Source organism: Ochotona princeps, chromosome 9 (assembly GCF_030435755.1).
Source record: "Ochotona princeps isolate mOchPri1 chromosome 9, mOchPri1.hap1, whole genome shotgun sequence".
NCBI classification, from domain to species: domain Eukaryota; kingdom Metazoa; phylum Chordata; class Mammalia; order Lagomorpha; family Ochotonidae; genus Ochotona; species Ochotona princeps.
This window is the reverse complement of record NC_080840.1, coordinates 68,595,826-68,667,914: the sequence shown is the minus strand read 5'-3', so window position 1 is coordinate 68,667,914 and position 72,089 is coordinate 68,595,826. Positions and strand designations below refer to the sequence as shown.

The 72,089-nt window shown below is 41.1% G+C and overlaps 1 protein-coding gene across 1 annotated transcript; it reads right to left on the bottom strand.

Moving 5' to 3' along the window:
* Positions 1–12,796: 12,796 nt before the first annotated feature.
* On the bottom strand, positions 12,797–67,793 carry ATP6V0D2 (ATPase H+ transporting V0 subunit d2). The gene is made up of 8 exons (XM_058668391.1): positions 67,596–67,793; positions 53,182–53,353; positions 24,409–24,587; positions 23,735–23,814; positions 20,671–20,748; positions 15,136–15,312; positions 13,902–13,976; positions 12,797–13,321 (listed from the first exon to the last, which is right to left on the bottom strand). The coding sequence occupies exons 1-8, from the start codon at positions 67,723–67,725 to the stop codon at positions 13,160–13,162; spliced, it is 1,053 nt and encodes a 350-aa protein (XP_058524374.1). The 5' UTR covers positions 67,726–67,793; the 3' UTR covers positions 12,797–13,159.
* Between the last annotated feature and the right edge of the window lie 4,296 nt (positions 67,794–72,089).

Below are 72,089 nucleotides of genomic sequence, written 5' to 3'. Positions count from 1 at the left end.
AGCTCCTGGTCTTTGAATTTTTGAGCAACCCATCTAACACATTTACCTATTTCACTGGCATTCACTTAAAGCCATTTGGTTTACCTTGCAAATAAGACTTAACCCAAGTGCCACTTACAAAAGCACAAAAGGATTACAAAAACTGTTAGCTGATTCTGTTCCTAGGGTTAGTGGTTAGGTTTTTATACACTGCTGGTTATGCTCTTGGAGAACACAGACTTTAGAGTCTTCCAAGACATTAGATTTAGCAAAAAACAAAGCCAGATGTGCAGCAGGCTTTTTGACTTCAATGTGTATTCCTTAAGGGTTCTTTTTTTCTTGTTTTTCATAGAAGAATGCATTTTCACCTTCAAGAAAATGACTCTTCAAATATAAAATGTCATGTTAACTCAGTAAAGAGTTTTATCTTAAATTGTTCCTAGATATGAAGTCCCTTGCCCTCAGTGCCAGCTAACATGACGTAAGTAGCAGAATCTGCTGCTTTTCCACAGCAGCTCGCCCGGGGCAGCTTTACTGCCTCATTAGGCCTGGAACTTACCCTGTCAAGTTCCTTCTACCCAAAGATGAGAGGTTATAAGATACAGCCTTTTGGGGCCCGGCGGCGTGGCCTAGCGGCTAAAGTCCTCACCTTGAACATACCCCGGGATCCCATATGGGCGCCGGTTCTAATCCCGGCAGCCCCACTTCCCATCCAGCTCCCTGCTTGTGGCCTGGGAAAGCAGTTGAGGACGGCCCAAAGCTTTGGGACCCTGCACCCGCGTGGGAGACCTGGAAGAGGTTCCTGGCTTCCAGCATTGGATTGGTGCGTACAGGCCCGTTGTGGCTCACTTGGGAAATGGATCATCGGGCAGAAGATCTTCCTCTCTGTCTCTCTTCTTCTCTGTATATCCAGCTTTCCAATAACAATAAAATCTTAAAAAAAAAAAAAGATACAGCCTTTTGGAAAATATAATCTTAAATGACAGAAACTAAAGAAAGCAAAACATATCCACTGGAAAGAGAAAGGGAAAATGTGCTCACCCAAAGTGTTCAATTCAAGCTGAGATTTGTTGGGACACTGGGAAAAAGTACGCTGGACTCTTTTGTTGTCACACACAGATTCAATGGAATACTTAATAATCAGAAGGAATGAAAGGCTTGGTTGTATAACATAGTTTGGCAACTGACTTCTCCCGTCCCATCACAGCACATGATTTAGTACTGATTCAGATGGCATATCATCTGCTGATTCAGCTCTATTGCTTCTTGTCAACTACAGTGATAATATTATAAAAACTCTTCGCTGCCCAGTGGTTATCTAACAAAGTGACGTCAGCCTGGAGGAAATACAGAATAATCCATCAAACCAAAAAGGCCTAGTGAGTGTTCAAAACAGCATCACAGTGTCCAGATGTTCCAGCTTACTGGAACTGTATTTACTCTCATTTTAAAACTATTCCATATCACTATAAAAGTTTAGTTTAAGACTCCCAGTAAAAAAAAGCAACAAATCAGCTGCAGCTGAAGGAAGTTAGAGAAAAGTAATGAGAAGGAACCTTCTCTTAACTAACAGCAACAGACACAGAACAGGAAAATTAGGCAGAAAAGTTCAACCTTCAAAACGTGTACTGCCTGGAGTAATTTCCAAGATAGGCGAATAATAGAGATGAACATATCTATTGAAGTTTCTACACGATTTCATTGTAAGACTGAGTTGAGTCATGTGGAGGTGGGAACACTGAGGAAGAGAATCAATGATGTTGACTCAGGAAACCACTCAGTTGCTGCAGCAAACAGCACCGTGCAGTAACTGGGAGAGTTGGGAGGAGAAAGCGGAGTGAGCACAGCTTTAGAAACTGGGGAGGATGACACCTTGGTGACAGCAGCAGAAATCACCAGGCACGGGAGACGACACAGGATGACGCTGGTTGGTATAGAGGGTGAAGGTCCTTAATTTGAATGATAGCATTTTAAAGTATTTTAGACCTGTGTCTGATTTTATTTAAAGTGTAGCAAGTTTGTCCGAAAGGGATATAATGGAGCGCTTATTAAGCTTTGTGCCAGCCTGGGGACAAAGCATTTATAAATATTTCACTTAAACTCTATGGAAATCTCAAGAAGTACATTGAATTATTTCATTTTCACAGATGGGGAAAAACTGAATCTTAAAGATTCAATCATTTGAGAACACGTAGTGAAGTGCCTAAGACACCACTTGAAATCCACGCATTCCACAGCAGAGTTCCTGAGTCCAAGTCCTAGCTCTGATCTCCAATCTGGCTTCCTACTGATGGCAGGTGGCAGCTAATGGCTTAAGTGGTTCACATCTCAATCACTCATGTCAGACCTGGACTAAGTTCCCAGCTCCTGGCTGTGGCCCAGTATAGGAGGACATTGTGACCCTAGAAGGTCAGTGAGCACAGGATTACAGTTGGTTGGATAATATTTGGAGGAGAATAACCAAATGGCTACCTTTTGTATACCTTATTGGATATCATTTGCATAAGAACAGTTGAGTGGACAGTATGTGTATGAGAACACCTGGTGGAATATACAAGACAAAAGGAGTTCCAAACAAAAGCATTGATGATTTTGTTGATGAGCTCAATACTTCCTCCCTTATCCTGTATGGCCCTCAGTGCATAAAGTCTGATGCCACTAATAAACGTCGGCTTAGACCATCAGTCAGGGTCCACACGTGTTATTATCGGCTTCGTGCACGAAGTCCATTGCTGCGCTCAGCAACAGCCCAGCCCAGCCTCGGACCAGTGGACTAGTGGACAAGGTTTCTCTCACTCTCTTTCAGCTTTTCCCTCTCTTCCTTCTCTCCTCCCTCCCTTCCCCCCTTTTAGATGAATAAACTTAAACAAATACATTTACACAAAAATATTCAGTAACTTGCCTAAGGTTGCAAGGATATATTCAGATTTTTCTAAGTTTCAGATTTTTTTTTAAAGATTTATTTGGTTTATGGGAAAGGCAGATATACAGAGAGGAGGAGAGACAGAGAGGAAGATCTTCTGTCTGATGATTCACTCCCAAAGCGGCCACAACCGGCTGGAGCTGAGCCAATCTGAAGACAGGAGCCTCTTCCAGGTCTCCCACGCGGGTGCAGGGTCCCAAGGCTTTGGGCCGTCCTCGACTGCTTTCCCAGGTCACAAGCAGGAATTAGAACCGGCGTCCATATGGGATCCTGGGGCATGTTCAAGGTGAGGACCTTAACCACTATGCTTTCATACCGGGCCCCAGATTTGTTTTTTGTTTTCTGCTTTAACTAGTTAATTTCTTAGAGTCTGAGTTTGTTTGTGTCATGCTCAACCACAGGCATTTATTTATAAAGCTCTACCAGCTGGGCTCTGTCTAGCTGAGTAAATGAGGGTGAAGCAGTAATAGACCGAGAAGGGAGTCCATCCATGGAAATTGGACACTTGCTGCTGTCTCAAATTATGAAGATGAAATCATTGAGCACGTTGATCTTACGTGTTACTCAAGCAAATAAAATTCTTTGCGGTAATCAAGTTTTAGACTGTTTCTCCTTGCCTGTGAATTAAGTTCTAGTGAAATGAACTAAGTACATGTAGTCCGAACAGAAACAAGTAATGAGCAGTAAGTCCCAAATATCTTCATCTCCTATGATCTTCCTTAATTGAGATCTATTTTCCTATAGCTTTTTGAAGTGTATATATACATTATTAAGTTAGGACAATCAAACTGGTCTATTTGTGAGCTGTCTTTCTGAAGCTCTGTTAGTTAAGAGTGGCCAGTGGAGGAGTGTAGGATAAGCTTAGATCAACAGCTTCAGGCGTGGCTGAGGAAGCACAGGGCAAGTCCATGTGAGTGCATTTTCAATAGTCTTCACTTTGAAAGAAAACTGCATGACTCCTGTGGCTTGGTTACTATGTTCATGTGATTTTTGATCTGAATTTGATCATGGCTTACTTCTTCATCTTAAGCTACGCCTGGAAGAGTCCATGACAGAACATCTCTTCTTCCTTCCCTCTCCAGTGGGTCCAGATTTAAAGAAAAGTTGATTTTGATTAGATGCTGAAATGCTACTTACAATCATGGGGTCATACTGAGTGAAATGCGAAGCTACCCAATCCTTTCAGGAAACCATAAATACTCTGTTAGCTTAATATCTCAGTCTATCTCAGTGCCTGTGTGTTCTTGACGGGATGAATGCTTTGCACTTGGTGCCTGGTAGGCAGCCTCTGGGTTCAAAATTGTTGACAACTTTTGGAATTGACATGATTTTTTATACTTCTCCTTTTTCTATCTTCCCCTAGTTTGCCCACTACTTTGTGCTGAGATGGAGTTTTCTGTACTCCAGCTTTGTTCTACATGCCTTGGATTCCTTGAAGGAGAGATAACAAAATAAGCAAACACTGCCTGGTAGAATAGAACTTACCTGATGATTGTCTGACCTTTTCTCTTTCAATACACTCTACCGGCGAGGGAATTAACCAGTTCTTTACGTGTTAGTATTTTGTATTTACGTGAGTTGTTGAATCTTCTGTATGTAGAGAGAACATGCTTTTATTTGCTGATTGACTTCTGCAAAGTCTGCAACAGCTGGGGCTGTGCTATGTCCAACACCAGGAAGTGAGAATGCAACTCATGTGTCCTTCGTAGGTGGTATAGGAGATCTACAATTATGTGAGCCATGATCACTGCCTTCCATGGTCCTCACGGTCAGGAAGTTGGAACAATAAGCTGGAGCTGAGAATAGAATCCAGGCACTTCAACATGAGATTCTATGTAAAACACCTGTTCCCAAAATGTATCTTTAATTTTATTTTGCAACAAACATTTTTGAAGTAAGTTCATGTGCATTTAAGAGTCAGGACTTTACTCGCGCAAGAATCAGGCCTGGGATCATCTCAGATGAAGTTTCTTTGGAGATCCCTCCAACTGAACTGCTGATCTTAGAACCCCAACCATGAACAGACTGTCAGCCAGTGAATTCTGAATAGGATTCACTGCGATTGGAACTGAGAGATTGGCAGCAATCCAGAACTGATGAACTATCAAAACTGTATGAGCAGGACCCTCAGAGCACGCCTCCCGTTGGGGATCTGGGATGGGTGGGAGGTTGGGTGGGGCTTTTCCCTTTGTTTTTTTCCCTGACCCCAGATACAGGGTAAAATGATATTGGTGTGGAAACAAAGGTATTACCCACTTTCACCCTGTAGCCCTTGACACTTTGTTCCCTAATCAACTAAGTAAGATTATTAAAAAATAATTAAAAAAAAGAGTCAGGACTTTCAAGTCTGTATTGAACTCTTCACTCTTAGCTTTCCTTACATTTTTTCATGTAGGAAGCTTGTGTCCATTCTACAGCAAATTCTATAATAAATGCTAGTCAACTCTTAGTGATATTGTGTATGGATAAGCCCTCCATAAAATGAAAATACCAGGTTAAAAGTACATTTCACATACCTAACCTAGGGGACATCATAGCTTAGTAACACATTGCACTTCTTCAACCTCGTGGTTATGTGGCTGGATTGGAAACTGTGGCTCACTGTGCAAATGAGAAAGCATCATACTGCCTCTAACTAGCCTGGGAAACCAAAATTCAAAATCCCAGGTAGTATTACAACTCAATGTATATGACTTTTTGCAATATTGTAAAATCAAAAACTAGGCCGAGGTATCAGAATGTTTTTCTAAGAATTCAATTTATCCCTATATTTTAGTATCCTGCTTGAATCATACACTTGATTTCTTGTTTTCTTTAGGAAAAATATTCATACAAGAGTAAGAAAGCTAAGATATGTTTACTACAAGGTCATAACAAATGAGAAGACCTATGAATATTCAGTAAAATGTGGTAAATCTACTAGGTCAAGACTTGACCATGTGAGCCCACAGACCTTGAAAAGATTTTTCATTTCTGGTGCCATGAGGCTGACAACATTTCAGAATTAACAGGAACCACTTGTGTAACACTCTCAGAACCTTCATAAACCTCTCATAAACCTCTAAGGCTTTACCAAATGACAGCCCCACATCCCCGGTGCTGATATAGTTTGACAGCAAGCAGTGCTTTCTTCTCTTTCTCCCACTGCAGGAAAAAAAAAAAGAACTGAAACATTTGTCCCACCCACCTTTCCCACCCTATTTGGAGGCCCACAGGGGGTATACATCCCTTTCAACTCTGTAAACAATATTAAAAAGAAAATTAAAAATTTTTAAAAAGATATGACCATGAAAATAGATTTACTGTATACAAAGTAATACATGCTCTGTGAATGTCAGCTTATTTATGGAGATATCATGTTGACAGTTAGTTTAGATTTCTGCTCTAAGACAAAGAAAATATGGAGAATGCTCGTCTCTAAGGAATAGAAAAGTTAAACTGTGCTGAGCAGGTGGTTTGTAATCCACAAAGGGTATCATAAAAATATAAAACCAGGTTCCGCTATCTTACTTGGTTAAAACTGCTCCCCTTCTTTTTCACTTCACTGTGTACACGTCATGTTGACATTTGTAAAGCACCTGGAGTAGATAGAAAAGGGTGCTGAGGATAGACGGGACTGGAGGCCGGGGCATCCAGGCACTGTGAGAATCAACATCTCTACCTTCTGCTGCAGTTACATACTAATATACTGGCTGAGAAACTCCGGTTTTAAAAATATATGTGTGGGATGAATGCTGGGCATATTGTTCAAGACCCTTGCACCACATGTCAGGGGCTAGGGTTTGAGTGCTCCATCTACTCTGGATTCTAGCTTCCTGTCAACGCGTACCTTGGGAGGCAGAAGGCAGTGCTTCACTCAAGTGGACCTGCCATTCAGGTGGGAGAGCTAGGTCGAGTTTGCAGCTTCTGAGCATTTGGAAGGTGAACCAGCATGTGGGAGCTTTCTCTACCTCTTTCCCAAATAAAAACAATGCAAAATATTTGTGATGTATCTGCTTCTAAGCATTTCAAGTGAAGACCCATTCCTGTAATTGTGGGTTTGGAAGTGTCTTCCTAAAACTTCACCTAACAGAGGTGTTGGCACTTTACAAGGAGAACAATCGTCAATGGGCATCCCTTATTTATAATTTCTACTTAGCAAAAAGGGATCATCCCCTTGGTTGCTGCAGGCACACACAGAGGATGGCAGAGTGGGGGGACCAAGCTCTGTGAACCATTTGATGAGGCTTGGGAAGAATCATGGCAAGCTGAATGGACAGCCCTTCACTGGTTGTTAAGGTGGGTCTTTTGAATGTAAAATAAAGTTATCAACACCACCTTTCCTTGGTCCCTGAGTGATTCAACTCTGCTGACTCGTTAGTGCCTATGAGTTACATTTAAAGTCAGCATTTATTTTTCTTTTTCAAAAACAAAATTAAAAGATTTGTTTATTTATTTGGAAGGCAGAATTATAGGGACAGAGAGATCCTCATTTCGATGCTTTACTGCCAAGATGACTGCAATGAGTAGAGCTGTGCTAGGTGCAAGCTGGGAGTGTGGCGCTTCATCTACTAGGTTCTCTCTCTTACTGGGAAATGTCTATGTTCTGGGGCAATCCCCTGTGACCTCACTTTGGATTTCTGCTTTATATGAGTGGGGCATTGCTTTCTCTTTGCTGCCATCTTTCCCTGTTTACTTGTGTCTTCGATCCATTTATTCTTTCCTGCCAGCTTAGGAAGGGGTGAGCAGAATGTCTAGCTGGTGTTTATCTGCATGCAATGGTCCTTTCTGAAGTTGTTCTCATCAAGGCAGGCTAGCAGAGGCTACTCTCCAAACAGAAGGATTTGCTTCCTTCCGGGAAAGATTTAAATGTTCGCCTGTTATTCCTGGATTTACAGTATTTACTGTGGATGTAGTGCATCTGTCCTGCTTTCTTTACTCTTCCACTTGACATGCTTTTATTTGGCTTTCAGCAATAAAAGATGACTGAAAAAAAAAAAGGTTACAAATGAATTGTTTGTAAGAGTAAACAGCTCAAACTATTGTGGACATTGAGCGAGTGAACAAGCAGAGGGAGATTGCTCTCCGCGTCTCTTTATGAGTGTATTTTTGCCTTTCGAATGAAAAGTAAGCAAGTAGGCAGGAAGTGTATAAGTTATTCAAAATGTATAATTGCTGTTTGTTCAAAAGCTAACAAAGCTAATAAGCACTTTCCCCTCTGGAGAACTGGATGTAATGTCAGAGAATCTTACTGTCACTTAGAAATCCACTCTAGCTAGCTGCTGATGTGCCTTTACATCCTGAGTGGATTGAAAGATTGTCTGTGGGTCATTCCTTCCTAATATGTTGGCACTCACATGGTCTCTGGGTGCATATTCATTTTTTATTCTCTTTTACTCAAAGAAAATGTCAAGTTGTCTTCTCTTATCGAAAGAGCCAGACATATCCATGTTGAGCGGAGCTCTGGCGTGTCTGACCTCAGTGAGGAGGCCGTATCAAAGATGAAACTGCAAACTACAGCCTTAGTGGCTGAGAAGGTGGGGGCTCAGGTGGACAGGCCAGTGAAGGGAAATTAGAAATCTGAAGTTGGGAGAGAGGAGAAATTACTTAACAAGGTTTAAGTCGTATTAGAGTTCCTACATTTTATTTTTTGTGAGTATGTAACACACCTTTTACAACTATGCTGTCATTCAAAGTGACATTAGAACTTTTGAGGTCAGCTACTATGAGGCATGAGAGTCAAAATTATGAAGACTAATGCCCTCTCTTTGATTCTTGGACCTACCTGCAAGGCAGGTGCTGGGTTTGTGAGCCCTGGAGGTGGGGGATCTGGTGGGGTTTGGGTTGCCTGGCTCTGATCCTTGGGGCCCAACTGCTAGGCAGGTGCTGGGTTTGTGAGCTTCAAGGGTAAGGGACCTGGCAGGTCATATCCTTCCCATGTTATCTGTGAGACCTAACGAATATTAACATTTTTATGTGACAATTTAAGCGTTATTATAATGAAGTCATCAAATGTCCTCAACTTCAACTCTTTCTTCACTCTACAAATAATTCTTTTAACTGTCTCAAAGTTCCTTACTGCTGTACCGATAAAGGGAGAGACAGCACTTTGGATTAGTTAACTGAATTCCTTCCATATCCAACAGCACTTAGCCTTGGGCCAAACTCATGCAAATTCAGCAGGGCCATCTCTTGCCCACAGTCAAGTCCCTCATTATTAAAACATCAAATGAAATGAGTTTCTTTCTGTTGTTCCCCACCCTTGTTACCCTCCCCACTCTCACTGTTTTCCCCTATATCATTACAATAGTATAGTCCTTCAACAACAGTCACAAGTCCAACATTCTGCTAGTTCAGTGCATCATGACATTGTAGGTATAGACAATGGCAGAGTCCAGTATGTTATTGTCAAGATGTATTTAACAGGGAATTCCCCAGTAAAACTGTTAAATATACCACTGTTCTGGTGGCTGCTGTGAGCACTCTGGCCGGGTTGGACTCTATACTTGGGGCCCTGGCTACAGCGACTGCTACCACGTGGTGAGCTGGGTGTGGGCCTGCCTGGGCTCAAGAGGCTTCTCCTGTCTTGGTGAGTACACTGGGAGAGGATCTCTTGGGAACAAGACAGGCCCAGGCTTCACCTGTGTGGCGGGAGGGACCACAGGAGTGCAACCTTGGTGTCTAGGTAGAGAGAACTTCCAGCAGCCTGATCAGACACAGTGCTTGGGGACCTTCCTATATCCACCACCTGCTGGCCACCCAGCGGTGAGTTCTGGGGTCTTGGGAGTGTAGAATTGCTGCCTAGGTACGTCGAAAACCACTGAGGCAGGACCCTTGGAGCATGCCCCACACGTCAGGGACCTGGGATGGGTGGGAGGCTGGGTGGAGCTTCTACTTTATCTCCCCCCTTACCCCAAATACAGAAAAAAAAAATAATAATGTGGAAACAATGGTCTTACCCACTCTCCTGTAGCCCTTGACCTTTTGTGCTCTAATCAACTATGTAAAGATTATAAAAATAAAATAATTACAAAAAAATATAGACCACTGTTCTCTTAATAGAAGGATCTGTTTTCTCTGGAAAGACACTTAGATGTCCACCTGTTCTTCCTGAATTATCTTCAATTTTTTGAAAGACCTGAGTTACTACTCTCCAACTGGCTGACATAGGAGGGCTTGTGAACCGATGACAGCGGAGATGGAGAGTGATGGGAGTGGCTGCAAAGCTGGACGTATGTAGGACTGATGACACATGCAAGGAATTGTGGGTTGAGAAGTCAATGGAATATAGGATTCTGAGATTGAACGAGACTGATGATAGAGAAGGAAATCTGAGCTATTCCTGAAATATTGGGAGAAGTGTGGGATGGTGGCAAGCCCCAGGTTTAGCACAAGAATCTCTGAAAACAAGAGCTGAGTATTTGCTTAAGTGGTCTCTGTACTTGATCTTCTGGCTTCATTTTATGAGGGGCCCTTCCTTGAATTTCAAAAAAATTTTTTTTGCTCATTTTAAAGCTTTTCTTTAAATTCAACTATTCACAAATGTTTTAAAGTAACCTTAGATATGCTAAAACATTTTTTCAAAGCTCTGTATTCTCCATTGTAGCCCAGCAAGTTGAGCCATGTGGTCTGACCCCAGCTGAGCCACTTAAAAGTTATGAAATTTCAAAGCATGCTCTTCAAATGGCTGTATCCTTATCTAAAACAAAGGCTAGCATTATATGCCTCAAGGGGCTGTGTGACTCGGGTTATGTAAAAGGGGTTTAGCAGGTTGGGATCTTCCTTGTTTACATACAACTGAGAAAGAGAAAGCACATCAGCCTAAGGCCTAAGTGCTCCTACTCTCACCAGGCGGTGATGGTGGCTGTGATAAAGGTCAGGGTGATCTCCAAATCTTTGTCTAATCTACTTTTTTTAGTGTCTCAGCTTTCTCTCTATAAAGGCTAAACCTGGGCCCGGCAAGGTAGCCTAGCAGCTAAAAGTCCTCGTCTTGCACACCTGGGATCCCACATGGGTGCTGGTTCTAATCCTTGCTGCCCCACTTCCCATCCAGCTCCCTGCTTGTGGTCTGTGACGGCAGTTGAAGATGGCTCAATGGCTTGGGACCCTGCACCTGCTTGGGAAACCCAGAAAAAGCTCCTGGCTCCTGGCTTCAGTTCAGCTAGCTCTGGCTGTTGCAGTCACTTGAGGAATGAATCTTTGAATGGAAGATCTTCCTCTCTGTCTTTCCTCTTCTCTGTATATCTGACATTCCAATAAAAATAAATGAATCTTAAGAAGAAAAGAAAGGCTAAGTCTTAACTAAGTCTTCCAAGGATGATTACCACAGGTTAAAATGTAAAACAGGGTATGTAGAACTCATCGGTTCAAGCCTTAGTCTGGAGGACAGAGACCTTAGAAAGATAGGTGGCATGAATGCTAAACCAGAAGACACACATACTCGAACAGTCTGTGCTTTGGTTATAGCCAATATGTCTGTATAGAAGCCCTCCATACATCGACCATCAGGTATATACATAGATATGAGGCCAGGCAATTGGCTTTCTTGGTGGTTATATAAGCCACAATTTCTCCTCATTCTGAAAAATCCCTATTACTAAAGTAACAGAAATATTTTGTTTTAAAAAGTTGGATCTGGGAAAGTATTGTGGTATAATAGGTGAGATCACTGCCTGTGACAAGGGTGTACAATAGGGCGTGGCCTAGAGGCTAAAGTCCTCGCCTTGAAAGCCCCGGGATCCCATATGGGCGCCGGTTCTAATCCCGACAGCTCCACTTCCCATCCAGCTCCCTGCTTGTGGCCTGGGAAGGCTGTCGAGGACGGCCCAATGCGTTGGGACCCTGCACCCACATGGGAGACCTGGAAGAGGCTTCTGGTTCCCGGCTTCGGATCGGCGCGCATCGGCCCGTTGCGGCTCACTTGGGGAGTGAATCATCGGACGGAAGATCTTCCTCTCTGTCTCTCCTCCTCTCTGTATATCTGGCTGTAATAAAATGAATAAATCTTAAAAAAAAAAGGGTGTACAGTATGAACACTGATTTGAGTATTGGGTAAATCCACTGCTGACCCAGCTCCCTACCATTTGCTTGGGAGAGCAGCGATGGATGGCCCAAATGGTTGAGCACCTGCCACCCACATGCAAAGTTTGGCTGGAGGTGCAGGCCACTGGCTTCCGCTGGGCCTAACTTGGGCCACTGCAGCTTTTTCGAGAATAAACCAGCATATGGAAGAGCTCTCTGTATCTCTTCATCTCTTTCTATAACTCTGACTTTCAAATAAAAAATAAATAAATAAAAACTTTTTAAAAAGTTGTGTTTTTGCAGAAAAATTAATTTGCTCTAGTATGTATAATTCTACATTTTTGTTGTAAGCACTAATTTATTCTCAATGGAAGAATTTTCAACTATATACATATATGCGTAATTTTTTAGGCATAGCAAATACAGACCTTTTTTATACTCATGAATATCTGTTATATTTAAAGAAAGGACTTTGAGCAGTGTTTCTGGGTAGCTCTTGGCACCAGTTCTATCAAGCTTTTATGGAAAACCCCACACCTTGCAAACTGAACCTGTGGTTTTTGCCTCTGAATGAGTAACATGCAATGATTGGGGCTGTTCTCACGAAAAATATGAATGAAACACAAGAAATGGAGGTGCACATTTTGTTTGAAGTAAACTCAAAGAAAGTTTAACAACAAATTTAGCATTACTGTATCAAGGGACTAATGTTTGCATTTGCATAGCCTTCTGAAATCTTCCAGCTCAAAGTATATCAGAAAAACAAACAAATCAAAAACACATCTCCCAGCAAGGGTGGTACATGTTAGCCACACGCAGCTTTGGACTTTTGTGTGTCTTGAGAAGGAACAGATAATAAAGTAAAGCAAGCAGTGTTCGAGCCTGTAGAGAAGCAAAGGAAAGCAAGAATGAAGCAATTTTGTTAGGTATGATTTTTTTTTTAATATCATGATCAAATAAGACCAGGAAAAGTACCAAAGAGTTAATTAAAATTAATGCCTAAACTCCAGTGAAAATTAAGACATAAATGTGGAAACAAAATTTTAGGCTGCTGGAGTAGGACAGGAATGCTTAGTTTCATGGTGGGCTTAAAGTGCAGGCAGTGGATCTGTGATCCACGAGGGTACAGTGATTTCAGAGGGCACAGAGCCTTAGTTTTGTGTAATACAGATCACATTAGGCAGTGCCTTTGATTTGTTTCACTAACTTGTTTTTTAATATTTGTGATTCTCTGTGTTTGAGTACCCGAACCCCCAGTTACAAAATGGGAATGTAACTGTTGATTTTGGTTCGATGTCTCTGTGAGATGCATTCTGCTATCCAAACAATATTTCTCATTTCTTGTTCCTTTAGCTTTACATATGCATAAAATACACCATAGTGGAATTGCCTGTTGAATGCCAATACATTCATTTGTACCTGGGGATGGAAAAAAATTAACCATCAGTTTATTTGCAAATGTATTACCTTTATGAAATAATTAAGCTATAGAATCGTTTGTACATGTAAAGTACTCATGTAAATCTAAACAGAAATTTTCCAAGTTAGACCAAATAGAGAAAAACTAGGTTCAGCAAGTTCTAGAGGGAAAGAGACAGTCTGATAGACAGTAGTTTACAAAGCAAATTCATAGAATCACAAGACACTCCAGATCTTACTATTAGCACATACATCCCTAGATAAATTTGAGGGTGTCTTTGTAATTTTTACTGACATTTATCTGGATTTCAGTCAGTGGGCTTGTCTCATGTGGGTCAAGTATTTTTTTTTGGCCACAACTTTTACATTTTTGTAATTATTTTTAGGCCATTTAAAATCTTTGCAGGGCAATGCCACAGGACCCTGACTCTTGAAGGCAGAATTACATACACTGTTGACTGACAAGCGGTGGATTTACCTAAACAATTGGGCTAACAAACTGTGAAAAGAAAATCCAAAGTGAGAAAATATTTGAAATCCACGGTAAAAGTACATGAGTTTTTTGCATTTCCATTTTTACCTCATGTTCATAAAACACATCTTCCAATGTCTTCCCACTGCTGCCACCCACTGCCTCGAACAATGGCTTGTATACCTGAAAAACAGAGAAAGCTTAATTCTAAAGAAACTTTCATTTCTTACAAACATACATATTTTCCCAGCAGTACAGAAATGTGTATCTTTAAAACTAAAATCTATACCGGAAGTCCTGAATGTTTCTTGTATGACCTTTGGATTTCCCAAACACAAAAATACCTAAATAACAAAATCCCGGATGACATTACAGCCTATTGGCCTATTCATGGCTGAGGACAGAAGCAAAAGCAATTCTTCTTTGAATATGAGTTGCTTGAGCTAACACTGAGGTTCTTGGGGGCAAGCTAAGAACATCTTGGAGGCTCAATGAATGCTTGGGGTTTGATTAGGACTGGTTCATGCCTTCTTTGATGACTGAAAAAAAAAATCACATGAAATTGTAAATGGAGCAAAGGTAGACATTTGGGAGAAGCTCAAATCTAAACATTAGGTTAAAGATCTCATGCATGTACGCATGAGCTGCTGCAAAGTTTATGCACCATTGGTTGACCTTCATGCTTCCTGGAGGGTGTAAGAAAGGCAATGGGAAACATAAGCTTGCTTCTGGTCCAGGACAACCTGCTGGAGGGTGTCTTCCTACCTGACCACATGCCTGAGAGAATGAACAGGGGACAGCTGCAGCAGAGAGCTCTCCAGGCGCGGGCCCTTCAGGAGCTCTCAGGTGCTGGAGTAGGGAAGGGCACAAGCAGCTCTCTTTGCTTTCTTGAATTCCGGCCACTGAGCAAAGCAAGTGGAAAAACCAATATATTCTCTCTTGTCATCCCTGTAGACATTCTGTTCTGTACCTAAGCCTGTTTCCCTAGTAGGTACTTGGAAGAACCCCTGGGTCAAGGTATTTTACATAACTTGGACACGAGCTCATATTTCCAGAACACCATACCAGTCTCTTGGGAAACTTGCTTTATCAAGCACTTCAAAAGAACCACTCAGATGACCACTCCTTGGAGACTTAAGCAAACACAGATTTGGCAGGAACCTTAACGAGCACCAGCTTGGACTATTTCTTTAGGAAGGATAAGTCAGCAAGCAACACTGCTTGCTACTATAGCGTTGCCATAACTTCTTTGGTAAGAAGTGTCATTTGATGTGTGAGCTTCCAAGATACACTAGGTGAAGGAAGACCACAAGGGGCTTAGAGAGTTGGTATAATCACTTACTCCATAATGTTCGGCTACTCTCTTCATCTGGTCAAAGTCCTCCACTTGAGCCAACAGGCGCAGCCCCTCAGGGTAGAGCTTGCCACAGGTCGGGTAGAGGGTCTCCCGGTCTTCTTTGCTCAATTCAGTGCCAAAGGAGTTAAGAGTGATCACAAAAGCACGTCTGTCGGCCTCAAACTAAATTTGCAAAACATAAAATGAGCGAAAAGCAATGATCTACCGAAAGTCATAAAACACCACCCTTAGCAAATTCAGTTTTGAGGTGATATGCTTCCTCTTGCTGATCTCCAATTACAATGCAGACATTTGTTATTCATGTTTCCTTAGACTCTACTTGGAATGGAGTACCTTTGCCAGCCAGAAAATGAGGACTCAGTAGTGGGATGGCCTGGGGCTCTTCAAAGTCCATGGAACTTTCTTTGCCACACACCGTGCAATGGGTTACATATTCCTGTCACTTAGGCCTCTAGAGTAAACAATTGCTCTTTCTTTTAAAATGGCAATCTTATACCTCTCAGGGTACATTCAGGCATAGGACAAGATAATGGAAGTGGAAGTTCTGCACAGGATGTTGGGAGCAAAAAGTGTATGTCATACATTGTAAGATCCCTTTCTAAATGTTGATGCCAATTAGAAATTACAGAAAGTAACTTGATACTACTACACATTGTTTGGACTGTCTTGGTTTTAGTTTTTCCTTTTTTTTATGTCCTTGGTTACCCATCAATATCGCAACTCTATATCTAAGAATTATGTGGTATGAAGAGCAGTATCTTCCTTTCAATGCCTAAGTTTTCTTATTTGTGAGAGGATAGGGTTTGGCCCCATGAGCTCTGAAGCTGGCCAACACACACTTGTGGCCTACTTTCTCTCTGTGCTGGGCACCATTTTGCAAATGAGCTCCCATCTCCACATCAAACTTTTGCATTTCATCTAACCACGCAGCCTTTCTTGAAGTTCTTTTTTTTTTTTTCATCCCTTTTGGTCACCATGGTTCTACTGTCTTTCGGTTCTCATTCTGCTTATCTTGTCCACTCCCTCTCAGTCTTCCAGAGGCTCCTCCTGTGCCTGCCAAGGGGGACTGCCATCATGCACTGAGGCTAAGCGTCCTTAAGAACTCTGAATTACCCTAGTCCTGTGTTATTTTGAAATTTGTGCCTATATTTTCTCCCTTACTACACTCTAAAATCTTGAGGAAACATTTCTTTTGCTCATTGTTCATTTTGGAAGAGCGAGTGCCTGACACATCAGATCTTAACTGCTTACTGGGTTTAGCAGAATAGCCTATGAAGGTACTACTTGGGAAACTCTCTGGTCTCTCTGATGATATTGCCACTCAGAGAGTGTTTTGTGGCCCAGCAGCTTTGCTGTCACTGAGAAGTTCATGAGAAATGCAGTCTCAGGCCACTGTTCTGACCAACTCAGTCTAACCAACTCAATTTGACAAGATGCTGAAATCATTTTTGTCCACATGTAACGGCTCTACACCATCCTCTAATCTTTAGTTTACACTAATTAGCCCATTGTAAAACTAGACTTGCACCTGATTTTTCCTGGCACTCTTTTGTTAGGACATATATGTGCTACCAGGAGAGTGAGTTAGCTGCGTGTGAGCCTTTTGGTTGCTTTAATCGAAGTGATGGATGAGCCAGACTTCAGGAATGGCCTTATTTGGAAGCAAAGGTAGCTGCCTCTGGCTACTTAATATAACCAGTCTTGTCTGTAACTTCAGACCTTTTAGGGATAAAAGAAGAAATGTAAGTGCGAGATTTCCTGCCAATACGAAGTCTTAAAATAAAAATTAGGGCAGGGGAGCCTCAATGGAGGTCATTGTCCCAGATGTTCTTTATGTGCTACTAGTTGTAAGATGTGGGGATTTTAAGCAGGAAAACATAGCAGGGTTGGCGGTGTGCAGATGTGCAAGACAGCAGAAGCCACGGCAAAGGGGAAGGCCGCATGAAATAAAGCAGGACATTTTGGAGGAGTGGTTGTAGTTCTAACACAGGAGCAGCAATTGGAGAAGCGAGGACAGATACTTGGGATGAGAATGTGAAGGCTTTCATATGTCAAGTCAAGATGGAAGGACTTTACTGATACAATAGACTGAACACTCCATCCACTTTGCAACACCTTGTCCTCGTTAATATTCTTCATAGCCTACAATACCTACCCTCCACTGTGTAACTCTGCTTGTTGAAACCCTGCCTGCCTTTGAGACTCACATCAAATGCCATCTGTTCCATCACTTCCACTTCTTTATGGGATATGATTTCCTTTAAACTCCTACTATACCTCAGTTTCTCTTTTATTACAGCTATAAATCTACCTTATTCTTCCAGTCTAGAGATTCTGTGTGTGTTAGTGTATGTATCCTCTTGGAATTGTAAAAGGACTGTACACTGATTATCCTAAAGCAGAGTTCAACACAGCATCTAATTGGGGAGGTGAAAATGGAGCAGTACTAATTTGATTTAATCCTGCTTCCTTTGCAAGAGAATTATCCTGCTGTGTGAAAAGGATCTTGAAAAAGTTCCTGGGAAAATATATCTTATGAAGAAACTATGTGAGGATTTCAATGCTTTTTTGTATCAAAGCAAACTTATCTTTTCATTCCATTTCCCCATGTTTTTTGAAATATGGGTATAGGTTATATGCTTTATGTCTTTTCTATCACTCCTTCCTACAGATAGAGATTCTAAAATCATAACTAGTCTTTTGTTACTGTCATAAGAGATAAAAACATACTGTTGACTTCTTCTACATTATTATTGGTTACACTTCACAGAGCTAGACAGATGGGTCACATATTCTTGCCATTTGCTTCCAAGAAGTGAACAAACTATATAAGAGCTATGGGGGTGCAGGTGTTGGTGGCAACAGAAGGAATCAAGTGAATTATAATCCAGTCCAGCCTTCTTAGCACGTTCACTGACAAGGAGACATACAACAAACACCTTATGTGCTCCTTAGTTTTTAGTATTTAATCTTTAGTCAGCCATATAGACAGACAAACAGGAATAGAAGGCAAATGATTTGTGTGTCTTCCTGGAATATTAAGTCAATTTCTTTTTATTTATATGAAGGTACAGTTTTGTAATTGTTGAATTTTGACTTGCAAACTTAAGCTAACGCTCTTTTCCACCATATTAAGAGTTTGAAGGTTCCAGACAAATGTGATTAAATGAGGATATATGGTACTTTATCAACTTTAAGTATTCTATACCTGCACAAATAAAAATGGGGGCAATTATACCATCTAAAATTGCATAAATTTATGTAAAACTGACAGATCTTCCCTGACCAAATCAATACATACGTTAGAATTGCATGTTATGTGCAACAGATACTTCTACATAAATATGTGGTAAGCGTAGAAAAGAAGTGGAGGACGGCCCAAAGCCTCGGGACCCTGCACCTGCGTGGGAGACCAGGAAGAAGTTTCTGACTCCTGGATTCAGACTGGCTCAGCTCTGGCCACCTGAGCAGTCAATGAACGGACAGAAGATCTTCTCTGTCTCTCCTCCTCTCTGTACATCTGACTTTTCAATAAAAATAAATAATTTTTTTTAATTTAAAAAGACAGATTTTAGCTTTTATTGAAGTTTGAAAAATCTAATCTAATCTGAAAGTATCCTAACAGTAGGAAAGGGAAAATGAAAACACAGGGAACATTATAGCGTGATCAAATCTTCCCACTGACAAGCATTTTCCTAATATTACACTATGTTTACATTATTGACAATCCCAAAGAAATATTTCTGACTTTCTGGTATGCATAGTAATACCCTGCTTGAATTAGCACTTCTTTGTGTACAAAAAATCATGAATGGTAAATTTATTGCAGGGGCAATTTTACATAGTGGATATGCATAGTAAGCTTATAGGAACCGAAGCCAGACTGCTTACATCCAAATTTTAAAACTGCCACTTTCTAAATGAATGATGCCTTTCTCTGTAATTGAGTTTCCCATTCTGAAAAGTGGATACTAAAACTCCATCTAGTGCAGGCTTAAAGTCAAAGTGAATTCATGTATATGAGACACTCATGGATGTAAGACACAACGTGACAGTAGATGTTAGCTGTTAATACTGTCACTATAGATCCTATGTAAGAACATGACTTTAACACAACTGTCCCTTCACATATTTTGCTGGTATAAAGTACACAAATAATTTCTAAAACACAAGAACCATCCTGAGTATAAACTATTTTAATCCCTAGATAATATGGCTTCCTACTGGAAAATTCATGGGGGGAAAAAAAGAAAAACTTTAGAGTCACTGGTTGGTCTGCTTTATAGGATCAGAGTGTCTGAAAGAGAACACCTAATTTTCTGACATTCAGCAAGCCATAATGTAAGTATATTTATTTGATGCTCACTCTTGATGTACTATAGATATGGGCTAAAATTTTCTGGAACTTTCCATGATTAGGAGATTGATTTCAAGAGTGATTCTATTTCCAAATTAAGAATTTCCACTGGGGATCATAAATTTCCTATAACTGTGAAAGTGTAATGGTCAAATGTTTTTAGGGAAACTAATTTCATCATATTCAGGTTCACACTGTTGAGTTAAAATATGTGCGGATGAGGAAGCTTTACCTAAAAGGTAATTCTTATCTGGCTTCTCTCAAATCAGAAGTCTTCAAGCTATCTAAGCACTCACCGTAACAGACAACATGTGCATTAAGAATATTCTTTAAATAAAAGATAGTTTCAAAAGGTAAAACAAGGACTTAGAAAAACCCCCAAATGTTTTTCTTATTTTAGTCAGGAACCCAGCAGTAGCACTACGTTAAGCACTAACCATGTTACAGTACAAACTATGCCCAGGGAGTTCTCATCAGGCACTTCTCACCTCTGCCCCAGGCCCTGTGAATTTGCAAGCCTCCATTCCCATCTGTGAGTAATTCTGACCATTGATGAACTCTTTGGTAATAAAGAGGAAAGGAACTAAAAGATGACAATATCTTCTAGACAGACATCAGCGGTGGCATTTGCTGCATTAATGAAATGAATCCGCCAACCATGAATTGCCTAACTGAAGGAGTCTTTCTGTTGAAAGCTGGGATGCTCGAGGGTTGCTTGCTGTGGAGTTTCTTTTAGGAGTTATTTAGGGAACCAGACTCCTGTGAGTGGAACCCTGGTGGACTTTGATACAAAGGTAGACACCCAATGTTCCTTCACTGGAAGGAGTTTGGGTGATCATTATAACAGTACTCACAGTTCAGCAATTTTTCATAGTACACTAAGTTCTTAGTTAATTATAATCTACTCTCTACACACTATATAAAATGAATCATAACCAAATTTTCATAAGCTTTTTCTGTTCTTATTTCAAAGTAACTCTTCCATGCAGAAAACCCAGGAAAGACACTCCAATGGAAGGAATCAAATAAAATACACAATAATATGTACTACTTATTTTATTTTTAAATAGATAATTATATAAAAAAAACATAAGTAGGCCCAAAACAATTAAAAGTGTATAAGCACATTATTTGGCACAAAAAGTCACAAAACTCTTTCTTACCTCAAGAATGGGACACATAATTTCAGCTGTGACATCACCGTGATTCTTACAGAATTTATAGAATGCCTCAAGGTAGGACTTAAAAGAGAAAAGACCATAAAACAATAAAATGGCTGGGAACCCGCATTTACTTTTAACATATTGGTTACTCATTACTATGTCAATTAATTCCATAATGATGTAAATTTTTGCTGATGGTATGTTGGAGCTTTCAATTGACTGGGATGATACTCTGCTGGCTCTGTCATCAGACCAGAGAGGGTATACCTAAGAAGCCGTTGAACTTGACGGGACAATAAGATGCTGGACTCTATGTTTGGTATACGCTTGCAATGGGGAAATCTCAACTGAACTTGAGCTGTGGTTATGCAACAAGGTGGAGGAATCCACCATGGTGGGAGGGTTTGGGGAAGGGTGGGGAGAACCCAAGTATCTATGTAACTGTGTCACATAATACAATGTAATTACTGAAGTTAAATAATAAATAATTAAAAAAAAAACAATAAAATGAATATATTTTCTTTTGGGAAATTTTCTATCAAATGCTTTAATTGAAATTGAATTTCTTCTGTCATAGGAAGATATTTTATAATAAATTTGGTAGAATGTTTTATGTTGCAACATGTTGCACAGACTGAAAAAGAGCTCCATTTAAAAAAAAAACCATAATTTGGGCCCGGCGGCGTGGCCTAGCGGCTAAAGTCCTCGCCTTGAAAGCCCTGGGATCCCATATGGGCGCCGGTTCTAATTCCGGCAGCTCCACTTCCCATCCAGCTGCCTGCTTGTGGCCTGGGAAAGCAGTTGAGGACGGCCCAAAGCTTTGGGACACTGCACCCGCGTGGGAGACCCGGAAGAGGTTCCAGGTTCCCGGCTTCGGATCGGCACGCATCGGCCCGTTGTGGCTCACTTGGGGAGTGAATCATCGGACGGAAGATCTTCCTCTCTGTCTCTCCTCTGTATATATCTGGCTGTAATAAAATGAATAAATCTTTAAAAAAAAAAAAAAAACAAAAGAAAAAAAAAAACCAGAATTTGTGATGACTTACTTCTTACCATTCTAATAAGAGGGCCCAGTCTTTGTCAGAAGTCACAAAATGCTTCTAGAAGCCTGAGAGTGAATATTTGATCTCTTGGAAACACACTTGGAATGACCTTGAGCATGGAGACATACTGGGAAACAAAGCTCAGACTGCCTGAATCTGAATTCAAATTCAAATTCTTACTAGTTTACTGACTTCTGCCTTGGTTCTCATTGGGAAAACGGGAATGGCGTAAGTATCATGGTTTTCCAGGTTGAATTATGTGAGGTAAAGCTTACAAGGGCCTTTAAAAAGTATCTTAGTTGTGTCTCAAGGATGCCTCCTCCAATACCACAAGTCAGTAGAAAGAAATATTACTTGTAATGCAATACTTCTGAGAGAACCACATGTCTGATGTAACCATGTATCTATGATACAGTGTGCAACAGTATTTATTGAGTTACTCTGTGAATGTCACACTCTTGGCTGTATGAGTGAAACACTCAAACCTACAGCTGTTCAAATGTAGGCAACATAGATGCCATATTCTCAGACGCACAAAATTGGGAAAAATGGGGGCTAAAAGCAGGAATTAGTCTGCAAAGTAAATGAATCGATAACCAAAGAAGATGCTTCATGAACACACGTGCCATTGCTTACTCCTGATAACACTGTGGAACTGCAATCCACACTCAGTAATGCTCATAGTAGGGGCCAGTGCTGTGCTGTAATGGGCTCAGCCACCACCTGTGATGCCTCATCCCATACGGGCCTGGGTTCAAGTTCTGGCAGCCCTGCTTCCAAACCAGCTCCCTGCTAATGTGCCTGAAAACAGTGAAAACGGCCCAAATGCTTGATCTCCCGCATCCACATGAGAACTGAAAGAATCTCCTGGTTCTTGGTTTCAGCCTGGCTGTCCCTGGCCCTTGTGGCTGTGTGGGGAGAGAACCAGTGGATGGAAGATCTCTCCCTTTTTCGTTTTCAAATAAATCAAAATAACTCTTCCTTCAAATAAGTTGTTAAAAAGTAAAACTAACAGTCACCAGGACACATTAGGCAAAGTGGTCCATATGGTAAAATGTCCTTCCTTGTACTCGGCACACTATGGATTAAAATTGTCTGGGTCAGGTAATTATGAGATCTGGGGACTGTGTACCAGAAACAAAGTTAAAGATGGATTTTACATATAGGCTTTTTACATATATACTATCAGTTTTACATGTATTGATACAGTTCATATAACTCTTTAAAAATTTTTTTTAATCTATTTACCCATCTGAAAGGCTGATTCAAAGAGAGGGAGAGAGCAAGAACTTTCAGCATGTTCACTCCCCAAGCACTTGGGTCATTCTCTGCTGTTTCTTTTTGACTGTTAGCAGAGAGCTGGATTGGAAGTACAGTAGCTGGAACTCAAATAGGTGCCCACATGGGATGCCATGAGCTACAGATGGTTCCTTAAACCATTATCCCATAACACCAGCCTCCATACAACTCTTTATCTGGTTACTTATCACCATTTAATGAATATCTTTTATGTTCCTGGTACTTGCAAGGAATCAGAAACAACCCCCCCCTTAAAAATCTCATTAGCTGACATGCATATCTTTAACTTAGAGGATAGTCCCAGACTATAAAAGTTAGATTGCAAATATGCCTTATAATTGGCTCATGAGCAAAGTAACTTTTAATAAAGAATTCTAGTTATAATATATTGTGTAATCAAAGGAATCACAGGGTTCGCATGAAGGTTCAACAGGCTGGTCTTGTGCCTTTGGTGCTGACATCCCATATGGGTGCCAGCTCTAGGCCTGGCTGCTCCACCCTGATCCAGCTCCCTGCTGATGGTCTGGGAGGTGGGACAGAGAGAAAGACTCAAGTCCTTGGGCGCTTGGACCTATGTGAGGGATCCAGATCGGCCATTTGGGGAATGAACCAGTGGATGGAAAATCTCTCTTTTCTCTCTGTAAATCTGTCTTTAAGACAAAAATAAATATATCTTTTTTTTTTTTGAAAAAGAGAAGCATGCTATTTGGGAAAACCATTACCTTGTACAGTTTATTGCGCAGTAATTCGATATTCAGCTCATCTAGAGTGTTTTCAGACATACAGTCTTGGAAGAATGGGGCTGAAAGCAGAAATTACCATACAAAACAAATGAATCAATAACAAGATTCTGAACCATAAAAGAAATCTCCTGAACCCACTAGCTGCTCTTTCCTTCTAATGGGGACTCTGTGTTGTACTCCACTCATCTAATCAGATTAACAACTATCGCAATGATGAGAGAGACTATTTATCAAGCATTTTCTGTGGACAAATCCTAGACTGCTCATGATACTAAACACTGAATCTACTGTAATTTGTTTAATCTTCACCTTATCACTACTCACTGAAATCTTGTAGAAAGTCCCTTGCTCCATGTAATCTAGTAGCAATACTTGTCATTGGCAATGTTATGATACACCAAGCTTTGAGTTGTGCTAAGATAGCTGTATTTAGTTTCCAAAAATCCATTATAGTAAGATAAAAATTATTTCTAAAGTGAGAAAACCGAAGTGGATTGAATTGCCTCAAATCATTTTGATGGGACAAGCCAGACCCTGGTTTCAAGCTCATGATACGACACTGTATTGATAGAATGAAAGTGGCTTGAGCCTACATTTTCCAAGGCCTGAGCTAACTTACAAAAACAGCTACATAATTACTTACGTATTCTTACCTAATGGTGTTTCAACCAGAACAGCATTAAAGAGATCCGAAGTTGTCTCTGCAATGTTCACTGCTTCCATTTCTGTGAATCGGCCCAGGGGATGGCACCTCACCAGAATTTCCTGCGCAGGTTTTTTCTGCAGTGCCCCATTCATCAGGAGAATCACGTTGTCTATCATATAACTGCACCTGGTTTATACACAGTCTTAATCTTTAACAATATTACTTCACGCAGATAAGAACCACCCCACAAATAAAAAATGCAGTTCAGACACATATTCTTTCATTTTAAATAAGTTCAGCTCTCTTTTTATTTTAAGAGATGTGGGTAGGTGGAAAATAGATAACCTCCAACTTTGCAGTGTCATAGTTTGAAAAACCATATTTAAAGTTACAATAACTAACGAAAGCTGAATAAAAGCCTGGCTGATGGGAGTATGCAGCAAAGAGTTCCCAGGGAGAGTAAAATTATGTGGTTTATTTGAACAGACTGTGGCCTTGAAAAGTGACCTAGAGTGTCTCATCCCACTTGAAATACTATTTAAATTTGCAGTAATCCTAACAGAAGACTCAAAATAGAATTCTAAAACTATTCCTCTCATGAGATCAAGTAGTGCTTCATTTGATTACCATGCCCCTCTGAGTTCAGGTTCATATTCGATATGAGTTCTATGCTTTGATGTGGCTCTTCCAGGGCCAGTTTGGATGCGTGTGCTTCATCACTCATGTGCCCAGCGTGCTGAATATTCTAAGCATTGAGATCAAAAAGCAAACAGGAACCAGTTTCTCTCTTCAAAGGGAGCACAGCTTAAAGGAGAGACTTCGGGGAAAAATGGTTTACGACAAATTACAAGGAGGCATAAATGATAGGGTGGTGTAGGGATGATGCTGGGTACGAAACCAGTCCTGGGATCATATTTCCTAGGGAAGTGATATTCAAGCTGAAACTTGAAGGAACAGGAGTTGTCCAGGCAAAAGAGGCTGGGAAGGGGGAAGAGGGTTTTGGACAAAAGCAGGAACGTTTGAAAAGCTCCAGGATGAGAGCACATGTTGCTGTTGTCCGCAAGACAAGATGCAGAATTGGTCTGCTAAGAACAATGGGGAATACGGAAGGCGTTTACGCTGAAGGGGTCATCATGACCCATGCACTAAATACAGAAACAGGAGAATGCTAAAAACAGAAATCTTGTTGAAAGTATTCATGCCAAATAAGTAGAGTGTGAAATACTGATCACAACACAGATGGTAGGGGCTTATCAAAGGTTATCTTGTTTCATCATGGTAGCATTGTTGTGAAGTGAGCATTATTTTGTTCCATTTTGTTTGTTTTAGTTGGACATTCCAAGGCCAGAGAGATTAAAATCTGGCTCATGATGACACACAGCTAACAAACGGGGGCACTGAGAAGGAGACTCAGGCATTCTGCTTCTGGAATCTTAACTCCTCAAGTCTCACTCTATGCTGCTTTGGGTGGTTGAGACTCAAGTGTAGGTCATGAGGTTTAACAGGTTGTAAAGCCAGGCCGTGAGGGGACAGCTGGAGGAAGAGGGGGTTGTGGCAGTGTGGCTGCTTTGAGCACAATGAGTTTTTAATGTTTAAAGAGATTTCTTATGACACAGTTCCATAAGCTCACAGATTTCCTCTTCCACATTCCCCATTCCCTCTCGCCACCCGCTGACTTCCCTTATATTATTACAATAGTGTAGTTCTTCAACAACAGTTACAAATCTAAGCGGAATGAGTTTCAGATGCTAAAAGCTATCTCAGAGTGGAATCCAGATTTACAAAGTCTGGATACTGGATGTCTGTAGACAAGCTGCACTGGGCATGGGGCGGGGGCATGACGGCTGGAGAGAGTCAGGGCAGTGGCTCAGTAGAAGCTGAAGTCTCAAGAAAAATTAGAATCGCATCCTAGAGGGAATGTAAAGAGTTACCTCTTGCAGAATCCAAGGGGTCACGACATTTAAGTCTTTGAAACAGACAGGGAGAAACGACCTAATGGGAGAAGGGAAACCAAGCGAGTGAGTTCTGGGAAGTTCTGAAAGGATCCAGGAAGAAGTGACCAGAGTCTTAAGAGCACAGGTATGCTGAGGAAGACATTGCAGTAGTAGTCCATGGGATGAAGCAATGAAATTTCATTGGAGAAGGTGGCGTCAACACTTGGAGGGGAGAGCAAGAAAGGAGGAAGCCTGGCCACTCTGTTTCAAGTGAATGGACTTGAGGCTTCAAAAAATTCACCTTACAAGTTGCCCTCAAAGGCAGGGACAATAATTGTAGGGCAGTCTGGAGGCTAAGGAGACTTGATTTTTACCTTTAGTATTTGTCTTTCTGAGGTTAAAGGAAACTGAAGATTTCAGTTGCTGAGGGGAAAGAGGAGTTGAGAAGCGTGAATGTAGATCAGATGGGGAAGCAACAGCCCAGGGACACCTTGAGGTTGCCCAGGTTTGACAGTGATGCAAGCTTAGTCACTGCCACAAGCCAGACTTGAAAAACCGCACTTCATCACAGATAAAACCCTCACTTAGACACCAAGAGGCATTGCCACTGGTGTCTGGCAGCATGGTTGGTAATGTCATAATGTCAGCTGCAAGGGCTTGAAAGAACTGAAAGAGCAAGTCTCCTGCATTGTAGAACACCTACCGTCTATCCAGTAAGGATCCTAACCAAAGAACTTTCAGAAGCAGCGATTATTCCTTTATAAAAAGCACATGACTATAAAGTTCCTTCGCCTCCCAAACAGCAGTAGTAAATTTAGACATTATGGAAATTTAGAAACGTTTTTATCCCTGGAAAATGATATTAAAGTGAAAGTGCTTGTTTAACTGTCCCTTTATGGCTGAAAGGCAATTACCTGAGAGGGGAGCTGCAGGCACTTAATAACCTCAAGTAGACTCCAGACGTTTAATTGTTCCCTATTGCACCTCTGGATTGTAAAAGTATAGAAACTGCTGACACTCCCAATTTGCATAAGAGCTGCACAGCGATGCAGATAGGCTACGGATATCAATACTAGGGGTAGGGTTTCTTCCATATTCAATATGGAATACATATTCAATATTCAATACTAGGGGTAGGGTTTCTTCCATATTCAATATGGACTGTGCCTTTGTAGTATATGCACGTGCACATTGAGTGTTTCATTTTATTTATTTGTTTATTTATGATTCAGCTAGGTTCTCTTTTGCGAAAAGCAAGGGTCACATAGATTGGGTGCAATTTTATTTCAACTCTTATCAATTGAGAGGCTCTGTATGCTTCTAAAATGGCACAATTACACCAGTCATCAAAGTATTGTTTAGGAAACAAAGTGAAAACTCAGAGGTTGGCACAGCCTGGGGGGCAAGGGGTGTCTCTTTCCTGTCCCTCCTCGGGATATGTGTGCACGAGGTGTATGATTAACACCAGGTATGGGAGTGGCAGGGATATAAGGTGCCCAGAAAACAATCTATTTTCTGCAGATTGTAATCTTTATGGACTTCCAGTGCCATACATACAGCGGTGATTAGGAATGAAATTTTTGCTAATGTTGCCTGATGCCAGATGATTCAGCCAGTTCAAGTCCTTCGTGGTTTGTTTTTTTTTAAGATTTTATTTGTTTTTTATTTGAAAGTCAGATTTACAGAGAGAAGGAGAGACCGAGATAACAATCTTCCATCCACTGGTTCACTCCCCAAGTAGCCTCAATGGCTGGAGCTAAAACCGATATGAAGCCAGGAGCCAGGGGCTTCTTCCGAGCCTCCCATATGGGTGCAGGGTCCCAAGACTTGGGCTGTCCTTGACTGCTTTTCCAGGCCACAAGCAGGGAGTTGGACGGAAAGTAGAGCAACCAAGCCATGAACTGGCACGTATTTGGGATACTGGCACGTATTTGGGATACTGGCACACGTAAGGTGAGGACTTTAGCTACTAGGTTATGATGCTGGGCCCAAGTCCTTTGTGTTTTAAGAGATTGTGTTCCTATACAGTAACAGAGTCAGGCTTAGTCTTCATTCATTCTGGTAAATTTTCCTCTTACATCTAAACATACATAATTATTTTTCATATTTTTTATTGTTTAATGTCTAATGTTATAAGCCTGCATTTGAAATGTGTGAAAATAACAAAATGACCTACAACTGGGACAGAGTAAACTACTCAATTTCAACAATTTTCAATTGCAAAAATGCACATTTTGAAGCGCCAGTTCTCCCTGAGGTTTTGCTTACGCGGCAGGCATACGTACAGGCCCTCAGTTGAGCCTCGCCGTAGTTCAACGCTGTGAGCACCATTCTCGTCACCATTTACTGACAGGGACATTCAAGCAGAGGAATTAAGTACTTTGTCTGAGATCACAAGGGGGAGAAGCAGCCAAGTGCAGTTCCAGGAGCCAATAACACAGCTCAAGCCAGGCGGGATTTTAACCTTTTTTGTCCTTAGAGATATGCTTTCTCTTCTTACTCCCTGAGGTAAAGATTTTGAAGATAGCAAAAAATATATTTGCTGTGTGATAAGTATCAAATTCTTGACTGACTTAGTAAATCGCTTAAGGGACAAGTGATAAAGAGCCATCCCTTGGTGAGTTAGACCTGTCTGTCTGTGGGCAATCATTCTAGTACATCAGGCATCAGCAATAGCTGGGCCATGGCTGTCATGGAGTGAACATTCCAGCATGAGAAAGAAAAAGAAATCACTTCTAAGAAAATCAATTTGGTAAAGATTGGCAGTGTTTCTCCTTCATAGCCCTCCTTCTTCTTACATTATTTTAAATAGATTTATTTACTGACTTATTTATTTATTTATTTATTTATTTATTTATTTATTTATTTGGAAGACAGTGACAGAGCGAGGGAATTAGACAGAAAAGTTGGAATCTTTTTGGAGCCTAACGTGATGGCTCAGTAGCTAAATCCTCGCCTTGAGAGTGCCAGGATCCCATATAGGTGCCAGTTCTAATCCCTGCAGCTCCACTTCCCATCCAGCTCCCTGCTTGCAGCCTGGGAAAGCATTTGAGGATGGCTCCAAGCCTTGGGACTCGGCACCCACATGGCAGACCTGGAGGAAGCTCCTGGGTTCTGGCTTCAGATCAGCTTAGCTCTGGCAATTGCAGCTGCTTGATGAGTGAACCAGAGCGGATAGACTATTTTTCTTTCTGTATCTCCTCTCTGGAAAGTTGACTTTCCAATAAAAATAAATAAATCTTAAAAAAAAAAAAGAAAGAAATCTTTTGTCCACTGTTTCATTCCTCAAATGCTAGAGAGCCAGGGCTGAGTTAGATTGAGTTCAGGAGCCAGGAGCTCCACCTAGGTCTCTCAGGGGGGTGGAAAGACACCAAGTAATTGGACCATCATCTGCTGCTTGCAAGGAGCTCCAGCCACTGGGTTGGAAAAGGTGACATTTGTCGGCACTCTGACAGAGCTTGTAGCTGTCACATAACAATACCCACTCTCCTTGCTTCCACACCCCCTCAATCCCAAGCCATGGAAAACACAAACCTGTTTTTCCATAGTTTTGCCATTTTAAAAATATATAACTAGATAATCCTCATAAGGTATTGAAGATTTCTCTGCACACTCCTCCTATAGCTGTTCTGCTCCACAATTGTTAATATATGGTAAGTTTGAGTAATAAGCCTGTTTGGACTAGTCTAAAATTCGCAAAGTTCAGTCGAAATCATGCTTGAAAACTATAAGCTTCTAAATATAAAAATGAAAATAGACACGAAACAGCTGAATAGTACCCTATAACTATTTTAAGGTGTATAGCAGCCGGTTGTGTATAAACTGAAATTGAAATGTCAATGAAGTAGTTACAGGATGTGGTTAAGAACTTGCATTTTCTAACTTATTGGTCACTCAGTACCATGTCAGTTAACTTCATAACATTGTTGTTGAAGTTGTATAGTGGCTTCTTTCAGGCCAGGGATGGTCTCCCAATGAAACTATTGAATTTATCTGGACAATAAGATGCCGGACTTTCTACATGGTCCATGCCCACAATGAAGGAATCATGACTGGATATGAACTGTACTACTGTAACAATATGGAGGAATTCAATATGGGGGAGGGCTTTTTGGAGTGGTTGGGGGAATCCCAGAGCCTATGAAACTGTGTCATAAAATGAAATTAAAAAATTGTGAATTGAAAAAAATATATATAACTAGAAATATACTCACAGTATATGACATTTTGAGATTGGCTGTTATAACTCAACAGTTTTTAATTTTTTTTATTTAAATTTTTAAAATTTTTTATTGGAAAGGCAGATTACAGAGAGGAGGAGAGACAGAGAGGAAGATCTTCAGTCAGATGATTCACTCCCCAAGTGGCCGCAACGGCCAGTGCTGCGCCAATCCGAAGCCAGGAGCCACAAACTTCCTCCAGGTCTCCCATGCGGGTGCAGGGTCCCAAGGCTTTGGGTCATCCCCGACTGCTTTCCCAGGCCACAAGCAAGGAGCCGGGCGGGACGTGGAGCGGCCGGGATTAGAACCGGCGCCCATTTGGGATCCTGGTGCGTTCAAGGCGAGGACTTAACCATTACACTATTGCGCCGGGCCCATAACTCAATAGTTTAATAAACACATAAGACAATTCAAATTGTTGCAGGCAAATAGCTGTTTCTTTTAATTTTTCCAATGATTTTAAAATATATTTTAAAGTTTGAATGATACAGAGAAATGGACAGATAGATACAGAGAGAGAGAGAAAGAAAGATTCAATCTGGCAGCTCACATTTTAAGTGCCAGATATGGGTAGGTCAAAGCCAGGAGCTGGGAACTGCAGGTGGATGTCTCACTTGCATAGAAGGAAGCCCCAGTACTTGGCCGACATGTGTTTTCTTCCCAGGTACATGAGCAGGAAACTGGATAGAAATGGTAGCTGGTCAGTGAGGCTGCTTTGCCTAAGTGCTGGCTCCTGCTGGCTCCTTTAAATGGTAAGTCATTTCCTGCGAAGCTGATGTCACAGTCTGTTTAAGCATTCACCTGAACGATGGACACTTTATTCTGTTTTATGACTATTAGATAAAAAATATCGCTATGGACTCTTGCTTACTGATTTTGATGTGAAAATGAGTTTTAAGTTTTCTGGAATAAATGCTCAAGAATGTAGGTTATCAAGATGCAGGGTAAGGTTACGTTTACGTTTTTAAGCAATTCCAACAAGTCAGTGTTGCGGCATATCAGGTTAAGTTGCTATTTGAGACACCTTCATTTCATATTGAAATGTTGTTTTAAGTCTCAGCTAATTTACTTTCAATCCGGCTCCTGGTTATTGTGCCCAGAAAGCAGCCGACGATGGTCCAAGTCCCTGCCACTTATGTGACAGACTCACATGAATTTCCTGCCTACTGGCTTTGGCCTGGCCAGACTTGGCTCTTAGAACCATTTGGAGAGAAACTAGCAGATGGAATCTCTCTCTCTCTCTTTTTCTCTGTGACTCTGACTTTAAATACATAAATAAATAAATAAATAAATAATAAATAAATAAAATAATAGCAAAGTGATTTTTTTTGCATGACTGTATTAGGGTTTTGTTTTGGGGGTGGTTTTAAAATATGTTTATTATTATTGGGAAGGCAGATTGACAGAGAGAGAAAGAGCAACAGCGAGCTCTATTGGGTCACTCCTCAAATGGCCAGAGCTGGGCCAAGTTAAAGGCACAAGCCAGAAGCCTCCTCTGGGTCTCCCAGATAGGTACAGGGGCACAAAAACTTGAGCCATCACCCATTGCCTTCCCAGGCCAATCCAGGGAGCTGGAAAGGGGCTGGTGCTTGAACCGATGCCCACGCAGGATGCCTGCACTGCAAAGAGAGGCTTAACCTAGCAGGCCAACGCGTCGGCCTGGGTGACTGCATCAGTTTTAGCACCTTATAGAAACTCCATTTTCTTTTAAGTTCCTTTGCTTTCCTTCTTTTTTTTTTTTTTTTTAAGATTTATGTATTTTATTGGAAAGGCAGATGTACAGAGAGGAGGAGGAGAGACAGAGAGGAAGATCTTCCATCCGATGAATGATTCACTCCCCAAGTGACCGCAACAGGCCGGTGTGCGCCGATCCGAAGCCATGAGCCAGGAACTTCTTTCTGGGTCTCCCACATGGGTGCAGGGTCCCAAGGTTTTGGACTGTCCTCGACTGCTTTCCCAGGCCACAAGCAGGGAGCTGGATGGGAAGTGGAGCTGCCGGGATTGGAACAGTTGCCCATATAGGATCCTGGTGCATTCAATGCGAGGACCTTAACCATTACGCTATCATGCTGGGCCCTTGCTTTCCTTCTTATAATTGTCTTAAATATCTCCTGTATGTACATTGAGATCCACATCAGACAATGGTGATGCTTTTTGCTTTAACTGCTTGCTCTCTCCAGTTGTTTCAAGATTCCTTTTTCTATTTTTTTCACTTGTTTCAATAACTTAGTTGTCCTTTTAGGGTGGTCTGCTGGTGATAAACTCATTTTTCTCCACCTGAGAATGGAATGTCTTGATTCCTTTTTACCTGCAGGATGTGCAGTGCTGTGCTGAGGCCAGTGCTGTGCTGCGGATGGCTGAAGCGCAGCCTGTGACTCAGCGATCCCTGGAGAGCAGTGGTTGCAGTTTCAGCTGATCCCCTCTGCTCCAGCTCCCCACTCATGTTTCTTACAAAGTGAAGGAAGATGGCCTAAGTGCTTGGGACCCTGCTGCCCACGTGGAAAACCAGGGTGGAGCTCCTGGCTTCTGGCTTTGGCCTGGCCCAGCCCTGGCTGTGCAGTTATTTGGGTAATGAATGGATAGAAGACTCTCTCTCTCCCTCTCTTTCTCTCTCTCTCTCTTTCTCTCTCATTCTCTCTCTCTCTCCTCTCTTGTGTAATTCTGCCATTCAAATAAATAAAAAATAAATCATTTGAAAAAAAAATCTCTGTTTACATTTCTTTTCTCTAATCGCTTTTGAAATGTTGCAGCACTTGCTCTGGGTGCCACGGTTTTCTGCTCAGAAATCTGCCATGATCCAAAGTGCTTTTCTCCTGTGGGTAAGGCACAATTTCTCTCCCTTGGCTTTCAAGATGATTTGTCTTTCGGAAGTTTGATTGCAACATATTACTTCAATATTTTATTTGCCTTATTTGGTGCACACTAACCTCTTGAATCAGTATGTGTGCCTTTGGCCCAATTTGGGAACGTCTCAGCTTTTATTTCTTTGAATTCTTTGTTGTATTCTTTACTTTTGAGGCTCACTCCTACTCTGAGTGTGCCCTTTATTGCTGCCGAGATGGAAAAGAGGGTTCATTCCTGCGGGGAGTTTCCCGGAGCAGGTGTTTGGCTCAGTGGTTGAGCCCCTACTTGGGATTCTTGCATGCTTATGGAAATGTCTGAATTTGCGTGCAGATCTTTCACTTTTAATCCAGCTTCCTGAAAATGCAGGGAGGCACAGGTGATGACACAGGTATCTGGGTTCCTGCTACCTATGTAGGAAATATGCATGAAGTTCCATTCTCTTGGCTTTGGGTTGGTTCAGTCTTCACTGGCTAGCATTTCAGTAGTGAACCAACAGGTGGAACAACTCTGTCTCCCTCTGCATTCCAACTGGGAAAAAAATCAGGTCCAGGTTTGCGCTTGGCTCTCTGACTTCAATTCGGCCAGCGTGTGATGAAGGAAGATGGGTGCTCGGCTTCTCTCCTCAGTGTATAGCGGACAGGCGCATGTCAGAGCTTTCCTTGGTCCGCAGTAGGGCATTTTTAAATTTAAATTTAATTTTTAATTTAGAATTTATCTTGGCTAGGCTGCCTCTTTCCTCATCCTTAAGATGGAGAGAATGGGCGCTCTCTGAAGCTTTTTGAGTTCCTTGTTTTTCTGAGCGATAAGATTCTGTGCCACCCAAAGGCAAAAAGGAAGCCTAGTCATTCCTTGGATCTGAGGTTTCTTAGCCAATTTGCCCTCTCCCCTCTTTTCAGTCTCTACAGTTCTGCAAGACATCGAAACCTCAACTAGTCTTACATTTTGCTGAATATCCTGTGGCCTGTGATACCTCAGGGCTGTGTGTCACAGCACGTTTTAGAAAGGCAAGTAGAAAAAGTCTGTTGTGAATAAACAGATGGAAAAGGGAAACTCAACCTGATGCCCTGAGTACAGCTGCTTTTCGGTAGCACTAGGATCTACATGCTTACATAGGCATTCAGGATCTGGATATACGTCACCTTATGGTCACTCTATTTCTAGATCTTTGGAAAGCTATCAGGTACACCTATACAGGCATTACTATGGTAACAGAGTATTCAAAAATTATTCAGGAGGATGAGCTTTAATTTCTCTCTTTTTTTAAAAAAAGATTTATTCATTTTATTACAGTCAGATATACGCAGAGGAGGAGAGACAGAGAGGAAGATCTTCCATCTGATGATTCACTCCCCAAGTGAGCCGCAACGGCCGGTGCGCGCCAATCCGAAGCCGGGAACCAGGAACCTCTTCTGGGTCTCCCACGCGGGAGCAGTGTCCCAAGGCATTGGGCCGTCCTCGACTGCTTTCCCAGGCCACAAGCAGGGAGCTGGACGGGAAGTGGAGCTGCTGGGATTAGAACCGGCGCCCATATGGGATCCCGGGGCTTTCAAGGCGAGGACTTTAGCCGCTAGGCCACGCCGCCGGGCCCCAAATTTCCCTTTTTTAAAAAAAATTTGTGGCATGTTTGAAAATGTACATGCTTGAAGAATGATATTTGCGTATGATTTATAATTAAATGTAATATCTTGTCATTTTTGCTTGTGACAAATTAATCATTTTTCATGGGGCTTAACGGTACAGAAGGTTATCATTGGTTTAAGAGAGCAGAAGAGCATTGGTCACTACACGTTTGTCTTTACAATAGAAGCCAAAAGAGCCTCTGAGCTAGAGAAGGAGAGATTGAAGATTTGCGGTGTGCTTGTGAGCCTTGACGAAGGACAAGCAGAGATGGAGTTTATCTCAGCCCTTAAAAAGAACTGAAAGAGGAAAAATTGGAAGGGTCTTTACAACTGTAAGAAATGTACCTTGCTTGCTCTGCAGGATCCTTAGGGAAGAAAACAGGATGAGGCAATTAAGGGGGGCTTGAACCTGAGCCTCTCTCGGTATTCCAATATCACCAAGTGGGTGCTGAAAGACTCTCTGCAGCCCCTGCTGCTGACTGCTCTTGAGTTGTGCCGTGACCTGGCTTCGGTCTGCTTACCTCAGGCTGGTTACCTGCAGCCAGCCCGTTTGTTTTCTTTTTCCTGTCTCACATGTTATAACAGCTCTATTTAAGAAATACTTATAATATGCTAGCCTTTTAAGGACAAATTTAGATTCATAAAGGAAGGTATTATAGAGCTCCCATATGCCTCTAACCTCATTTTCCTTATTATTAACATCTTAAATTAGTACCGTCACCCAGTAATCTTGATGAACCAGTATTAGGATGTTATTATAAAATCTGTGGTTTATTCCTATTTCCTTAGCTGCTTCTTAGTGTCATTTTTCTGTCACAGGATCCAATTCAAAATTCATGGAACCCCCCCCCCCCATCGAACTGCCGGACTGAGAACCCTAACCATGAAAAGACAGAGGACAGAACAAGTCAATCAACCACCTCAGCTGTATGTTGGCCATGAAATACTGGGCAAACGGAGACTCTATGATGGACTATGTCAATCAGTGGATTCTTCAACGACCTCATCGTGCTTGGAGTGGGGAGATTGGCAGCGATTCATAACTGTTGAACTATCAAAACCACTTGAGCAAGACCCTTGGAGAATGCCCCACATCAGGGACCTGGGGCGGGTGGGAGACTGGGTGGAGCTTCTCCCTTAAAATCCTCTTTTACCTCAGATATATGAAGGAAACAATATGGAACTAATTGTCTTACCCATTTTCCTGTAGCGCCTGAACCTTTTTACACTAATTGTGAAAAGATTGTCAAAAAAACCAAAAAACCAAAAAACCTCATGGAACGCTGATGAGTTAGCCTAATTCCTCCATCTTCTCTAGGTGCTTGCTCAGTCAAGCACTCCCACGTGCGTGGGAAGACCGAGGCCCAGAAACCACCCTCTGCTGCCACCTAGGGTCTGCTGATGTACCAAGCTGGTCCAGGAACTGAAGCTGTGCACTCGGGTATGGCAAGCATCTTAAGGAGCAAATCCAATGCCCGCCCTGTAATTGGCACTTGTTAGTGATAAGTCATGGAGTATGAATTACTGGGAGTAAGATCACAGAAAAAAGGTGCCACCTTGTATATTACTCTTTTTCTGTCTCTTATTATATATATCTACAAAGAACATCACTTATCACTGAAGTTTAGGTTGAGCTTGATAATCTCACGAGGTTGTGCTTGTCGGATTTTTCTAATGTACAGTTACTTTTCTGTATCCTTATGAGTGTATCCTTATTATAGTTTTTGGAAGTCTCTAGATGTAACACACTTATTTCTCTCCTCCCTTGCACTTACTAATAGGGACTCATAGGTATTTTGTGCTTGGGGTGATAATTCGACACTACCTCTTTTATTTCATTACTCAGATTGTTCCACACTCTGGCCTACTGGAAGTTGTTCTGCTAAATACCTGCGCTCCTTTAATAGGCCTGTGTTGTGTGTTGTTCTTGTTTGTATTTGTTTTGGGCACTCCCTACTTTCTGCCACCACAAGACAGGTCATGCTTCTCCTACTTGTTTCTTGCCCTGTTCTGGAATCAGCTGTTTCTCCAAGCAACTCTGATTCCTTTCACAGGAAAGCAGACTTAGAAACCAAGATTTGGGCACTGGTTGGACTAAATGTATGTGACTCAAGGGTTATGTTTTAACATTATGCTCATTCTGAAAATTCCCTAACAGCTCACTCAGGGCCACACTTTTCTTCTACCACACAGAGGACTATTTGCAAATCTTCAGCTCTGGTCAAAATCCCTCTCCCCAGCTTCAGATCGTTGTTACCTTACTGTTTTAGGCTATGACAACCTGATTTTTTTTCACAGGCGTCTCAGGTACATGATCTCCAGAGACACATACACTTCATCTGTTACTCCTTCTGCAAATCTTCTCGCCATCGCTAACACCACTGCTTTCCTGAAAAAATATAGCAGTGGTTTTCATCTGCCTTTAGGATTTCTGATTGTTGTATATAAGGCCCTTTACTAATTAGTCTCTGATTAATTCTCTGGCTATCATACGGGTAAAATTAGTAAAGTACAACATTTAAAGGAGAGAATACGGCAGGTCTTCTGGAAGGTTCTTTTTTTTTTCAAAAAACAATGCACATAAAGGAGACTCTACAAGGTAGAAAAAGAAAAAGTCAGAATAGTTAAAGGAGCACAAAGAAAAAGTGTTGTCTTAGGATAAACTGGATGAAGACATCAACAACTGGATTGTTGTAAACAATTGTGAAGTGGTGTGTTAGAAAGTGACAGAAAAAACAGCCACTGGCCTTGGCAAACAGAACAGTTTTGGTGGCACACTGGGTAGCAAACACGGCTGAAGAGGGTTAAGTAAACAAATGAGAACATGGATGTTTACATGATTATATTCAGTGAATTTGGCACCAGTCATTACTTTCTTCACAGGGTCTCCGTGCAAGTGAAATCATGCAAATGGAAACAGTTTATAAACTATAAGGAAGTTGTCACAGTGGAAGGAGCATGTTTTTGAAACAGATACACCTGATTTTAAGCCTAGCTTCTACTGAAAAACCAGTTTAACCAGAGCTTTTCCTCCTAGTTGAAAATGGGAAATATTTGCTCACCTTTGAAAAGTTGGCAACTCACACGTAGGAAAGCACTAGTGGAGTACCTTAAAGAAACAAGGAGAACCACAATCTCTGAAAAGAAAATGTTTTCCTGTGAACTGCACTGCAGAAACCCATAAGTCATACCACCTCCAGTGTAAAAAATTTGCCATGTCTATACTTTGTATTAAGCCCAGGATTCTATATCTGTGTAGAAGATGCTCGTCTAATTTACCCATTGCTCTTCCATGATAAGGAGTTATCAAGCTAGATGTGGCATAGAGAAGAAGCTGATGATAGCTGTTGGAAAACCAGAAGAGCCCCAAGACCACAAGCCGGATGAACAGTGGGAATAGCAGCCTCCAACACCGTGTCATACATCTTCTGAACCACCTGTTACATCTCTAGCATCCAGGAGTTGTCTTGGTGTGGTCTTTATCTTATATTGTGCATCCTTAAGGATACCTGAACTTAAAAACTTCAATATTATCTCCTTGGGAATGTAATCGTTAATCTTGAATCAACGCTTACCAACCAGCTGTCATAAGTGATGACCAATTTCATAAATGAAAAGGCCTGAACCCTTTATAGATGGAAGCCAGGCTCAGGCTGAGCTTCTTCCTTTGAGCCTGCTTGAAGAGCAACTACCGATTACAACAGATCTATGGTCTTACTGTATTGTAAACAAGATTTTTGCTTCAGCCTGGAAACCACATCCTTATTTCGGGTCTTGATTGCTTGTATTTCCTTCCTCGTGTGAAGGCCAGGGAAGTGACCTGTCACCTGCCCGCTCTCCACCATTCTCCCAAAGACGGCTCTCTTAAACATGACCTGAAGAATGTCAAGTGCTGTGTAGGTCTTTTATGCCCTTATGGATAATACAGAGCTTAAGGACATGACATTCATTTTCAGAGAGGCTGTTCATAGAAAGGATTGGGGTATCTGCATGAGAAATATGCTTGGTGCTGGTGTTTCTTTAAGATTTAATCTGAAAGATACAGAGAGCGAGGGAGACACACACAGAGAGGATCTTCCATCCACTGCTTCACTCCCCAGATGGCCATTAACACCCAGGCCAGGGTCAGGGCAAAGGTAGGAACCAGGAGTTACATCCTAGTCTCCTGAGTGTCAGGGTTCCAAGTGCTTGGGCCATCTACTGCTGCTTTTCTCAGGTTATCAGTAAGGAGCTGAATTAAAAGTGGAGCAGCTGGGACAAGCAGCCTAACCTGCTAGTACATAATGTTAGGGCCTTGATAAAGTTTTATGCTACTCTTCAATGAAATTCCTGCAGTAAAATATGTTGATGTGCTCTGAACAGATCTAGCAGTTGCTCACTGTTGGACAGTGAAAGTTATGCTAGTTTCCTGTTGGTAGTTGTCCTTGATGGGTATGTTATGTCTTGCCTTGGTCCAATCAGATACTCACCACATAGGTCCACGTGGTGCAATCCTCTGTTGCTGATTTACTCTTCGGTTGGCGTTGGCTGAGCTTTAGGCTATTCCTGTCAACACGCTGCTTCCTCTTGAAATTTAAAGCTTTTGCATGATATTTGTTACTTTTTTGAAACTTCCTTTTTTTTGAACAAAGGAAGTGAAAATTAAATGAAATTAATTTTGCTGTCAAAGTCATTCTTTTCTTTTAGCAAAACAACTGAAAAATTACTCAAAGTCAGCACTGTCTGTAATAGCTCATGTTCAAACCAAGTTGCTGAGCTTGATGCATTTCCTGAACCCTCAGTAGCTTTGGAAATTTAAGAAAACTTGTCAGAATTTTTTTTGAAAACTTGGTAGTATGTAAGATTCTGTACAATCCATGTCTAACCCATCTGTTTGGATTAAAACTTTCTCAAACTTTTGTTATTTTCTACACTGGTGTCTTTTTTTTTTTCTAAATGTCTACTTTTTTCCATCACCATCAATTAGTATAGTTGAAACTTTCCCCCTCCTAAAAGATGACATTAAAATTCCACATTTTTCTTAAGTTTTAAAAATGTTGCCAGAGAGAATGGACACTTTCTTCTCTTTAAACTTCTGGTTTTATGTTTTTCTTGGGGTGAAATTAATTTTCAACATACATTTACATTAATGCCCATCTTTATCAACTGTAAAGGTAGGAGACTTTACAGAACACATGTTTTTGGTGGACTTCAAGAAGCCTGACTCTTACCTTGCTTTGGGTAAGGACACAATGAGCATTTGTTTCTAAGCAATAAGTCTTTTCTCTACATTCACGTAAGTGTGGTAACTCATCAGGTAAAGAGAAGTAAAGGAAACAATTTGTAGCTTGATGTTTTACCCTGAGACACAGATGCTCATTTCTTGCTTTTAATGTAATTTTTCCTCTAAGAGAATTACTGTTTTAGAGCAGTTGCAGCAACATTGTCCCCTTTGCAGCCTTTCACATGAATATTCTAGTAACTCTCAGACAGATGCGAGTGGAAAGTGTCTTCTCGCCACCTAGATGAGCTAGAAATGCTGGCAAGGACATACTACAGCCTTCTCTCTAACGATCAAAAACAGTGCCAAGTGGATATCATCCTCATTATATTCAGAACACCAGTCACATCAGATGTTGGAGAATAAGAAAAAAAGCACAGACAAGATGATATGAAAAAAAAGCAAGAATATTGTTGGAATAGTAGAGGGCAATTTGCTAATATCTATGAAGATCTAAATCCTGCATATCCATTAACAATGCAATTTCTCTTTTGGGAATCCAACCTAATGAAGTTTAGCACAAGAAAGCAGTGGAAAATGTGCAATGCTATTGCTGTACTAACTGGAATGCCAAAGAAATGAAGCAATATAGATGAACGAAAAGGGGGGTTGTCAAATGTATCATGTGTACAACACATTGTGTACAACACAATGCAGTGCGATGCAGTCATGGAATAAGGTAAATCTTTAGACACAGCTGTGGAAAATTGCACCAGGTTACATTCAAAAAGACCAACTCTAGGTAGTACGTAATATAGTCCCTCTGTTGCAGTGTGAACAGTAAAAGCAACTCCTTCTATTTATGTTGCATATAAACATATGCATATTTGTAAAATGTTTTCACATAGAAAAAATGGCAAAGGTATGCATCAAAACGTGAGTGGTTATTTCTGAGTTCTGAAACATGCATGCATTTCTAAAATACAGTATTAATTTATTTTCTTATTTAAAAAGTCAATAATATAAATGTTATCCTGAAAGGCTATTGTGAGAACTAAATGAAATTAATATATGTGAAGTGATTATAACACTGACTTGTAATGAGAAGTAAGTACATTTTAGCAAAAATATCTTTTTTTAAAAAAATCAGATGTATTTTTTTTCAATTAAAATAATTACATAACATTGGGCCTGGCACAATGGCCAGTAGCCAAGTGGTTAAAGTCCTCACCTTGCATACCTGGGATCCCATATGGGCACTGGTTCTAATCCCGGCAGCCCGGCTTCCCATCCAGCTTCCTGCTTGTGGCCTGGGAAGGCAGTCGAGGACAGCCCAAGGCCTTGAGACCCTGCACCTGCGTGGGAGACCCAGAGGAAGCTACTGTCTTCTGGCTTTGGATTGGCGCAGCTCAGCTGGTTGTGGCCACTTGGGGAGTAAATCATCGGATGTAAGATCTTCCTCTCTCCCTCACCTCCTCTCTGTAAATCTGCCTTCCCAATAAAAATAAATAAATATTTTAAAAATAATTAATAAGATAAAAAATTTAGAGCAATGGATATCTGGATCAGTATTAGTGTGAATTTCAGTTCTCTGTCCCTAAAATGATTCAGCCTTAAATCAGTGTGAACAATAGCTGGGACAATGTTACTGGGATCAATCATGCCCCCTGGTGGTTGCTGGGTGCCTAGCTAGAAAGTTCATAAAGCATAGAGGAAGAACATGTCCACTGACTCCTGCCTGATTTGTTACCCTCAGAGAATTCCTGCAGCAACCGCATCTGAAGCTGTTTCATGTCCATTGTCTTAACCTCCTTAACGCTCAGTTGCTGATTTTCCTGACATCCTTGACATCAGCACTGACTAAACCTGTCTGTGTTTTCTGTTCTTGCTAGATTTGCTTCAGCGCAGGTGTTTGCAAGTGCAAACACAGCCTCATTCTTTAAGCTTTAACTTTGCTACTTCTGACCAATCTTTTCTCAGATTCACATGCGAACATTATGCTCTCATGCACAAGCAACTAGCTGCCGTTTTAAAGCAAGTGTTTATCTTTGTGGATGTTTTTATAGAACATTTAAGTATGTATTTTGTTCAATCAACCATTTTCATAGGCAGGCCATCTATGCAGTCACATGAGACCCTATGCTTGGTTTAATTCTCTGCTATTGTTCTCTTGAAATCACTAAACATTTTTTTTTTTAAAATCAGGAGCCCTGTGGTTTTTATTTGCACTGGGCTCCACAAACTGCAATTTAAAACAAACTCATGACTTTACATTTAGAGAATCAGGATTTCTCTGACAAATGAGGACACCGAGGCTGGGCATGAGTGTAAGCTGGAATACCAGTGAAAGTTTACTTACTGGTTTTAAGAGTTTCTTATTGCATCAATTTGTCATCTGTAGGTCTTCCTATCTCCTCTCCTCTTCTCTCCTTCCCTTCTTTCCCCTCCCCTCCCCTCCCCTCCTTTCCTTTCCTTTCTTCCTTTGAGAATTACTTATTTGTTTGCAAGGCAGCGTCAGAGAGAGAGAACAAACAGAGAAAGAGCGAGAGAACCTCACTCTCCAACTGCCCACATTGGGGGTGGGCCAGGTTAAGCCGGGAGCCCAGAACTCCATCCCGAACTGTGACAAGGAAGGTAAGGGGAAAATACTATTCACTAGACTACCTTTTTAGGGATGTGATATTAGAATCACCACCTTAAATAACTCTTGCATTAGTTGGAGAACAAACTCCACATTCATTTTATGTCTAACGTTAGAATGTAGCATAGCCCTTGACACATAGTAGTTGCTTAATAACGTCCTGCTGATTAAGTGATCGTACGTAGCAAGTCGATCAAGTGTTGCTCTGTCAGAACCACTCCTGTGCTTTTCAACGCACAAAGTGCTTGAGCCTTTTAAGTGTTGAAAAGTCTTACCAGCAGCTGTAGTTAAAACACTCCTGCCTAGTACTTACTCCCCACTGAGCATTCCCAGGGACTCTCTTGATGTAAAGCCCTTACAGCAGCTAATTTCAGCAGAGATTTTCTGGCCAGAGACTCAGTATTACAAATGCATACAGGCATCAAATAATTTATTTCCTAATATTGCTGGGAATTTAATTATTGTAATCACAATTTAAGTGATAAAATGCTGTGCAAGAGTCTGAGGTAAGGAAGACAAACGGAAGACATCTAAAATGTTCATGACAGTGGAAGGCTGTAGCACTTTTAGAAACATTAAGGTTCAAAATTAGAACTGGCGGTGTTCTTAGTTCTTACAAATATAGAGGAAAGGGTGAGGATGGTGTTGTAGTGTAGTAGCTTAAGCCAAGGCTTGGGATACTCATATTCCCTACCAGTGTGCTGGTTTGTGACCCTACTACCCAGTGTCTGACCCTGTTTCTCCATAACGCACCTGGAAGCCAGTATATGATGGCCTGAGGACTCGGCCCTGCTACCCACTGGGATATCTGGGTGTAATTCTTATCTCCTGGTTTTAGCCTGGCTCAGTTCTGGCTGTTAGTACTATCTGGGGAGGGCCCGGCAGCGTGGCCTAGCGGCTAAGGTCCTCGCCTTGAACGCCCCGGGATCCCATATGGGCGCCGGTTCTAATCCTGGCAGCTCCACTTCCCATCCAGCTCCCTGCTTGTGGCCTGGGAAAGCAGTCGAGGACGGCCCAATGCCTTGGGACCCTGCACTCGCGTGGGAGACCCAGAAGAGGTTCCTGGTTCCCGGCTTCGAATCGGCGCACATCGGCCCGTTGCGGCTCCGTTGGGGAGTGAATCATCCGATGGAAGATCTTCCTCTCTGTCTCTCCTCCTCTCTCTGTATATCTGACTGTAATAAAAATAATCTTTTCTTTTAAAAAAAGAACTATCTGGGGAATGGAAAATGGATAGAACATCTTGCTCTCTCTTTCAAACGAATGAAAAGAAATAAAGAAAAATATTGTATGGAAAGAGTATTGAGGAATATGCCAAATGATGTTGAGATTAAGGATGAATTTTTATGTATATAGTTTTCTGTAACTTAGAGTGAATTTTCAACTCTTCTAAAAATATGTTGACTTGGAAGGCAGAGTTAGGGAGAGAGAAAGAGAGAGAGAGAGAGACCCCTTTTATCCACTAGCTTATTCCCCAAAGGCCACAACAGCCAGGGTTGGGTCAGGTCAAAGCCAGCAGCCAGGAGCCAACAGCTCATTCCAGGTCTCCTATATGGGTGCAGGGGTTGAAGTGCTTGGCCCATCTTCTGTTGCTTTTCCAGGCCTATTAGCATGGAGCTGCATCAGAAATGGAGCAGCTGGGAATCAAACCAGTGTTCATATGGGATGCCAGCAGCGCAGGTGGTGGCTTAACCCACTGCACAGAGTGCTGGCTTTATTATTTTTTATTTAAAATAGAATTAAAATCCTTTCTCTTACTTGCAGATTCTCCCTTCTCTTACCTTAGAATTTCTAGAGATCATTGCTTTCTTTCACTCATTCATTATAAATCATTCATCATAGATTAATCATAAACCCTGTTTAGTCATGCTAATTTGACCTTCAGCATGTCTTTAAACATTGTCACCTTAATATTTCAAGTCTAAATTTTTAAAGTTTCTTCTGTTTTAAGTTCCCTCCCTATAATGCTTGCTTTACAACAGCATTAGAATTATTTCCACCAAATATATATCAAGTCAGTCCCCTCACTTTGCAAGGCCATGAGAATTCAAAATTAAAAAGCGAACAAAAAAAATTATTAAAGTAGCATTTTGCAGCACTATTTAGAATGACCCAGAGTTGCACATTAGATACTCTACTTACTAGATACACGGATTCAGACACATTACCAATTTCTTTATTTCTAAATCCGTTTTCTTTCCTACTTTATTAATTTTATTTGTGAGAAAGTAAGAAGTGGGAGAGTAAGACTGCTCCTTATTCACTGGTTCATTCCCCCAATCCTGTAACAACGAGACATCTGGAACACACCCAGTCATCCACATAGGTGGCCGGAAGTCAAGTCTCAGCAGAAAGTTAGCCCCAACACCAGCCAGGCATCTAATACAGCTACTAAGATGTGGAACATGAGCACAGTTTCAAAGGATTACTTATGTTCATATTATTTCAAAGGGTAGGGAGAGGAGAGAGAGAGAGAGAATGTATTCCATCTGCTAGATCACTTCCCAAATAGTGCCAACAGCTAGAGCTAGGCAAGACAGAAGACAGGAGCATGAAACTCAGTTTAGGTGCCCCATGTGAGTGGCAGGGACCCAAGCCCTTCGGCCTTCATTTGTGCCACAAGTTTCATCAGAGGCAGAGGTGCTGGGACTCCACAAGGCCCTGGGATTTAGGATGCGGTGTTTCTGTGCCAAATGCCTATCCCAGGATGTGGCATTTTAGTTGACATCTTGAAAAGTAGGCTAAACATATTCCCTGGACTTTTTATTTTTAATAATGTTCCAGGAAATAAGGATGATGACACCGCTTGCTTACTATTGAACAGGCACCATGTAGACAATCATCCTAAAAGCAGGGACTTCCCCATTGGCCAGATGAGAAATGAATGCTTAGTGGTTAAATTGCCTGTGGTCACCCAGCAGAAGTGGTAGAAATGTTCAACTTCTTTATCTTCCAGTTTTTCTCGTAGTGAACTACTCCTCATCTTGCAGGGTGCTGACCACTGAGACGTACAGTGTATAGCATACATGAAATGTGAAAATGGTAGTACTTTTCTGAAATATTTTCTTTACTTGGTGACTTTTACTTGGAGACATACAGTCAAACCCTTACCCTGGCCTGGTTCTTTGCTCTCCTCTCGCAGTGCGTCCTCCTACTTCTGTCCAGGGCCCAGCTCTGGCACAGATGACTTGTCATCTCTGAACGTAAAATCCTTTTATGCTCCACTTGTTCCTTCATCCATGGCCATTTGAAATATTGGCTCAAGGTTTACTCTCTCTGCAAAATCTGTTTTTTTTTTTAAAGGATTTAACTATTTGAAATTCAAAGTTACACAGACAGAGGGAAAAACAGATATAGAGATCTTCCATCGACTGGTTAATCACCCAAGTTTCTGCGATGGCCAGGGCTGAGCCAGGCAAAAGCCAAGAGCCAGGAGCTTCATCCAAGTCTCCCATGTAGGAACCAGGGGCCATCTTCTGCTGATGATGTTTCCAAGGCATTAGCAAGGAGTCAGATCGGAAGTGGAGCACCTGGAACACAAACTGGTACCTCCGTGAGATGCTCATGTCACAGGTGACAGCTTAACCTGCCATGGTACTCGGGCCCTCTGCAAATTCTTCCAAAGCCAGAATTAGTTGTTGCAATTGTCTAGGCTCCTCTGACTGAATGTTCAAACGTCTACTATGGCTTTTGCTTAAGTTTTTTTTTTTCTTTTATCTTTTATTTATTTATATATTTATTTTACCAATTATGGACATAAATACTTTTGTCACTAGGATGTAATCTCTTAGTAAAACAGACTTAAGTAATTTATGATTTGACAATCAAGTGACGCAGAGGCCAGCTCAACAGGTTCTCTAAGACCTTTCCCAGGTTTTAGTGACAGACATTTGGCACCTGGAGAAACCTCTCTGACAAGCCTAGGTGCATAGCACCCGGGTGCATGCCACAGTGTAAAGCTTTGGGAAGGTTTCTAATGCACAATGGTGACAACCAAGCACTCCGATCGGTTGCTGGGAGTTGCTGTCTAAAGCTATCTACAGTTCGTGACCTTTAGCTTGAGGTTCCTTTTTGAGATCCTCAACTGTAATTCTTAGATCATTGTGTGAGTACCGAAGACCATATTTGCTTGGCCATCTGTATTCAGAAATCCTTTTCTTTAAAAATGTATTTTATTAATTTCAAAGACAGTGTTAGAGAGAGAGAGAGAAAAAGAGAGAGGAAAGCCGGGGGGAAGGGGGAGCGCCTTTCATGCACTGGTTTGCTCCCCAAGTGGCTCCAATGGTTCCAATGGCTGGTGCTAGACAAAGATGAATCAAGGAGCCAGGAGCATTAGCAAGGAGCAGGATAGGAAGTGGAGCAGCTGGGACTAAATCTGCAACCCTATTTTAGGCTGGTGCTATATGAGGTAGCTTAACAGAGTACACAACATCAGTCCCCTATATCCACAGAGTTGTAGTCCCTACAGTGAATACTTTGAGCGCTTGAAACAATTCATAAAAAGAGGGCAGGGCCCAGAGTGACGGTTCAGTGGCTAAATCCTCTGGTTGCACACGCCAAGATCTCAGTGGGCACTGGTTTGAATCCCAGCTGCTCCACTTCCTATCCAGTTCCCTGTATGTGGTCTGAGAAAGCAGTGGAGCATGGACCAAAGCCTTAGGGTCCTGTACCCACGTGGGAGACCTGGAGGAGGCTTCTGGTTCCTGGCTCCGGCCATTATTGGAGTGAACCAGTGAATGGAGGGTCTTTCTCTTTGTATCTCCTTATCTCTGTAAATCTGCCTTTCTAAAATAATAAATAATGTTTTTTTTAATTATTATTTTTTATTCATTAATTACATTGTATTACATGACACAATTTCATAGGTACTGGGATTTTCCCCCCCTTCACCCCAAACCCTTCCCCCATGGTGAATTCCTTCACCATGATGCATAACCACAGTTTTTTTAAAAAAGAGGGCTAATGTAAAAGGAGATGAGACATTCAAATGCTGCTGCCAAGTGTTGGGTAGGAGGGAGAAAATAATACAACTTGGGCTTATATTGAATAGTCTCTTCCTTAAAATGCTATTGGATTCATTCTTTTGTATCATACAACTGTGTATAATTATAGTATACTCACAAAGTCTCCAGAGAGTCTTCCTATTAAATATTTTTAAAAATCTGTTCCAGACATTCACAAGAAGTTTCACATGTCCAGCATATATAACACAATTTGTAAGACTTATGATTGTATCTATTGCATTAATTTACACTGAGACTCTATGAAAGTTGACTCAATCATTACTGTAATGCTGCCTTGGGCATTTCCTAATAGGACAAGATGTGATTCCTTTTAATGGGAATTCATGGGTATTAGCTAGATACTTTGCAAAATACTATAGAAAAGAAATATGCAAAGAAATTTCAGCACTGTGAGAAAGCTTTTCTCCATGTGTGCACCTGTTGTTATTGTAATAAATCTCTACACTCTGAAGAGAAGCAGGATGTCACCAGACTTGGGTACAGTAGAGCAGAGTTCTCCTGACAAGCTCTGTCAGTGCACATGATTGTCAAGTGAAGCTCGTGAACGAGTGTGGAGAAGCGACAGAGTTGAGGCCTTATGATGAGACATTTCTATTCAAAGGTACTCATCAGAATAACTCAGTACTTCCTGAAATACAGAGTATACTCCCAGGCCAATCAGATTAGGATGTTCTGAAGCTGGGCTCCAGGACTGTCTGATTTTTTTGAGGACCCACAGACATTTCTGATTTACTCATCATTGTATAAGCTACTAGGGTAGTGACAAGATCATTAGTTTTCTAGACTGATGGACTTGGAGTGGAATTTTTACCCAGTTTTACTTTTTGTGATTTGGGTAAAATATTACTTTCTGGCTCTCAGTTTCTCTAATTTAGAAATGGATATAGAAACACCTTTGCAGAGTTCTGTGAAGACATACATAAAAACATTTGGTTGGAGTAAATATCTTCAGGAGTCTGATACGTAACCTAAGCACATGGGGCCTACAAAAGAGGCTTTTGTAGACTGAGTCTAACTGGAGAATATACAGCTTGCATCATGTATTCAATTTTTAAAAATCCACCAAATTGACCTCACAAAACATCCTCTTTAGATTTCTAACACACTAGGCAATGAACAACTAATATCCATAAAATACAAAATATTAATAAAATATTTATAAAATATGAAATACTGAGTTTTCTGTAAGTACTTTTTCTAGCTCTGTGAAGATTCTGCTAAATACAGGGATAGTTATTGAATCAACAAATATTCAACATCCATATGTACAAGTTAAGTCCAGCTAAAGATACTAAAAAATGGATGAAGAGTACATAGGCAATAGAATAAGGTAAAATGTAACATTAGCAGCAATATTAATACTACAAAAAGCTACCTTTGCAATTCTAATTTTGTGTTAACCTGCTCTTCAGGGCTTTGTAACTATCTGTGTCCTTCAAGATACTGCTAATGACTAGAAATACAGAATTTTAAGCTATATTTTAAGTGTATTTAATATGGTCTTTACAGTAAAGGAAGCCTTGACATGGTGGCTTATTACTAAAGGAGGATGCTTGCCCAGTTAACACTAGGATTCTTTCCAGATCTCAGATCTGATGGTCAGGAAGCAATGAATCAGAATGATCACTGCAGAAAAAGAACAAGTGGCCAAATGACTCAGAGTCATTCTTAGAATTAGTGCATTTTCCTGTATATTTCAAGGAAACTTCCTCTATTGAGTTCTGACTCCCAAGCCAAAAATACAAAACATGGCAGCTTTCAAGGCAGTTAAAATGGACTACTGTTTGTTATCACCACAGTCAGAATTTCTGGACTCAATTAAAATGATTAATTTCATAAACCAACTGCTAACATCTACTTCCAACCTTATCTCCTCCCATTGTTACAGTTGAGATCTAGGCAAGCTACTATACTCGACTTTGAGCTTCCTTATCCTCACAATGGTGATAAGAATCAAGTAAGGCCTGTGGGAAGGTTAAATGAGCTGTTTATAAAATGTCAAACACAACCCCAGCATGCACGAATGTTCTATGAATGCTGCCTCATATTTTGATTATCATTTCTGTCTCCAAGCAGCTAGGGCTGTTTTTTCCTTCAGCTTAGGAATCAGTGATGGCTGCGGAATGTTCTATATCAGGCACTTTGGCGGAGGCATCACTTCTTGCAGCTTCTTTCTCCTGAGCAACCATTGAGGAGCAGAATTGAACTTGCATTGCATTGATTCTATAACCCCAACACTTTCCCCTTCACCTTAACCATTTATGGTAGATGAAAGAGTGTCATGAAAGAAGCTGGCTTCTTTCTTCTACCATCCTTTTTATGTTTTGTGCTTCTCCCTACTGAAGATTTTTGTTGGTGATATTCCTGCAGATGCTAATATGACGGACCACACACAGACACTTGAGAAACGCTCACATACGATAGAGCCCAACTTCTTCATCCCTGGCGTTAATGATCTTCCATAATCTGGTTGTAGTCTCCTCTCCCTTTCCTTCCCAACTCCTGCCCTTCGGCATGTCTCTGCTAGTTCAAGCTGGTCTGCTGCTCATGCGTATGACACCTCTCCCATTGATGTGTTTCAGCCCTGTAAACTGGAAGAAGCAGCACCAACCCACTTCTGGGCTCAGCAACAAACATCAGCCCTTCTGCAAAGGCCTTCTAGATTTCCTTGAATGGGCCATATTCAACTTAATGTTCAATATTCATTCCTGACTTGCTGTATATTTGTAAATTCTTCAAAAAAAACATCAGTATCTTTGTTTTACCTGTAAGTAAAATGGCAAGGATAACCTTAACCCAGCACGCTTATAAGGAACACCAAGGATAGCAAAGAAGGCGTATTGGCACTAGCCATGAATTTCAAGTAAATCAATAATGACATCTTTCTTGAACTATGGCTATTTTTTCCACATGCTTACTTTTACCAATGGTGTAGGAACAATTAGAGAGCTGTTGAAAAAAAAAAAACAAACTAGATTTCTAGACTCAATCTACATACCAAAATAAAGCATAAACAACAAACAATGTAAAAAAAAAGAATGAATCGAACAAAAGACAAGTGAATTTATTTATGAAGTTGGAGTGGAGAAGATTTCCTAAGCAAGGTAAACTAAACTATGCAGAGGGCAACAAATGAGAAATAACAATAATGATATTCTTAAGAAATACTTCATAGGTTAAAAAGTACTGAGGTAATATGATTCCATCAACATAAATTTGAAATAAGGGGATGGGTAGAGTGGAAGACTGTATAGAAATAGACACTGAACAATGTAAGGAGTTTTCTAGAAAAAATACATAAGTAAATGAGAAATGGCTATTTATGAGGAAGAAATTGGTCAGGGAAGAAAGGGCATATGGAAGAGCCTTTGTTTTATGCTTTGCCAAACTCTCAGAACATTGTAGTCATGTCCTCTTGATTTCTTCCTTAAAGGTGTTACTTATTATTAAGGTTGATCTATGAATAGCATGAAGTGATGTGAAATATCAAAGATAAAGACTTTCCTTTAATTCTGGTCTTGCCCACTATCCATAACAGAAGTTCACATTGATTTCCTTTTATGTCAAAGGCCTGTGATGCAGTTTTGTTTCCATGGAATGTTTTCTGGTTGGCATGATTAGACTCCAAGAAATATCTACTCCCGTGTAACAAAGACTTCTGACACATTATTTCCCCCTCAAACTACACTCCTGCGTGGCGGTTCACCCAGCTGTGTTCAGCTTAGCAGTTGCATTTGAAGGCTGTTAGTTCCATTCTCTTACTCACTGGACTCAGGGGCAGAGCCACTGTTTCCTGCAGAGCGGATGATGGAGACATGGAAGAAGGGACAGAGGATGGAAGGATTATCTTCCTGGTCAGTTAGGTGGCTTGCTGGCCCTCCCTGCCCTTGAGGCAGTGCACGTTAGCAGCAGTCCACGAGAAGAAGGCCGACACTGTCCATTCCCAAGGCACCTGCGCTGCTTTCACGTCTCAAAATCCTAGGTCCCGGGAATGTTGCCGCCTGCGATGCCTGCTGTCTGTAGCAGACTGCCTGTTTGAGTTTCCGCTCTGCTCTCTTCCAGCTTGCTGCCAATCCACACCCCGAGAGGAGACACATGGTGCACTTATGTCCTTGGCAAATGTGTGGGAGACCTGGCTTGAGTTCCAGTGTCCTGGTTTTGGATTGGCTCAGCCCTGGCTGTTATAGACATTTGGGGAGTGAACCAGTGGATGGAAGATCTGTTTCTGCCTCTGTGAGTCTATTTGCCTTTCAAATAAAATAAAAAAGAAATCCTAGACCATCTCACAAAGGCCCTAGTGCCCACTTTCTTTTCACATATGTTTCTAATTCCTAACTTTATGGCACTTGACATTGTTGTTTCTTTAAAAATTCTCTTTTAACTATTATTGAATTTATAAGAAGCTATTTTTAAGTTTATGGAAAAAACGATTTTAAAAAACTTTCATCTTGGTGTGAAATTTTTTTTGGAACCCACATGTAACTTTTTTTTTGTAATTAGTATGTTTTCATGAAATTGTTTGAGGACCCCCTCATGCAAGCCAGCATTCGTCATTGTTAGCAGTGCCTGGATACCAGACACCAACATAAGGCTTGGGCCCTAGAGTTTCTATCTTATGTTTAAACTTCCATAGTTCTGTAGCTTACATCTCAATTTTATTCACTACAGCAGCAGAGCATTGATAGCAAATCTTGTTAGTTAGGACAACCGGAACACCAGAGTGCATATCAAATGGTCTATTTGAGCAGTAGATTTAATTTCTTAACTGTATTAATTAAAGTACAACTTATGATTGTGGAAAAGTTTTTTTTTTGTCTGCATGCTACCAAAGTGAACACACCGAGCATTTTATAACTTGAAGAGCATTTTATAACATTGAAAGATCGGAACTGCTGGTAATAACAGAACAATAAACCACAGCTCCTCAGGTGGTACTTACACGGTTCCCTGGGGGATCGGGAGGGGTAGACGGGACCTCAAAAACAAGTCATGTTTCGAAGAGGAACCCAAATATTTCACAGCATTTGTAAGGCCTTTATCACAAGCACTATTTATTATTTTTAAAAATAAAAGCCGAAAGTGTTTAGAAGAGGGTCACCACAAATAGACACAATGCACACATACCGTTTGTATATACTTGAAATCTATTTTCTCTTAGGAAAATTGTGGTTCTGCTTATTTATGAGATAGTGCAGTTAAACACGGGAGAAGTCCTCACGTCTCGGCGTTCTAACACCCCACCTGTAACTGTCGGGGTTACTCGCTCAATACCTTACTACTCTTTCTTATAGTACTTACGTCATGTAGGTGAAGAACGTGCTGAGGGGCTCCAGGGAATGATTCCGGAAATAGTTAAATTCTCTGCACAGTCTCAGTCTCATCTCGGTGTCGATTTTGGAAACAGTGAGAGGATTTGTTTGATTGGCCAGGAAGTTGCCATAGTCGGTGGTCTGGAGATGAATTTTCAAATCTGAAATTAAGTGAAGCTCCAAATCAGGTTACATTTTCAACATGCATGGCATGCATGGAAAGTTTTTTTTTTTTTTTTAACATGAATCGTACTTGGGACATTAGAATAAATACATTCTTATTATGTTATAAAATTAATATAAGGCCCATATGATTTGGAGTTGAGTATTGATGTCTGATAAGCAATTTAATGTAAATATGTACACATGTTCATACATACATACATACATATGTATATATATAAAAAATCCAGCATACCATGAACATTCTCAATTCCCTAAGAAACGGGTATTATTTAATAAAACCAAGCAAAAAATATATTAACAAACACACCAAGTCCAGAGCAGGCAAATAGGTTTCACCTGCATCAGTTTTAGCATCACTTTTAGTCATTTAGGAATAGTTGGCTGGAAAACTTTCGTGTAGGATACTAAGGCTCCACATCGGTCCAAAAAAAAAATTCATCAGTAATAGTTCTCACGGGGACAAATCCCCTCTCATGGGGGGGATTGGTGGTAGAGGGAGTACCAAATATGGGTCAATTTCGATGTCCTTTTATTACTGATGGAGACATTGAAGTTGGGTGGGGCTACACGGTGGAGTTATAAAACGGTTGAGCTTGGACCAGGAGACGAGTTTCCTTACTCCTGAGATCCAACCGCATTCTGCCCTTGCATCCCTTAGCCATTGCTTGTTTGGGTTGCCAGATCATTGGATTGACTTGAATTCCAGCTGAACCTGTCACTTTCTCCTGCACACACCACGTGTTTTCTAATACCCCTACTTTTGTGAGTACTGATGACACCCCAATATTTAGAATTTCTCCCTCAATCCCCTTTCAGATTTGCTCTTTACTTAACATATCTTTCAATGTCTGGTAATACTATTAAAATGTTGATTACCAGTGTAAATTATTATCATACACCAGGTATTGCAATAAGTTTGTATTATCTTATCTTATTTATCTATTTATCTATTTATTTGAAGATTTATTTATTTTTATTGCAAAGTCAGATACACAGATCAGAGAGACAGAAAGGAAGATCTTCCAACCAATGATTCACTTCCCAAGTGGCCACAACTGCCTGAACTGTGCTGATCCGAAACCAGGAGCCAGGAACTTCTCCAAGTCTGCCATGCGGGTGCAGGGTCCCAAGGCTTTGAGCCATCTTCAACTGCTTTCCCAGGCCACAGGCAGGGAGCTGGATGGGAAGCGGGGCTGTAGGTATTAGAACCAGCATCCATATGGGATCCTGGCTCATTCAAAGTGAGGACTTTAGCTGCTAGGCTATCATGCCGGGCCCGTATTATCTCATAACATGCACGGTATTCCTGTGAGATGGAATGATTTTTATGCTGTTTTAATAACAGCAAACTTAGCCACATTACTTAATAACTTACTCAAGACCACATAGATAAACTGTGATTTAATTATGTAAACTAAAAACCCGTGAGTTATGGGTCACACTGTAGTGTAGCAGGAAAAGGCATCCCTTGCAGCACCAGATCCTCTATGGACAACGGTTCAAGTCCCAGCTGCTCCACTTCTGATCCAGCTCCCTGCTAGTGTGCCAATGGTGATGGCCCAAACACTGAAGCTCCTGTCCTACCGGGGATGAAGTTCCTGAGTCCTGGCTTCAGCCGGAGTCATGTCTGGTTGTGACATCCTTTTGGGCGTGAAATCGGCAGCTGCAGGGTCTCTCTTTCCTTCTCATCAGTCCCCCGTCTCTCTGAACACTTCTTTTCAAATAAATACCTAAATCTTTAAAGAAAAATAAAACCTGCAAGTGATCACCAACCACATCATTTGGATTATTATGTATTCTCAGTAAAACCTTGATTCTCAAAGGCAGAGCCACTTAGGGTCATTCCAGCTGAATTTCAAAGTCCTTTGATAATACTCCTGGCATAGCAACTACTACAGGGTATTACATTCTCTTAAGTATGTTAATCCCCAAAACCAGCTACACTGCTCTGGTTCTGTCATTTGTCTGTGACTCACTGTTCAGTACCCAATGCGTAAGTGTTACTGAATACCTGTATACCTGTAATGTCTATAGGATCATCTTGCCTACATATGACAGCATCCCGGAAAGTATTGCTCTTGTTTATTTTTTAAGATTGATGTATTTATTATTGGAAAGGCAGATTTACCAAGAGAAGGAGAGAAAGAGAGAAGGATCTTCCGTCCACTGGTTCACTCCCAAAGTGGCCACAATGGCTGATTCCGAGCTGGTCCCAGGCCGGGAGCCAGGAGATTGTCTCCAATGCAGTGGCAGGTCCCAAGACTTTGGTTATCATCTACTGCTTTCTTAGGCTACAAGCAGGGAGCTGGACGGGAAGTGGAACACGTGGGACATGAAACAGCACCCATATTGGACCCCGGCAGTTGCAAAGTAAGGATTTAGGCACTAGGCCACCTGGCCAGGCCCAGATTATTGCATTTGTAATTCAAACCTTCCTTAAATGTCTGGTATGTGTTGTCAGTTACAAGATACCCAAAGAGGGACTAGACATAATATAGCAACTGCAACAAATCATTCAAACAATGAATTAAGTTCACTGATAAATATTTTGCTTTTTGAGACTATACAATATGAGCCCAAGAGCCACAGGAATGGGGTCAAAAGGTCTAGGAAACTTTATTGAAGGAAGGTAGGCCAGAGATGAGTCTTAAAGTGCTATGTGACAGTGGGAGGAAAAGCATTCCATGATTAGTACAGTTATGCTATGTGCAAAAAGCTCAAAGAAATCCAGTGGTATTAAAGCAGTCAATGAGAGAGGAGCAAATTACAGCTAGAAGTGTCATGTGATTTAGCAACCCCACAGTGGAGGATACATCCAAAGGAAATGAAAACAGCATGTCAAAGAGACATCTGCACTGCTATGATCCTTGCAAGGTCATATACGGTATCCAGGGAAGGGAATGACCTGCAGCAGTCATTCGCAAATTACCGGAAAAAGAAAATGCGGTCAGGGCAGTTGCAGCGTCTGCCACAGCACCGCTGACTGGTCAAGTTCCAGCCAAAGGAAAAGCCGGAATTAAGGAGGTCTTTACACTGAGGCTCATGCTAAGCAGACTGGCTGCAGATCAACAGTTGGCAAAGCACTCAGGAAGAAACTGGCCTCACAACGCTGCTCACAAGAGTGCGCCCTCTACTGGAGGGGTGAAGAAACACAGTCACTGCGGACCTGCTACTGCGGTGCTGCATGAAATGAGGCATTTTCAGTTCACCAGCCTTCTGCTTCACTCCTCTTCCAGCACCTCATGTGAGAAATCGCTCAGGACTTTAACACAGATCTGCGCTTCCAGAGTGCAGCCATTGGCGCTTTACGGGGAGCAGGTGATGCTTATCTAATTGTTCTTTTTGAAAACACCAACCTGTGTGTTGCTCTGGTTGAATGTGTAATAGTTATGTCCATGAATGACATCCAACTAATATGCCACACACATGCAGAACATTCTCAAGAACCCATTATGATGGAAAAGATCATTCTCAAAAAAAATTTTTTTCTACTTCCTGCTACTGGCACTTCTGAACAGTAGATACTACTCCCCCATGGGTTCAAAAGGTACCTTAAGTTTACGATAGCAAGTGGAAAAATATGGAGCAGAAATCACATATTGGCAGTTTTCCATTTTCATTTGTGTGTGGATTTTTAATACAAACTTGGGGGAAGAAAGCATTCATGCACATCAAAATGTTTCAGTGAACACATTTCAGTAATTCAAATTTGTACAATTAAAAAAAAACCTGTTAAAATTTTCTGGAAAATACAAACATTTCTTACTGATAACAACCAAATGATGTTTGTAGCATTTTTATGCTATAGCAGGTGCCATCCAACCACTACACTGTTCTGAGGCATCCTATATGCAAGTCCATGATTTGAGTGTTGTCTCCTGTACAGTTTGTGTAAGTGTGCTGTTGAAATACGTTGAACTATTTAATAAAAGAAAATGCGATCAAGATAGACTGTGCAATGCTATTCACCCTTAAAAACAAAGGAAACTCAGGGCAAGCGTTTGGCACAGGGACTAAATTGTAGCTTGGAGTGCATAGCTTGAGTTCTGGCTCCTCCACTTTCAATCCAGTTTCCTGCTAATGCGCATTCTAGTAGACAACACGTGACACCTAAAGAATTGAGGTCCTCATCATCCAACCGGGAGACCCAGATGTTCTGAGCGTCTGCCTTTAACCTGATCCAATCCTGGCTGTTTAGGGACATTTGGGGCATAAATGGAAGAGCTCTCTCATTTCTCAATCCCTCTGCATTTCAAATAAAATAAAAACAATTAAAACTTTAAAAGAGAAGAAAATCCTGTTCTTTAAAACACTAGGGAGCAATTCAGAGGACACAGTATTACAGGAAATAATTGAAGCAAAGAGGGACAAACACTGCAAGATCTCATTGAACTATAAAGTGTTTTTTTAAGTTGAATTCAAAGAAGTGAAATATATAATGGTAGTTATCAGGTGTTAGGGAGATGGAAGATTGCAAAGATTTTGGTCAAAGAATACAAATTTTGATTAGATAGATGCAATAATTTTATGAGAGTTACTACATACAACCTGGTGACTATAGAAAATATCAATGTGTCGTACTTTGAAATGCAAAGAGAGTAGAATTTAGTGTTCTTACCATAAAAATATAAGCATGTGAAACAATATGGACATAATAGTCTTACCCACTTCCCTATACCCCTGAACCTTTTTACCGGAATTAACTATGTAAAGATTGTCAACAATATAGTTAAAAAATTTTTTTAATTAAAAAAATATATAAGCATGTGGGGGAAATGTTTAATTAAACATTCCACACTGCACACACAAATAAAAATACCTTGTACATGATAACTACATATAATTTTTGTCTGCTTTTTAAGTGATAGAAACGGAGAGGCAAGAATTAAAGCTTGGGGGCCTGGCATGGTAGCCTAGTGCCTAAACTTCTCACGTTGAATGCTCCAGGATCCCATACAGTGCCAGTTCATATCCCGGATGCTCCACTTCTCTTCCAGCTCCCCACTCCCCACTTGTGGTCTCAGAAAGCAGTAGAGCATGATTCGAAGCCTTGGGATCCTGCACCTGCATGGGAGACCCAGAAGAAGCTCCTTGTTTGGGATTAGCTCAGGTAATCTTTTTCTCTGTTTCTCATTCTCTCTGTAAATCTGATTTCCATTAAAAATAAATCTTAAAAAAAAAAAAAGAATCAACGCTTGGGCAAGAGTGTTGTGCAACAGTTAAACATCACTCGGGATACTCACAATCCATGTTAAGGTGCCTAGTTTGTGTCCTGGCTAGTCTGTTTTTGATCCAGCTTCCTAAAAGGCTGAGGCTCAGGACACAAGCGTTCTCTCTCAGCACCTGGAGATGTTCTTTATCTGACTGCAGAATTTATTTGCTCCATTATCTATTTAATTAACTTAATTTAAAGCAATTATGCTTTTTTTCCCCCCCCACAGCTTCCTTGACTTCTTTTCTGGCAGTTCCGATTTTTTTTTATGTGATCTGACAGTTTGCCTTCTCAGCAGCAAGGAATATTTGCCAACAGAAGTGACACAAATCATGTTTCTTTCAAAACCATGGTATTTTGCTCGGATGGTATATGTTTCTTTTAAGCTAGATAGCTTTCCAACTCTTCAGCTGCCAGTGAGATTCGGAAATGCAATGGCTCCAGTGTTTCAGGCCCCGCAGGAATCTTCACTAGGGCAGTGGGCGGAAACACAAGCGAAATGCGAGGCAGGCCTTTCCCAGCGCTGCGGAGATCCGCGGGCGCTTGCAGCTGGCACGTTTGCTCTGAGATAAGGGAAAACTGTCAGTAAGCACAACGGTGACCACAGTTTCATAGTGTTGGGAATGGGTTCACTTAATGTGTATCTGGCTTTTTCCTAAATCCTTGTGTAAACAGACAGGTGGCTAACAGGACTTTATGAACAAATAACTTTGGAAAAGAGAGAGCTCCTGCAGGGCAGAAGGATGCTAATGCATTAGCTTAAGTGAGTTCTTAGGAAAAGAGTATGATTCAAAGCCTCCCAAGCCACTTAGAAATAATGGGTGGGGCCACCTGCAGAGAATATTATGCTGTTTTTTTTTTTATACAGAAAGGTATCATGGGGAGTGATTTAAAAAAAATACATACCTACCTATGTATATACATGACAGTGAAAAACTGTGGAATCACTGCGAATCTAACAGCTTCTGAATAGCAATGAAATGAAAGGACTCAATTGGGCTACTTGCAATAAATACCAAAATCTCTCACAGACAGTGTAACTATAACGTGCCTGCATCCTTGTACCTATGTTCATGATGGAAAACTCACTCCTGTGGATTAAAGAAACTAAGTGAGGTTGCTTGGCAGGTGGGTCAGGACGTAAACTTCCCCTTTATCTCCTATTAATTTGTTGAATAGAACGTGTTTAGAAAATTACTGTGTTTTCTCTGCAGCTTCCAGCTGGGCTCTGTAGAGACAAGAGGCAGAACTTTCCCACCCCATGTAGGCTGTGCAAAGAAACCAGCTGTAGAGGTTGCTTGTCCGGGGTTCCTAAGCAGACAATCTGCTGTGCTGATTTTAGGAAAGTGACTTGTAGGAATGTAGTTTCCTTATCACCGTGGAGGTAGAATCCAGACTTTCAGGTTATTGCACGGATTAATGATAATGGAGCTAGATAAAGAGCCAGCCTCTGGAAGGCACTCCAAAGTATTAGCTTACTCCTCTCAAGTGTATTCATCCACTTCCAAACTCGTTTGATTGAGTGGCTAAGACCTTTAGCTTTTCTTTGCTAAGCTAGAATTTCCTAATCAATACATTATAATATGCCATCAGATTTTTTTAAAAAGATTTATTTATTTTATAGCAAAGTCAATATACAGAGAGGAGGAGAGACAGAGAAAAAGATCTTCCATCCGATTTTGCACTTCCCAAGTGGCCACAACGGACAAGCTGAGCGGATCCAAAGCCAGGAGCTAGGAGCTTCTTCCGGGTCTCCCACGCAGGTGCAGGGTCCCAAGCTTTGGGCCGTCCTTGACTGCTTTCCCAGGCCACAGGCAGGGAGCTGGATGGGAAGTGGGACTGCTAGAACTAGAATCGGTGCTTATATGGGATTCTGGCTCATGCAAGGCAAGGATTTTAACCACTAGGCTACTGTACCGGGCCCTGTCATATGTTGCAATTATTCTGATTTTAATATCTCCCCATGATCAGGTATCATTTTTTTTCCCTTTTGCTCATGTACTGCTATTTTTGCCTCTCTTGTGTTTCTGCTGATTTGTGCTCCTGGCTTCTGTAGCTCAGGACAGCCATTTACACCTGCTTTACTGTGGTGGTTTCTTCGGATCTTTTTTCCTGACTCATGTAACCTGAAGCTCTCCCTGCTTCACGTTTTATCTTTCCTAAGGATTGTTTTGAATCTGGTCATTATCCGAAAGGCAGCTGGAAGTTTTAGGCAGATTGAAAAACAATGTGCATAGACTGTGTAAAATGTTTTGTCACTGAGACCAAGGTTTATAAAGATAGTTTCTCACCCTTCACAATCACCCCCATTTCCTAGATGAGGAACTCGGGCTTAGAGAAACCACTTAGGCACAATTTTCCATGCTGACAAGTGTCTGAAGATCCAGGTCCTTGTTCAGAGCTAGTATCAACATCTGGAAAGTTCATCATCCTGAATAAGGTGCTTTAACCTTTTTCCCTGCCTAAATCCTGGCCTGATCTCTAGGTGTTTCGCTGTGGCAGCCAACTGGCGTGCTGTCCACTTAAAACTTTTACATTTTATTCTGCCTGCCTGGAATGTCTTGCCTTCCAACATTCCCTCTAGCAAACCCCACCTCATCTGTCTTTTCTCAACCCATTCATATGCAACATTTGGTTCACTCTTGAGTATGTATTAAAACCATTTTCGGGTTTCCAATTTTCACTTATTAGTGATATTCTGTAAACTCAATAGCTTTTTAGCTTGCAAATAAACAGCATCTTATTGTTTTTGTTGTTATCCACAACACCTAATACAGTTTTTGTCACATAGATGAACCTCAAAAACTATATCCAACTTGTGATTAAAAACTAAGACCAATATATTAGTGGTCACACAGCATTCATTATGTATTTCATTGAGGGTCACCAGGGTAAAAATTCCTCATTTTGATTCTTACTCACCAGAATGAATTGTTTCCAAAACTGACACTCTCTAAAGGATATGAAATCATCCAAATAGCCACATACTAAACACCATCAACCCAGACCCACACAGAGAAAAAACTTTCAGAAATTCCAAAGTCTAGAAGACGGCCAATGGAAGCTTGTTGTGTATACACTGTCGTTCAGGGGCTATTTGGCAGTGCCCAAGATGCAGAGTTGACAAAACATCTTTAGATATTTATGATCCTGGCGGTGTGGGATTGAAGCCAAGGAGATACCATCTGCAGATCAGATCAGAGAGGGCACACTCAAGGTTGAATGCTTGAATGTGCTGTTAGTGTGTCCTTTCAGATTCTTACCAAGTGCAGTTACAGGTTCTGGAAGGTAGGAGAAAGAAAATTCAAAGGTGTAGCTGTCCTCAAGCATACATTTCAGGAGATGGACTCATTTCTTCACTCGGAGGTTAAGCCTTTAACTGTGATGGGTGTTGGAGATGGAAACACAGTGAAACAAACGTCCTTCCAGGGGGTGACATAGCTATGTGAAATATCCCGAATTAGGTCTCTTTTACCTTATGCGCCAGCATGAAGTTGAGACTAGTCAGTTTCATCCTCCTGGAAGCACAACAACAAAGGGCTTCGGGAGGAAGTCACCGGATGAGGGTATTAGATGGAGACTGAGCACTTGCCATGCAAACTGGATGGATAATGGACTAGCTTTAGAAAAGGAAGAGGGTTCTGAGGAAATGCTTGAAATGTAGAGAGATCAATGAACCAGACCGCCCAAGTCTTTTGAGAGTGAAGTTTTCCTTGTCTGATCAAAGTCATCAATGTATGTTTGAACACAGAAGTGACAGTGTTTGGATATGCATTTTAATACAAGTTGGAAAGTGTGGTAAATGAAGTTTTAATACCAAAGAGGGCAAAAAATTATAATCAGAAATACAAATAACATGTAAGGAAGCACAGTGAGCTCTCTGAAATCAGAGTGTTCCTCCTATATGTTATTTTTAAACTTAACATAAGCTATAGGGACCCGGAGCGATAGCCTAGCAGCTAGAGTCCTCGCCCTGCACACCTGAGATCCCATATGGGCGCCAATTCACGTCCCAGTGGCCCTGCTTCTCATCCAGCTCTCTGCTTGTGGCCTGGGACAGCAATCAAGGACGGCCCGAAGCCTTGGGACCCTGCACCTGCATGGGAGACCCGGAAGAAGCTCCTGGCTCCTGGCTTCGGATAGGTTCAGCTCTGGCCATTGCTGCCACTTGGGGAGTGAAGCAGCAGGTGGAAGATCTTCCTCTCTGTCTCTTCTGCTTCTCTTCTGCTCTCTGTATATCTCACTTTCCAATAAAAATAAGTAAATCTTTTTTTTAAAAAGTAAGCTGTAGGTGTATGTACAAATAGCGCGAGGTCCGCTCGTAACGGCCCTCCTAACCTGTCCTGTTCATTCCCAGGCCCACTAACACCTACTTTCACATCTGCTTGGAGTTTCCTCATATCTGCACAACCTTAAAGAAAGTGTGCTTTTCCAATTTATCTCCCGTTTGGCTAAAAGCACCATGTCACACAAGGCTCGTCCCCTTTTATTATTTCATACCCTCAGAGACTGCTTCCTTGTGCAAGCTTTTGTTTTTTAATACTGCAGAATATTTCATTTTGGGAATGCCTTATACCTTATGTAGCCAGTTTTCTGGATAGAGACGTACGATTTATTTCAGGTTTTTTTTTTTTTTAATTTTATTAAGTGCTGCGCAATTATCCTACTTAAGAGCTAAAAAGTGCTTAATACGCAGTTGTTGAACCGATTTCTACTTGAATGGACAGTCGGAGTCTGAGTAAAGTTGCAGGTCAAATTCCTTAAACGTAACTGGCTCCATTCACTTCCAAATAAGGAAGAAAAGAAAAAAAAAAAAACAAATAAAATAAACAGTGTGGCTGGGAGAAAAGGCTCTTTCACAGCCTCAGGGCCAGAGGTCACTTTCCATCAAATGCTTTAGAAAAAAGACCCCCCATCGCTTCTCAGCCTTTTTGCTAAGATCAGGGGTACAAAAAAAGACCCCTTGTTGCCAAACTTCAGGAACTAACTTCATTACCTTTTCTGTTTTGTGCAAGAAAGAATATGTATACAACAGCCTTAACTATAATTTTTTAAAATAGTGATGAAAACAGCACGATGTTTACAAAACAAAACAAAAAAAACCCCCAATGGTTCATGCTTCTGTGAAGTTGCCACTTAGCTTCAGGGGCTGAGGTTACGGATGCGGTGGTTAAAACCTGAAGTGACAGCATCTGATGAGGTAGCCGGTTTGTACCCCAGCTTTTCTAGTTCCCGTCTAGCTTCCTGTTGAGACACCTAAGCAAACCATGGAATGTGACCCAAGTGTGCGAGTCCCTGTGCCCCATGTAGAAAACCCAGTTGAGTTTCTGGCTCCTGGTTTTGGCTCTGCCAGGCCTAGCCCAGGCTGTTGCAGCCCTTCAGAGAATCAGTCAATGGATCAATGTGCGTGCTCTCTAACTCTGCTTTTCAGATAAGCATGTACATCTTTAAAAAATAAAGTACAAAAAGACCTTGGGTTTTCCACATGGAGACAGCTCCTGGCCTCCAAGGCAGGCGCTATGAGTGAACTTCCTCCTGCTGTGTCTGGGAAAGGCTGAGTCATGGTGGATCTGTGCCAGCCACGGGCTCAGGTCCCAGTCAGTCAGGGGCAGGTGTTGGAATAGATGAGTATTTCTCATCACACTACATTCTGTTCACCAGTCAGCTCAGTTATCAAGAGTAGGAGTTTTCAAAGATTTTCTGGACAATCCTTATTTAATCTTCTCAAAACGTACCTGAAGATGTATGCATTCCTTGTAAATGGTTCTCAAACAATTAGTTGAGAACATAACATCGTAAAATGTAGAGGACTTACAAATTAGACTACAAGCAAATTCAATCTTTGCCAAGTTTTGCTTCAGTCTGCATGTATTCTGCCTACTCTTTTTAAATCCATAATTTGCATAGTATGTAATTTGTACAAAAGTAAACAGAAACCATTGCCTCCTTAGCATCTGTCACAATCAATGCCTTGGTTTCTTCCCAACCCTGCATCTGGTTCAGAAGGTGGTTGGATCTGAATTCACAGGTGCTACAGCAGCATTGCTGTTCTCAAGTTGCTTAATTCACAACTTCCTGTACAACAACAGTCAGGTAGGGCTTCCCTTACTATTTTCTATTGCCAGAATTAAACTTGCATCAACATAACACATGCCTAGTCATTGATTTTCAATTAATCTGGGACGGCAGAGGCATTGTAGCAGGAAAAGAGCCACAGTTGTTCCCAGATGCTGACAGCCTGTGAGGTTGGTCTCAGCCTTTCTAAGCCTCCATGTCCTTGCTGTCGCTAAGCAAGGGCAGGAAATCCTTGATTTGATGTATTTTCTCAGCAGCCATGATAAGCCAAATAAGATTTAATGATGTATACCTAATAGTTCTGGAATCTGCCAAATAGCAGTTTTGGCATAAAACTTCAAAGAAAGTTGTTAAAAATACATTTTTGGGCCTGGCACGATGGCTCAATAGCCACATCTTCACCTTGCAATCTCATATGGGTACCGGTTCATGTGCAAGTACTCCACATTCTATCCAGCTCCTTGTTAGTGGCCTGGGAAAGTAGTAGAGGACAGCCCAAAGCTGTCTGGAAGACCAAGAAGGAGCTCCTGGCTCCTGGCTTAGGATCGGCTCAGTTCTAACCATTGTGGTCATTTAGGGAGTGAACCAATGGATGGAAAATCTTTCTATCTCTCCTTCTCCCTGTAAAATCGGCCTTTGCAGAGTCCAGAGCAATAGCCTAGTACCTAAAGTCGTTATCTTGAATGCACCAGGGTCCCATATTGGCACCGGTTCTACTCCCAGCAGCCCTGTTTCCCATCCAGTTCCCTGCTTGTGACCTGGGAAAGCTGTCAAGAACAGCTCAAAGCCCTGGGACCCTGCATCCGCAGGGGAGACCCAGAAGAAGCTCTGGGCTCCTGGCTTTGGATTGGCTCAGCTCTGGCCATTGCAGCCACTTGTGAAGTGAATCAGTGGATGGAAAAATCTTTTTCTCTGTCTCTTCTTCTCTCTGTATGTCTGACATTCCAATAAAAATAAGCAACATTTTTAAAATCTGCCTTTCCAATAAAAATAAGTAAATCTTAAAAAAATACATTTTTGAGATGAGAGAAGTCATACAATAAAATGACAATAAACCAGTGGTGCATATGGCAAAGATTTCCTTACTAGGATGTGTGGCTAAGCTTAGGGCAGTTCATGATCTCTCAACATTGTGTGGAAAAGTCGGTATATAACCTTATGTACATTTTTCTAAGCAGCCTGATTCTTGGGGTCTTTGCCAGCACCTGAAACCTTTCCTTCTCTTCCTCACTGAAAATGAAGGCGCCTCATTCTTCTGCTGTCTCTCCCCCTTCCACAGCTGGATCACTTGGTCCAAAGTGCTGTTAATCGGAAAATAATGGGAGCAGTAGTTTCTTGATCAAATTGTGATGATCATCTTTTTTATTTTCTAGAAGCTGTTTTATGACTTTGGGTACAGCTCCCCCAGTTTTTCTCTGAATTCTTTAGTGAGTGGGTAAAACCATATTCTCAGTACAAAGAACACATTTTGTGTATTGCTTATATTTAAATTGTGCATGTCTTAGCTCATTTCAAAACTTGACTGAAAGACAATGGAATCTATCAAAAGCCTTCTCACAGCAGCCCTTACTTCAACCCTGAGGTCTTTGCTGTTGTTGTTTTTTTTTTTTTTTTCCTGCCTCAATTAATGCAGACTTTCTAGCCATTAGTAACTGCTTCACTCGCCAAAATGCTAGCATGCAGAATTCATGTAAGATTTGGATTATATTGTAGTTACTTGTGGCCAACAGAGTCACCATGTGAAAGAATCTGTTTCCAACATTAACAGACTTTAGCTGGTCAGGCTTTCGCTGGTCAGAACATAAGCAGGTGGTTTCAGGACACTCAGCTGTACTTGGAAGCTTGAAAAAGGTTTCTTTGGTTTGTGTACCTTCCAACACTCTGCCTAGAAGATTTTTTGTTTGCTTGTTTGTTTTTTAGCATTTCCTTGCCCTTTTCTAAAATAACCTGGATGTTTAAAAGCACTTCATTATTAACACATTTATAATATACGTCACTTTATCAACAAAGTATTTGGATGGAATAATAAAAACTCCCACTACAGGTGTAAAATCTTTGGTAAAGTTCTGAAAAAAAAATGTGATTTAAGGATACTTCTTTGCTGGATGCTTATCTCAGTTACTTCTCCCGACAGCTCAGCCTGTCACTGCCACACTTCACCAACGGGGATTCTAAGCCAAGAACTCGGGAGCCTGGGGTCACTTATCGCCATACGGCTAAGTCTAGGGCAGGTTTCACTACATTCCTACCTGCTGATTTTCTCCCCTTAAACTCAAGTTCAAGGCAATCCTCAAATAATAATCAGTGAAAAACCATTATTCAAAAGACAAAAAGCAGGACCGAATTCTCCCTACAGGGTTCTAACACTTTTTGTTTTTTTCCTAAAAGATGCCTTGGCAGTTGGGTGAAATCCTTCTTTAAATGTTTGTAAATATGTTAAATGGAGATGCAAACAATCACAAAAGAAACCAAAGGTTTTAAAGTGCAATTTTTAGAGAACCTTAAAGGAATTAATAAATATACTTGTTTTAGAAGCCATCAGAAATCAATATTAAAGGATGAGTATAATATCCATTGTAACTACAAAGAAAACATAAACAACATTTCAAGACATCCACAAGGACATTACAGAGAAAAATATTAGGTATCTTTTGATGTCAAAGTTACAGGAACTTTTATACTAACCACAGTGCTATGAAACTTGCATTTACCATGAAAGGAAATATTAATTTTCACTTAGAACATATTGAAGCTAAAATGTATATTTAAAAATTTTTTTTTCCCATTCAAGTTCATAGCCATCAGATGTCCAGACTCCAGCAACAGAAAGCTGCCGAGAAATCTGGCGAAGGGATTAGAGACCATTTTGCATACTACCGGAAAGTGGCATCATTGGCTTTCTTTAAAAGGGTGAGGAGAGTTACACTTACCTTCTAGCGTCTCACATTGGACCAGGTTGATGTAGTCTTGCTGGGTCAGGAGGCTGGCTTTGCACCCCCGAACCAGGCCCTCCAGGTAGCCATGGTCCACGTTGAAGTACAGTTCCGCACTCTCGAGCATGAAGGACGAGATGGTGGCCGATTTAGACTGAAACCACGCTGGACGCCTGCTCTGCGCCCGAAGAACTGAGCTAGTCTGGAAAAAGCACTGGTGGTGATCAGGTGGCCCCCAGCACTCTGTCAGCTGACACTCAGGGTTGTAGTGACTGGTTTCCTCCAGTTTTAGTGGCTTTCAACACAATGTGCTTGCCCCTGTTTTGACAGCAATAGTGAGTCAGCCAGAAGACCCACTAAAGTCCAGGGTGAGTGCTAACCAGCCAGGGGAAAGAGGTTGGGAGGGAGGCAACAGGCTTACCTCTCACCCTCCCGCAGCACTGGCCCTTTCCACCTCCGGGAAATTGCTGGTGTCTGAATGTTTTGTAAACATCCCTACTCCAGACAGAACTTTCAGCTGTAAGTCACACTTGCTTGTAAATTTTTAAGGGTTTAGAAGGTAGTTTAATGTGCTTACGCAGGTCAGACATGGGCAGGTGGCTTGAAGAATCATAATTACCCAGTTCTCTCACACAATGTATTGTCAAACAAGTGGTTGCTACTGTTTTACAATTGCAAAAGATGGGTAGTTGCTTTCACTGAGTGTGGGGGCAGATTCCAGAAACCAATCCAGGAAGTTTACACATAATACTGTGATTCTATAGCTGTGAGCCACTGCTTTTGCAAAATTTGACTACTGAAGAAACACTCTTCATTTTCTGTTCCACATTGGCTTGATTACTTTAAGCTTCAGACAGTATTATTACTTAGGTGGAAGATGAATGGTTACAATATAGGAAATATTTAATGAAACTAGGACTTTATTATTATTATTACTGACTAATATGATTATTATCCAAGTTCCAAGAAGTTATGCTTATGTATTTAGTTTAAAACTTCCAAAAATAGGCTCTAATCATGCAGCTTTTCAGTTGAAGCTGCCACTTGCGAGGATAGCATTTCATATCATAAACACAAATTCAAGTCCTGGCTACTCTGCTTCCAATCCAGCTTCCTGCTAACGTGCCTCATAAGCAGATTTCACTTAATTTGGATATGTTCCCAAGAATGGGAGAGCTGGATGATACAGTAGGTCAATTTTCAGTTCTCTGAGCACTGCCAATACTGACTTCTCTAGTGGGTGCACCAACAGTGGAGGGAACCAACACTCAGAATTAACAAAGAACTTCAGCAACTCAGCTACAGCAAAACAAACAGCACTATTAAGAAGTGAGTGATTGTTCAGCCTTAAGAATCTGACGGATTTTTCTAAGAACACATCAAAGCCAAGCAAACCTCTCCTATATGTTTCAAAAATATCATGCTGTAAAATTGAGTTTTAAAGCCAGATGGACTTAATCTCTGTGTATGTACTTGAAGAATTCCAATTTTATTAAAGCATATTGCATTGAGAAAAACCAGACAGCCTGGGGTTTGTTCACCACAAACACACTGCAGGTTCACTGCAATTGCTCCCTTGACAATGGTGAGCTGCCCAGGCCAAAGCAAGCTTCTGTTTTCACTTCTGTCCTATAAACAAGAGAATCCATGCACCTGTCATCAAAATCCTTGACTTTGCAGGATGCTTCCTCCACAAGAATACTTCATGTTTGAGGCTGGGTGGGACGATGCACAGCTTGTGAATTGACTACAATTTGAAGTTTAAAAAGTGCTTTAATATTTTTCTTCTTGAAGAGACTAAAAGCATTCAGGCATGGGTTAGATGCTACAAGCATCCTCTCAGTGATTTGGAATGTGCTATTTTCGCTAAGAGTTCAACTTTTGCACTTTGTCAAAATAATATGTTTGTTTTTGTGTATCACCAAACTAATCTAATAGTTTTCATAATGTTATCAGTCTTCACTGACCTTATTTTTTGTCACAAGATCTATTCCACAGCAATTATTTTTCATTGGATTGGAAATTCATAATAACTAATTAATATTTAAGTAAAATTTACCTAATACCTGAAAAGCAAAGGTAAGAGTTTAAAGTTATAGAATAGAAATTGGTTCATTTTTAATGTAACTTCTGTAAACTGGCTTATGGAAAATAAAAAACTACCAAGGGATGATAATTTGCCCTATATGAGATACTTCAAAAAGTTTGTGAAAAGAAGAATGAAAGTTTATTTTAGCTTCAAAATATTTTCTCATTTTCTTCTAACAAGAACAATGCATACTTTTTGCAAAAGATTCAACAATTACAGAAATTGATGAATGTTCCCGTAGTGCCAGCCTGAGAAAATAACCCCTCAATGAACTGAAAAAAGTTTGAATGCTGGAATGCTGCTGACAGTGCCAAGATAATTTTTCAGAGAGTTGTTTTGGTGTTTTACCACCAGAGGTCAACATCATGTTACAGCAAGCAAGTACTTGGTTTCTTCAACCTGGGGGTGGGATGGGGAGGAAGCTTTTAGGGAGATCTGCGACTCGGTGCACAGCTGGGGCTGGGCCTGGAGCAAGTAACTACTAGTGGCTGGGACTCAAACATTTAGAGGTCATCAGTTGCCTCACAGATAAGTTAGCAGGCAGCTGTATCTAAAGTGGAGGTGGGACTCATTACCAGGGACTCTAACAGGGAGTGCTTGTACGCCAGGTGGAGGCTAGTTTTGTCACAGTCAGCTCCTAATCCATCTGTTTTTCATTTGAAAAGTGTCAGGGGTTAGTGCTGTGGTCCAGCAGGTTAAGCTAGCACCTGCAACAGCAGCATCCCATACTAGAGTGCTAATTGGAGTCCTTTGCTTTCAATGTCTCTCTCTGCTAATACACCTGGGAAAGCAGTGGAAAATGACTCCTCTTACTCCTGCGAGAGACTCAGATGGATTTCTAGGTTCCCAGCCCCAACCAGTGCAGTCACATTCAGTAGATGGAAGATGTCTTTCTTTTCCTCTCTGTCATTCTGCGTTTCACATAAATAAAATCAATATTTTTAAAGTGTCACGTCTAGGTTTTAATAAGGGACTTCAATTGTTGATCTTAAGAGATGTTTTCAACATCTCATTATTGAGTGTCAGGAGTTCTGCTATCCCCTGGCTCTTACTCATTCCCCAAACCGCCATTGGTCATTGGGTCTTCATCGCAGACACCAAACCTTTGCTTCCTTCCTCCTGCACTGCAAATTATTCTTTAACTTGCAGCTGTTACTCCACAGTAAATGCTTTCATTTACTGTGTACATTCACAGTGGTATATCTTGTTTTAACGATCCCTGAAGGACAATCTTGGTGGAAGAGTTCTGTGAATAAGTAGGTTTACGAAAGGCAGGAGAGCGTTCAACCCCTGTTAAATGTCAGTGTCCTTTTAATGCAGCAAAGAATCTGGGAGGTCCTTTGTATAATTAAGAAGGCTTAACTTCTATCAGCATCTTCCAACCAATGGATTAGACAGCAACTTCCTTTGTTTAGCTCATTAATATCTTCAGAAAGCTGAAGGATTTAATATTTGGAGCGTGATTTAGGAAATGCTGATTTATGACATCAATATTCAAGAGTATTATGAAAGATACACCACAAGTACCCAGTTTCTTTTTAACTGTATAAATTATATTTGATTCACATGTATTAGACTGAGTATGCAGGCAATGTTTGCTTCTCCTCTCCAAATAGTTCCCATTTTTTATGTTTTCTTCTATTTTAATGGCAATGATCCCAGGACCTGTCATGCTATAGTAGCAACTTGTAATTACGGGAACTAATGATGAGAAATGTAGCAGCTTAGTAATCAATGACACTATCATGCCAATAATACTGTTTTATGAGAAAAACTTAAACTAAGTAAAATGAATTATTGTAGCTAGAAAGGTCATTACTTTACATTATTGTAAGGCTAGAAAAATGTCACAGAAGAAGGATCCTGTAATCAGAAAAAGTTTATAATAAATAAACCTTATTAGGGCCAGTAGAGGTCATTTGATATAAAGTCACATCAACTGCAGAAATGCAGAGGGTACAAATTTTTTTAGGCTAACCATTACATTTTTAGGTTTCTCCAAATATCTGTTTCTTAGCAAAGAAAAATTTTTTCCTATGGAGCTCTAATTCAGTGATTCTGTTAGGTATGTCTTTCTTTTCTTTCTTTCTTTCTTTCTTTCTTTCTTTCTTTCTTTCTTTCTTTCTTTCTTTCTTTCTTTCTTTCTTCTTTCTTTTCTTCTCTTCTTTCCTTCTCTCTCTCTCTGTCTCTCTCTCTCTCCTTTAATAGTTAAGGGCAACCAATGCCCTATGAGCATTGGTACATGTCTCAGCTGCTCCACTTCCCATCCAGTTGCCTACTTATGGCCCAGGAAAGCATTGAAGGACAGCCCAAGACCCTGGGACCCTGCACCCATGTGGGAGATTCAGAAGAGGCTCCTGGCTCCTGGCTTTGGATTGATCAAGCTCTGGCTGTACCATTTG

Bases quoted from the DNA above. Each gene is read 5' to 3' on its own strand.
- ATP6V0D2 (XM_058668391.1), bottom strand. From the start codon at position 67,725: ATGCTCGAGAGTGCGGAACTGTACTTCAACGTGGACCATGGCTACCTG. The intron at 24,588-53,181 runs GTAAGTACTATA...TGTATAAACCAG, and splicing joins ACGTTCTTCACCTACATGAC to GTGCAGTTATATGATAGACA. The intron at 13,977-15,135 runs GTAAGTGATTAT...TCTGTTTTTCAG, and splicing joins GAGTAGCCGAACATTATGGA to GTATACAAGCCATTGTTCGA.